We start from the raw sequence: 72,089 nt of genomic DNA on the forward strand, positions 1-72,089 counted from the left end.
CGGGAAATGTACCAGGACCTATGGGGATAGAAAGACCACAACCGGTATTGGGACAACAACCACCTTTACCAGGAGCAAGACCAGTGGGCATTAGATATGCACCAACCTTAGAGAATCAGGAAGAACAAGCCTTAGTGCATGTTCAAGCCTATTATGAAGAATCTGGTGCACACATGTCTCCAACTGTGTATTACCCACTAGAAGAACCCAAACAACCAGAACCATGGGGCATGATTGAGAATGTTGGAACACCAACAATTACAAGTGCTTCTGATGAAGAGAGATACAATTTGGACGCAAGAACATTGATGTTCATAGCTCATGGAGGGTTAACAGGACAAAGACCATCCTATCCACAAAGGACGAATCAAGTGGGACCAAAACCAGCACTAGGACCCTGTTACAAGTGTGGAGGTGACCATCTGTCCACATACGGAAATCATTAGAATTAATGCTTATTGCACTGAGTGCGGGGTTACTCACTTCATTGAGGATTGTTCAAAGAATCCAAACAAAGTGCAAAAGACGACATTGAATATGCTAGAAACTATTCCTACCAGCAGTGGGTTTGAAAATGAAACTCTGATACCAACGCAAGTTGTTACTAGAGATCAAGCTAAGAAAACCACTAGAGAACCTGAGAATGAAAAGTTAGCGACTGAAGTGGTTAGTCAAGGATCGCGGAGTCAGAGAAACACATGGAAAGCTAGAAAAGCACGCATGAAGTTGAGAAAAGAACGTGAAGACGCTATTCTAGCTGAGGAACTAAAGCGAACTAAAGATAGATTAGAAAAACTTGAGATTCAAAACGGGAAACGAGAGATGAGCCCGGAAAGAATGAAACAAAAGAGTATCAAAGAAACAACGAGCTTAAGCTCAGGGGGATCAGTGCTAGTCGACAAAGTACACGAACCATTGGACGCACTGATGAGAGCTTACGAAGCTAGGTTAAAGAACAACCAAACACAAGAACAAAGGTGGATGACATACCCAAACGCGGAATTGGAAAAGCAAAGACTTAAAATGTGCCAGAGAATGATCGAGACTGCACAAGCCTTATTAGAACCACCAAGAGAAACAATGAATTGTGGAACGAAAAACCCAATTCAGCAAGAGACTATCATTTCACGGGTAGCTGAAAAGACTCCCAGTGCACAAAAGCCTGAAAATACACACAAGGATGACCGCATAGTATTGAACACAACCGATCAGGAGATAGAGAGTTTTCATCCAGTCATACAGAGGATTTATGGAAGAGATGAGGATTACAATGAATTTTGGAAACAAGTGAGAGAGGCAAACTTTGCAAATGAGCTAAGTTGCCAAGCTAATCAGACAAATTGGGAAAAGGACATCACGAATCCTCCCATAGTGGAATTTGAGGCAGAATCTCAAGTGGACTTGGATCTGCAATCTTACTGGGGAGATGGGGGCTCTATTAGAACAATGGAGAGCAAACCTCATTCACTGAATACCTTACCTTCATACTTAGGAGAGTATGAAGAAAAATCCGAGATTAGAGCACTTCCCTCACGAAGAATCTCATCAGAAAAAGTCATGGACTCGCAAGGATTGATAGAGATCTTGTCAACACCAGTGACATGCACTATCACTCTAGCTGAGCTTTTGAGGCTAAGACCACATATGTGGACCACTGTAGGAAAATGCTTGGAGAAATTTGGGATAAAAGACCCAACATCGAGACTGCAAGAGGGTATACAAGAGCTGAGCAAACCACAAAAGAACGCTAAGCCTGTACCCTTAAACAAGGTTGGAGAGTATTGCAAAGGTGAAGAGGGGAATACAACCTTACCAGTTGAATTCCAAGGAGTGAACACGATGGCAATACTAGACAGCGGAGCTGGGGTAGCCATTGCTACAAAAGAAATCTGGAAAAAATGGCGGAAACCAGCAATAAGGAAGACTAGGTTGAAACTCCAATTAGTAGATGGACACATGGAGAAACCTATGGGGTTATTAGAGAAAGTCGTAGTAACTTCTTGCGGCATTGACTACGAACATACTTTTGCTGTTGTCGATTTTGGCAAGGAGAATAACTATGATATCATACTGGGAAGACCATTCATGAGACAATTGAAAATGGTCCAGGATTGGGGCTACGATCACATATACCTGAGAAATATGGAAACCACTACACGTGTGAACCTGAGAGACCATAGCTACAAAGATGTGAACCGAACACCGGTAGAGGAGTTTGATTCAGCTACTTTGGCGGGATCCGAATTTCCAGCTTGGTTAGGTAAGCCCAAGGAGTTATGGATGTGTGGAGCCTCGAAATGTGGAAGTCTGAGGCGAGAAGAATATGTTTTAGAAAGGGCTATCGAAGACGAAACTTATATAGGAGAACCCTTTCCAGAGGACACGCTTGAACCATTAGAATGGACACACATTCTAGCAACCCTAGATGTTTGTGCAATTCCGGATGGTCTCACAACGAAATTTTGCGACAAGGACGGGTATGACGTGGTTCCGTACTTCATGCTGAGAACTATACTCGAAAAAGAAATTGAAAAGAACGATACACTGGAAAAGGAAGATGAAGAAGAGGTGTTTCACGACATTCCCGATCATCCAAAGTGGGGAAATGAAGCAGACAACGAGTCAACGGACAATTCAAGCGAGAACGAAGAAACTATAACGGATGTCCGATTTTATGATTTTCCGAACCAAACTAAACAACGCCAGAAACTCTATAGAGCAAAGAGAAAAACAAAGGGGGTTAGAACCAATCCGATGCCTAGGATAAGAGGAAAAAATCAATTCCTAATGCTAGTAAAGGCGGAAGATTGTGTTAAGGACAAGATTTCTGGAAGAATGAGAGGCAATGAGCAAAAGAGCTTACGAAAAGACAAAAGAAGCTCAAGAAATCAAGTTCAAAGGAATGAAACGAAAACTGAAACAGAAAAATCAGAAAAGAACAAGCACAACAGAGAACACACGGAGTCCAAGTTAGAACGTAGAAACAAGTACAGAGAGCTCAAGAAAACTCTGAAAGAAGTTTGGACGACAGAGATTGAGAGTGGAGAGGACGAAAACGCCAAAATCAAGGAAAACATGGATGTTCCCTCTCACTACAGGAAATTCACAATAGAGGATAGGAAGGTGGCTAACCCAACCTATTCGAAAGAGAAGGGAGAACGAATCTTATGAAGGACCGGAGGATGCAAAAAAAGTTGATTTAGCAGCTCCAGGTGAGACACCTAGACCGGTGTACATAGCCACAGATTTGTCTCCAGGCGAGGAAGAGAGACTTTTGAGTCTTCTCAGAGAGTACAGGGATGTGTTTGCATGGTCTTATAAGGACTTAAAGGGAGTTGACCCATCAATATGCCAACACACAATCCCACTAAAACAAGACGCAAAGCCTAGCAGACAGAGACCATACACATATAATGATACGTTTGCTAAGCGAATCAAAGAAGAGATAGATAAGCTAATGGAAGCTGAATTCATATACGAGATTGAACACACCGATTGGGTATCTCCGATTGTGGTGGTACCCAAGAAGAACGGAAAACTCCGAGTGTGTGTCAACTTAAAGAAAGTGAATGCTGCAACAATCAGGGACAATTATCCCCTGCCGATAACTGATCATGTTCTAGAGCGTGTATCAGGGAAAACATCATACTCCTTTCTTGATGGTTTTTCAGGATATAACCAGCTAGCCATAGCACCGGAAGATCAACATAAAACAGCTTTTGCAACGGAGTGGGGAATTTATGCTTATCGGTTTATGCCTTTTGGTCTAACCAATGCTCCCGCAACCTTCCAGAGGCTGATGACGCATGCTTTCAAAGAATACTTAAGGTTGTTTCTAGAAATATACATGGATGACTTATGTGTACATTCTCTTCTGAGAGATGAGCATCTAGAACACCTAAGAAAAGTATTTGAGAAATGTAGGACATATCGCATTTGTCTCAATCCTGAGAAATGTGTGTTTATGGTCCGACAGGGCAGAATTCTGGGACATATTGTCTCACAAAACGGAATATCCACGGATTTAGAGAAGATAAAAGTTATAGTGGATATGCCTAGACCAACCAATGAGAAACAAGTACAGAGCTTTATGGGACATTGCGGATATTATAGACGATTCATTTACATGTATGCTATAATAGGCCAACCACTTTACATGCTAATAGTGAACTTTGAATGGACAGATGAGTGTGAGGAATCATTCAAGAAATTGAAAGAGGCACTCATTACTGCTCCAGTCTTGAAATCACTAGATTGGGAGAAGATATTCCATGTGCATATAGATGCTTCGGCATATGCAATAGGATGCATTCTCGCTCAGCCAGAAGAAGGAAACATGGGTTTTCCTATCTGTTACGCCAGTCGACAGCTCAACAATGCAGAGAAGAATTACACCACAACAGAGCGAGAGGGATTAGGAATGATATATGCCGTGAAGAAATTTTGGCATTATCTTCTAGCCAACAAGTTTGTGTTTTTTACGGATCACCAAGCCTTGTTCTACCTAGTGAATAAACCATGCAATACCGGGAGAATAGTGAGATGGTTCATTATCTTACTGGAATTTGACTTCACAGTAGTAGTAAAGAAAGGAAAAACACATCTTAGAGCTGATCATCTTTCGCGATTGACGAATGGAGAAGACCCTATAGGAGTGGATGACGACATGCCAGACGCGTACTTGTTCAACATAGAAATGATACCGAAGTGGTCTCAAAATGTCGTTAGCCTATTAACCTATGGAGGAGAGTTTGATAGAAGAGAATACAACCAGAAACATATTGCTATTCAGCAATCCAAGAATCTTCAATTGGTTGCAGGAAGGTTGTATCAATTGGGAAATGATCATGTTTTACGACTATGCATCAATCCTGAGGAATATAATATATATCTGCGCGAAGCACATGTTCAGGAATGTGCATTTCATTGTTCAAGAAGGAACACATATAGGAATTTGTTACAATTGGGAATCTATTGGCCAGGAATGAAAGAAAGCGTACATGAATATGTCATTGTATGTATTGCATGTTCATCAAAACTGCCAGCAGAGTATTCGACATTATATCAGATAATGATCGCTCCGGAATGGAGTCAGTATATTGTTGAATATCTCACAAATGGAACTTTCCCAGAAGGAACGTCAAAAGCTCGTCAGAAATCTGTAGAGACAGAAGCTAGAGATTACGCTTTAATAGAAGATCAACTCTATAAGAGAGGTAAAGACAACCAGCTTAGGATTTGCGCATCAGAGTCTGAGTATGTGATAATCCTGGAGCAAGCTCATGGAGGAGTAGGTGGAGGCCATTTCTCAGGTGATAAGACAACAAAACTTATCTTAGCCGCAGGAATATGGTGTCCAACATTACATATGGACGCTGAGGAATACGTTAAACGGTGTGATGACTGTCAGCGGACCAAAGTACCACTTAAAAGAGATGATATGCCGCTTAGACCAATGATGGGGGCAAGAGATTTTGCAAAATGGGGGATTGATTATGTCGGACCCATTTCACCTTTTGCATATAAGACTCATGCACAATACATCGTTGTGGCTACAGACTATCTAACAAAGTGGGTCGAAGCAAAGGCAACTCAAAAAGCAGATGCCAGGACCACGGCACAATTTCTATATGAATATGTCTTTGTACGATATGGATTGCCAATAGAAATTGTGAGTGATCGAGGCACTCATTTTATAAAGGAAGTGATAGAGATCCTTATAGATGAATTCATGGTAATCCATAGGAAATCAGCCCCGTATCATCCACAAGCAAACGGACAAGCTGAAGCAACAAACAAAACCATATGCACGGTCCTTACGAAGATTGTATCTGAGTCGAGAACTGACTGGGACCAGAAGTTGCATTCAAAATTATGGGCATATAGGGTAGCATATAAAACATCAATAGGAATGACCCCATATAACATGGTTTTTGGGCTAAATGCTATCTTACCAATAGAATTCTTGATTTCAACCTTAAGGGTGGCTAAGGATCTAGAGTGGACAGGGCACGAGCTTTCTGATAGAATAGATGACTTGGAAAAGCTAGACGAGCTTCGCCTAAAAGCAGTAGCTTCTATCTACGCTCAAAAAAGGCGACAAAAGGAATTTTTTGATAAGCATGTGCGGACTAAAGAGTTTAAGGTTGGGGACTATGTCCTAGTTTACACTTTGAAACAGCATGCTAAGAAGCTTAAAAAGCGAGGGATGGGACCTCTGGTGATTAAAGATCTATCACCAAGTGGAGCCGTCAAACTTGCTACATTAGACGTAGAAGAAATGCCCAATTGGATTAGTGGATGCAGAGTGAAAAAGTATCTTTTGCCGCTAACTCAATACATGCTTCTCAAAATACATGAAGAAAAGCTGCGTGTCCAAAAAAAGAAAAATATTGTGGAGGAAGCGCAAGCCGAGGCGAAGGAAAGAATGGAGAAAAGAAGACTACTGCGTCAGAAACAGCGCAATGAAGGAGCAATACAGCAGTCAGTATAACAGAAATGGATAATGACAAAGAAGAACCCATCATTGAATGCAAAGTAGGAACCAACCAAATCAAAGCCAGAGCACTATTGGATTCAGGAGCTCAAACTAACCTACTTTCACTCAGCTTGTATAGACAATTGACAAATGACACTAAATTACAAACTGCCAAGCAAGAGTTAAAGAGTTACTCTGAGAATTCAATCAAAACTGTCGGATGCACAGTTTTACATATACAGATTAACCAGTATGTGTATCCTCATATGTTTTACGTGGTTGAAGACTAAGCTACACAACATCCATTATTGCTAGGACAACCATGGCAGAAGCAATACAATGCAATGATTGACTGGAGTTCTAAATCAATGCTTATCAAATACGAAGGTGAAAGTCAATCAGTTAAGTTCACCAAAGGAGCAGAGCCAACTCCAAAGGAAGAATCCAAGAACAAAGGTAAACAACAACCAGAGAAAAAGAAGAAGCAATGGCAACCAAAAGTTTCTATACAACTGGATTGCTCTTCGACGAGGAATTCTCAACATTGGATATGGAAGACAAGCAATAATATAACAGCTCAACCTTGGGAAAAAACGGAGTCAAAGTTGGTATGGAGACCAAAAAAGGTTGTGCCAGAGAACACAAAGGTGGAAAACAGAGTCTTCAATACCAGACAACAGAGTGATTCCAGACAATCAAAGACAGTGAAACAGATCTGGATTCCAAAGAAGTTCATGACGGCACAAAGCTATAGCAAGCAAATTTGGATCCCAAGGATTTGTAAATAGGAACTCCCTTCAGTACAATCCACGGAAACTCCTAGGTATTTCAAGGCGAGGAAATCAACACAAAGAACAAAGCAGGTTTGGGTCGCAGAGAGTTTGTGGCAAGCACAAGCGAAGCGGAAGCAGATTTGGATTGTGAAAAAGAACAACAAGGTAAAGAAGAATCCATCTACTGATTCTACTACCGAAGTGCCAAAACCAACCCAAAACCCGACCACCAATCCTTCAATCAAACAAAGAGCAGCTTTATTGGAAAGACTGTTGTATCATCGCTCTACAATTGCATTGGGAACTTATGACCCAAACAACTACAATGCTTCGCCCACAGACACTTCATAGTCGTTCGGGAGGACTCAGAATAGGAGGGGGGGAGGTATACAGGTATACAGGAGCTACAAAGCAGCTACAAGCGGAAAAAAAACAAAGAAAAACAAAAATTATATTACAAGGGCAGTGTCTTACATGATTTTGAAATTTTTATGTTTGATTGCAGATATTGATAATATTTATGCCCTTATATACCTTGTTTTGCAACAAGAAGAGATCAAATGATGAATTTGGGTCTCTAGACGTGTAAATATCACTAAATAAGAGTGTTTTTGGAGCTAAAAAGTGGTAATCCAAGTCCAGAAATCACAAATAAGTGTATATTCATATACACAGGGTTACTAGCTATTTATTGTGTATGTTTGGAATTTTTTGGCTTCAATTTGCTATTTTCCTTTATTTTTTATGATTTTCTTAATAAAAGTAAAAGAAAAATAAAAAAAGCAGGTGAAATGAGATCGGAAAAAAGAAAAGAATAGACGGTGATGGTCCTAATGACAAGGGCAACCCATGGTAAAAATTGGGTACAATTCTGAAAAAGTTGCGGAAAGTCCGAAACGGCAGAATTTTGGCAAGTGGACGGAATTCTAAGAAAACAGGTCAAACGGAGTCCGATTTGGGAAATTTCAGATCCTAAAGCGCATCTCACAATGAGATAGGAGCACATGACAAATTTAGTGGCAAGTGAACCGGGAAGTCCGAAGTTAAGTATTTTTCACATCACTTTCAAGCTCATTCACACTATTACCTTCTTGGAGAAGAGCAGAGAGCCACAGGAGCACAAATCTTCTACGACCTTCTACGACTTCCACGAGAGCTCAGAGGACACCAAACATGAGAGGTAGACTCGTTGCCATAAGCTTTTGATGCTTATCATTAACTTTTGTCGCGAAAACTGACCAAAACCAAGAAACAAGAGCAGACGGGGAATGAGGTAGAATGCTAGGTAGTGGCACAACCGCCTAACCAAACCTTGCAAGAACTTATAGGTGGGTTACCCCAGTATAGAAGATGGGTTTCTAACACTCAAAGCTCGAGAAAGAACGACTGGAAAAACCCTAGTTCAACAGAGCCTGCAAGAGGCAAACAGGAAAAAGTTGTCGAAACAACACGAAACTTCACAGGAAGTTCAACCACATCAAGGACAATGCAACCATAGAATATCTCCAATTTTGAATCACAAAAAGTAGGTCGGAACAACCGATTTGGCTGCGGACACACAAAGCGTCATTTTGGCATAACGGTTGAAATTGACAACCGAATGAAATGAAACTTCACAAGCAGCTTCAAGTAACTATCGATGACTTATGTTTGCAAGCAAAACCCAAAAGAAAGCTGATTCACTTACCGATGGTGAAAAAGACGCTTTCGGGCAACCAAAGGGAGAAAGATGGAGAACGGGGAGCCAAAGTCAAGTTCAACCAAATAGATGGCTTCACAACATATCCAATGAGCTGGAAATGCAACTCTCGAGAAGAAAAGTTGAAGAAATTCAACTCCAAGGCAAAAAGACGACTTCGGAGACTGAAATGCCTGTAAGGGGGCTTTTTCGCTAAACTGATGACTTTTTAAGTTGAAAACTAGTTAGCAGGGCTTAGGGCACTAGCACAAAGCATTCTTTGCACAAAAAGACCAACATTTCAAGAAAAGACATCATACGCGTATGATGTCTCACAGCATGAATTTCACATCCATTTCAACATTTGAGTGCATAGCCTCATTCCACATGTTAATCACATCCTATGAACCAAGTATCATGAGAATTGGAGTTAGAAAACCCAAGGAAAACCAAAAAGACGCAAAGTAGGCCATAAAATTGATCTTTGGTCCTAATTTTGTGAAATTAACTCCAAACTCATTGAAACTTTGTAGGATTGTTGTTAAACACATCTACAAGCTATCTGGAACCAAAAAGCACCATTTTGACACAAAAAACATCATACGTGTATGATATCTATTTGCACTTACGGAGCCAAAACTGCTCATTTGTCATCATACATTCATTATATATATCTAATACATGCTACATATGAAATTTGGAACCATTTGGTCAAGAGGATCACCCCATTAGCCCAATTGAGGGAAAATCCTTCACCTAAAGCCTATTTTTGTCCCAAATCCAACATACTCAAGTCCAAACCAAGATTTGAGTAGGAACAGTCCTTCACTAGTACATGGGGAATCCACAGAACCAATCCCATGCAAAATTGATGAAAAAGACATCATACGCGTATGATGTCTCCAGAGCCATTTTGAGCCCAAAATCTATCCAAACTTCATAAATCCACTGAATAAGCCTATCTAAAGCCAAATCCAAGCTTATAGAGAAATTTGGTCAAAAAATACACTAAAAGACATCATACGCGTATGATGTCTCACTATGTGATTTTGGCACCTCAGGGCTTCAACCACCAAACAGAAGTGATCTACATGCCATTTGAAAGTGAACCACCAAGTTTTATCCAATTTGGATCATAAAATCCAATTCCCTTTCAAAATTTTGCCAAGAGCCGGAACTGGACTAAATTGGCCAAAACTTGACCAAATGGGATCCAAACTCAAATCCAAGCATATGATAATCATGTATACACTATCAGCTACAAGCACAACCAATATGAAGTCATTTTGACACAAAAGACATCATACGCGTATGATGTCTCCAGCATGATTTTGAGCCCATTTTGCATATTTTTTCACCTACCTTGCATCCTTAGGCCCTGAATAGCTCATGTTTCAATTTTCAAGTCATTTGGATAGTTAAAAGCTTCATTTCGGCTTTCAGTACTAAAAAGACGCTAACTTCTGAAATTGGAGTTACAGGATCCATGGATTCCACCAAGTCATCGGCAATGAAGAGAAAAAGACCGACAATCAAAGATGTCATTGCAGAAGCGGAACCATTTGACATTCCAGCAGAAACCCTCAAGCCAACCAAAACTTGGGTGGAGGAAGCAGTATTGGAGAAAGAGGGAATAAAGATCTACCAAGGGACTTTCAGAGATCCTCAAGGGCAAGCGGTGGATGTACCGATGATCCCACAGGAATTGGTAGATTATAGCAGGTTAGAAGACATCAGCAGGTACCTGGAAAGGGCAGACTTGCACAGTTTCTTCACCTCGAGACCATCAGGTGTGGATACAAGAAGAGTGTACGAGTTGGCAACATCCATTCAGAAGGATGGAAAAGCCACATTGACAGCCATGGATGGAGAGAAGGTGGAAGTACAGATCACTCCACAGCTAATTGCAGACGCATTGAAGCTGCACAACAAAGGGAGCTCGGTCAGGGAAAGAAGGGAGGCCATAGAGTTCTATGGGCCCAAGAAACAGAATGCGACCTATGGAGATATGAAGGACCCAAGAGCGGCAACCCTTTGCCGACTGTACAACCAATTTCTTCATGTTTGCAGTAAAAGACCGCAAAAGTATTCGACACCACCCCATGCCATTGCGACCACCATCACATGGGCATTAAAGAGAAATATGCCAAAAGAGGTGAATTACGCTCAACACATCCACGAGCAAGTAATTGCCATGCACAACGAGAAGCCAAAATACATAGGAGGAGCGGAAATTCTGACAAGAATAGCTTATGAAGCTATTGGAGCTAGAGATCAATGGCCAAAGACTCCCTCCCAGAATGAGTGGCTTAGAGAAGCCGACGAGGAGGAAGAACAGCCCGAAGTATCCAAGGGGGCATCCACAAGAGCACGCCGGAAACTAGAAGTAGTTTCAGAACCTGAAGAGGATGTGGACGAGCCACTTAAGAAGAAAGTAAAGAAGAAGGTTGCTCCCAAGCAAACCAAAAGTCAGAAAGCGGCAAGAATGGAAAGATTAGTGGAGCAGTTTAGAGCGGAAAGATCTCTAAAGGGTGACTTTGAAGAAAAGTGGATGCTAGACCCCACTAAAGTCGGAACTAGCTCGGCCAAGCCACATATTGATCAATACGATCAATATATTAAAGCTTATGAGGAGTCAGAGGCTATTTTGGAGCAGCAACCTGTCAAGCCATACACTGAAGAGGAGATACAGCAATTAAAAGCTGAGCTGAAAAAAGACGACAAGGGGAAAAGGAAAGTAGATGGGTCTACTAAGCCTCAAGAGAAAGATGGGCAAGCCGACAAAGGGAAAGCCAAGGAAGCTGAGGACAAACATCCCTCTATGACTGATGTACCAAGCCCGAAGAAGACGGAAAAAATTGTGGAAGAGACCACAGTAGAGGTGGACACAGATGTTTTGGAAAAGCCAGAAGCCGAGACCAAAGAAAAGAAGATAGATCCAGTTCAGCAAAAGAGAAATGATTATGAGGATCTGGTAGAGATAGGATACACCGAAGAAGAGGCCCTTGAGGTAGTTTATGGGATCACCCTACAAAAACAAGATGAACGGAGAGGGACGGAGAAAAAGACAAAGAGTAAAAAAGAAAGTGAAGATAAACTGGACGAACCGAAAATACTAGAAGAGCCAAAGCCAGTGGAGGTGGTGGCGGAAGGAGCTTTAGAGTTGACAGATGATGATGAAAAAGACATGCACATGGTGCGTGAACTGCTCAACAAGATAAAAGAAAGGTCCAAGGCAAAGGAAGTAGAGATTGAGACAGCCAAACAAAGGGAAGCGGAGTTGCAGAGAAATTTAGAGAATGCTATGACTGAATCTGAAAGTCATAAAGCATCACTCCATGACGCGGAAAACGAGAGAGATGGCTTGATACTCCAACTAGCCAAGGCTTCAAGAGAAGTAACAAGTGCACAGGAAGCAAGGGAGCAGATAGAGGATGAGTTGGAGGCGGCTAAGGATGAGCTCATTGAGCTAAGGGAAAGAGTCGAGCTCCAAGAAAGAAGAATCACTAGACTCAAGTCTACCCCTAGAGCTAGCAGAGTAGGAACCGAACAAGAGGGAGCTATCGTACCAGTTTTGGAAGACCAGGTCCGAAGCTTACAAAGAGAGCTAAGATTAGAGCAAGTGCAAAGGTTGCACATTGCGGAGGGATCATTGGCCGCAGAGGAGAGGCTCACATTAGAAAATCAAACACTACGGACAGAGAATGAGGCCCTCCGCAAATAGCTCCAAGATCTACAAGAGCAACAAAGAAGAGAGACAGAGACACCACACGAAGAATCAGGTGGAGCAGCCATAGAGCTACTAGAAACTGGAGAGGCAACCACAATTGAAGATCCAGCCCCAGCTCAAGAGGTGGCCTCGACTTCAAGAATCTCTGAGGAAGAAGAACAAAGGCTCCATGACCAAATAGAAAAGTCAGCAGAGGAGAGTGCCAAGGCGGAAATGGAATGGGAGAGGAGACTCCTAATCTCCATTAGACTTCAGGGACTAGACACAAAAGTGCTCCATGAACAGTGGATACAACCCAGCCTGCCTTTCCCTTTGATGAAATTTGAAGTGCTAAAGACGAAAAAGAGACTAGAAGGAGAGCAGTATGTCGCTCTTTACGAAGGCGACATCACAAAGGAGGAACAATCAAAGAAGATAGTAGATTCACAACCTAGATGGAGGAAAGGTTGGCTGAACAAATACCCAGCCTACCTCATCTACTTGGTGGAGGCACCAAAGGAGATCCGGGAGGATGCAACCTTCTGCCCGGTGCCAAGAGTCAGAAACTGGAAAGAGCATGGCAAGATTGCAGAAAAGAAGCCAAATTGTCTTAATTATCCCAGGATGCCAGGACCAAAGGCAGGAGAGAGAATAGGTAAAGCCTACATGGTGAAAACCCTAACGGGTACCATCAAGCTCTTTACTGGCTCTCCTGACCTTTCATGTCAGATGCTCAAGAAAATCTGCAGGACTCTCTTAGCTTGCATTGAAGTGTTCGCGCCAGATAAAGCCACGACCTCGAGTCTACTATCGACGACCGACACGGTGTTTGATATGATGTACGATCTTTTATTGCAGCCTTCTCCAAAAGTGTTACACCTCCTATACCAAAGGATTATGTTTTTGCCTTGCTTCCACATGCAAACATTCGAAGAAGCTTTCTAAACCGGCTTTTTCACCCACGAAAGCAAAATATTCGGCCCAACCTTGACCATCGGCAACCTACGATACGAATCACATTTGCAGATGCTCAAGAAGACAGGACTTTATTGACCAAGCATAAAAGTCATGTCAGGGACGACATGAACACGGAGGGGGGGAGTGTTGAGCCAGCAGAGGATCACACCCACATTTTTTCTCACACTCATCATTTTGTAACCATTGATTGTAATAAATGTCTTTCTGACATTAATTTTGATTTGAGCCATTCATTAAGTAACGGGACTCAATTGAGTTTCCAGCTTGTAATCCCGAAGTAATTTCACTTGCTGATGTAATTAGTTAGAGATGTTCTCACCTCCAAGGCTGAGGTATATAAGCCAAAGTTTTTGTAACCTAAGGGGCGGATTATTAATCAAAGTGAGTTTTTGGAGCGCCGTGACTGTGTTTGAGAGAGAGAGAGAGAGAGAGAGAGAGAGAGAGTCTTATCTATTTGCTACTCGAGCTACGGAGCCGCCATTGGAGAAGCGACACCGCCATTGTGTTAGCAACGGCGAGAGCTATGCACAGATACCAAGAGTGCGAGCTATCGGCTTCTATGTGTGGTAAGTTCCTACGAGCTTCGGTGTGAGTTTTCTTCCAACTCGTGTGTCGGAATTGAGCGTGCAACATATCTATAGAACCACAACGAGTAGAGCTACACATTAGTACCATCGGGGTCAAGTTTCGGTCACCTGTATATTTCGGCCTGTCTTCATACGCGTTTACCGCACGGAGTGGTTATAGGTTGATTTTGCAGTTCAAGTCTTTAGGGTGTTGTTCTTACCTAGTGTATAGACTTCCCCTTGAGTTTGAGATCGATTCAATGATTCTAGATCCTGTTTCGTATAGCATTCGTTCGTAGTACGGATTTCAGTCACTTGCGTATTTTAGAACTTAGATTTGATTTCCTTAGTAGTGATTGTCATTAGAAGGTCGAGTAAGTGATTTGACACCCACCTAGTTGTTTCCATGCGCCTGCAGGTCAAGCTCCGTCCTCGTCTGACAAATTCTGTATTTGGTTGAGTTCTCGCTATTTAGCTTCCGCTAGCGGCGTAACCGCCTTAACAATCTTTCTTTGTCAGGGACTTGCAAAAATTGAATAGTGACTTTGTTTTTAATCTCAATGGCAAAATAGAAAACAAACCTTGATGCTAGATTGATGATCAGTGGCCCAAAAATCTTTGTCCGCCATGTGAAAAATCCTGTATAAAAAGCCTCTTCGAATGCCAACATATTGCTTGATGGCAAGAACATACATCTGGCGTAGAAGCTGTAGAGGACTTCTTCAGAAGGCTGTCCGCTCAAATCATAGCACAAGCCTTAGTTACCTTCTGAGAAAGACATCCATGGGGCTCTTGCTTGCTCATGCTCATGAAAAGCTTGAATGCATGTAAGCAGCATTTTGCAGGTTTTATAGAGCATTGAACATGTGAGGTCAGGGAGGCTCTTGAAGAAGTTCATGGCATCCGTTAGGGTTTGCACCATGTATTCTTCAGTTGTTGTTGGTCCTTGCTCTGGAGCAAGCAGTCCAGTAGCTGGTTAGCTCTCTTTAATTCCACGATCTCCTTGAGCAATTGCTCTTCTCTTTGTACCCGCATTAAGGCAAGGTCTTGTCTTTGTGTTTGTTCTAGATTCCTCCAGTTCCAAGTCCTTGTTTCTCTTTTCCAAAGTCTTGTAGACTTCATCTGTTCCCTTGAGTGAAGCTACAACTGGGTTTTCCCTGATCTACTTTGGGATGCTGCTTAGTCATTGTTTCACTGCTCTGAGTATTGCAAAGAGGCATTTGCTACATTTACTTGTACTTGGAGCTTTTGGACTGGCTGAGTAGTGAGTAAAAGTTCGTTGGTCACTTCTGTCAATTGTTGGTCCTTGCTTTTGCATGCATTTGATAGCTTTGTGAGAAGCTCTCCTAAATCTTCCGTTTCTTTTTGTTGCTTCTCCTTGACACTTTGGTGTTGCTCTGCTTTGTTTTTGAGCTCAAGGTCCAGCTTCACCTTTGTTTGTTTCCTTGGGTTGTTCATAACTGGCCTCCTCCTCTTGTTTCTCTTTCCCTTTTGTCTCCTCGCCTTCATTGGATTTGGCACTGGGTGAAGGACTTGGACTCAGCATTGAATGGTCTTCTGGTTCCATAGTGGGTGAAGTGGGTCTTGGAGATATCTCTCCTTCTTCATGATGTGGTTCAGTTTTACTGTTCAAATTCTACTTGCCTTTGTTGTGGAGTCAATTCTTCTCTTGCTTTCCTTTGTGCTTCTAAAGCTTCTTGTATCTTCAAGGCTTCGGCTTTTGCATACATTCATTGAAGAAAATCCTTCTGATCTTTTGGGACCTTCTTTGTGGGGTTCTTGTTCCTTGGACCCTTGATCTCCCTCAAACTCCATGATTACGGGTTTTCTTCTATAGCTTGGCGCCTTCTTTCAAACGATTCTTTCTCTTTTTTGAACCTTGCTTTTTTCTGCTGCGGTTCTTCTTGATGTGCTGCCACCACTGCTTTCTTCTTCATTTCTACTCTCCTTGCCCTCTTTTCTTCATTGTCTTATTTTTCACTGTTGTGGGCTTCAGGTAAGTTTTCTGCTGATTCTTCATCTGATTTATATACCCTTTTCTTCTTTGATCTAGTGGTTTGTGGAGAGGGGTTGAGCTGACACTATCCATGTATTCTTTGGCAGCAAGTTGTTGACCATTCCAATAGCATGGTATGCGGTTCATATTAGAGCTTCTAGAGCACCTAGATATGTTATCTTTCCTTCCTTCTTTGTGCTCTTGAGTATTGTAAGCATGTATTGCGTGTGATCTATTGTTTGCCTTGTTGTTGACTTCAACACTTGCATGAAAGTAGTTGCAACCATTTGATTTGGAGTAGTGTACCTTGGCGGTCTCTTTGAGAGGAAATGAAAGTGTTGGTGATAAAGACGGGCAGGATCCTCCACTTTCTTCAGAATTAGGTCAAAGAAGGTGGCAGCAGCTGTATCCTTGGTGAATGTACCGGCCGTTTTCCTATCTCTAGCCCTCATTGGCATTCCTTTTGTTGGTAGTTTTAATGCCTCAGCCACTATGTCCTTGTTAATGACCACTTTGAATTTTTAGCCTTGCTGATCCGTGATCTGAGCTGATCCATCCTCTTTGATTATGGACAACAATTCATAAGCTTGTTGGAAATCTACTCCACATGGCTCTTGGTCATAGAATTCTTAAAGCCTTAACCTTCTGTTCGGTTCTTTTGTAACTGGCTTCATGGCTACATCATAAATTTGTTTTGGTAGCATCTACAACTCTACCTGATTTTCATCTTCACTCTTGAACCTGTCGGTGAAGACTGTCGTATTGTGTTCTTCAAGCTATTCCTTTAATAGGTAGGTTACCTTGGCTATTTTCATTGAACTCTGCTCCAACTGGTAGGGTGGCAATTCTTGCAACTTTTTTTTCTAAGTCATTCTCTTCTTTGCCTTCTCAGCCGCTTGCACTACACCTAATAGGAGAATACAGTGTCAAAAGTTAGAAAATTCCACAATTTTTGCTCTGAAACGTCATGTGTCTGAATTGCTGGAAAATGATGTCCATTTTGCTTCAAATCAATTTTGGAGCATGCATAGATGTATAAAAACATGTGGAGATCAAAACCATGCAATCTTGGCAAAATTTGCAACCAAAGTAAATAATCGCAATTATTTACAGCTGAGAAATTTTTCCAACTTTTTGCATTTTTGACATTATAGACTTGAAATATATGTGGTTTAGATGCTCTGAGTGAAGTGTGGGCTCAATTGAGTGCACTCGGTGGAAATAGTGTCAGATTTAGGCTTCAGAGTCTGAAACAATAGATATGAAGGGATTTTGGGTTTTTGTGATGCAAATGTGATCAAACTTGATTGGTTGTCTTGTCACATCATGTACTTTGTTCCCATAAGGTCAAAGTTGAAATCTAGACTCATTCTGACAAAAAAGTAAATAATCGTGATTATTAACTTTCTCATCAATTTGAACAATTTTTGTTGCAAGTTGGTTCTGTAAATGCTATAGAGCCTCTATGTGAGATATGGCATGATTTGGAACAAAACATGCAACAATTAACTCAAATTTTGGACATGTTACTTTGCATATGGCTTGCCCATTTGCTTGTTTTTGGTTTGGGCAAGCCATATACAAAATGGGAAGATAGAAAGATGTTCTTAAAGTCTATATGCATTTTTAAGGAAAAATGCAAATGGACTTTAGAAACATATTTCTCTCTTGTCGTTTGTGCTAACAAGAACGCATATGGCTTGTCCAAACCATCAATAGGAAAATGGGAAATCCATATGCAAAGTAGAAAGCAAACATGGCAAGCCATGTAAGAACAGGAAGCAAAAATTATAGGTGCACAAGTCGTTTCTGAAGTCCTTTTACGTTTCTATTGATTAAAATGCAAACGGACTTAAAAAATGGTTTTCTCATTTGTCATTTTTGCTAACAAGAACGCATATGGATTGCCCAAACCATAAATAGGCAAATGGGCAAGCCATAATCAAAGTAACAAGCAAATATGGCAAGCCGTGTGCAATCCATATACATTCTTAGGGTTAGGTGGCTCTTGAAACCCTCTACATGCATTGTCATGTAGACGCGTGTGTGTGTGTGTGTGTGTGTCGCATCCATGAATATAGAGACAAGATTATTACCCTGTGGTCCTAATCTCCGTGCACCTCTAGTCTGAGGTGTGCGGGGATCGAGCATGGCTAGAGAATGTGAGGTTGTTAGAGCTAGCTGAAAATAGTAGAAAAACGTGAACAGACTTCGAAAATGGTTTGTCTACTTCAAAAACGCAAACAGACTTTGATAGATGAAGTAAAATAACACAATCAAACTTAAATAGTGCACCCAGACTTCAAAAACCCTAATATATAGTCATTGACCAATAAAGACAAGATTATTACCCTGTGGTCCTAATCTCAGTGCACCTCTAGACTGAGGTGTGCGGGGATCGGGCATGGATAGAGAATGTGAGGTTGCCATGTATTTTCATGTAGTTAGTAGTGTGTACTTATAACAAGAGTGGTTTAATTATTTGTTGCATCACTAGTAGATAAAGTATGGATGATAGGATGGTGTGCCCTTGTGCGCATTACAAGCATCAGATCTTTTGAAAACAAAAAATTTGCAACCAGCACATTATCAATAATTGTCTCTTTCATATAGAGAAACTACAAGACCTACGTTATCAATCTCATGGTTTGGAGACAATAGATCAACCTCTACAAGTAGATATTGCTCCAACTTCATCCTAGAAAAGATGATTTTCAAACAAGCAGCCATCGATTGAGTCCACCTAGCCAATACCTGGTGTGGCATTTCAAGAAGTAGAAATGGAGTAGATGTTAGATGCATTCTTTGACATGGATCCCATCATTGAAAACATAGAAGAAAACAACATTCAAGGCAATACTGCGAATCAATCTCAATCATCCCATCAATACTGACGACATGATACCAATGATAAAGAGGGCGAGATGATGCAAACTCTTGCGCGTATGCCGTTTTACAATGGTGCAAAAATCTCAGTTCTCCGTACCGCTTTGGCAATGCTTAATTTGTAGTGTGTTATGGGTGGTCTGACACCTTTGTCATAGAGCTTTTCAAGTAAATACATTGTATCCAAACCATGTCAAAGTGAAAATTATAGTTCAATAATGTGATCAAGGGGTTGACTTGTTCATGTAACAACAAGTTTCTCAATGAGAAAATCTTACCAGAAGTAAATCACATGCTCTCTACCCATCCAACCGCTAAAAATATTCTTACTAATTTGGGCTTGGATTATCACAAAATACATGCATGTCCTAATGATTGTATACTTTTTGGAAATGAGTATGCAAATTTGGAACAATGTTCCAATTGTGGATCAAACAGGTATAGAGAAGACACACAAGGAAAATTTATCCCTACAAAGGTCCTTCGAGACTTTCCTATCATTCCAAGATTAAAGAGCATGCTCAGGTGCAAGTCTATAGCCGCTTTGATGACATGGCACTCAAATACTAGATCAGTAGATGATGTGATGCGGGTACCTGCTCACTCTCATGCATGGAAGCACATAGAGAAACGTTGGCCTACATTTAAGAATGAGCCTCAATGTATCCAATTTGGTTTGGCAATGGATGGAGTAAACCCATTTGGATTACGGAGGTCAATGTCAAGGTGATAGGGGACGAGCCGTAGGGACAAGGCATCATTAGAAAGATGGACATCGCAATGCGAGAAAAGGTTATGAGATTTTGACTTCTCAACTAAGACATCATGCAAAAGTGTCTAAAGAGGTACGAAGAGGAAAATCAACAATGCTTTGACAGATCGCTTGCAATTCAAGTGCAACTGTGCCACTAGAAACCTTCCTTTTCTAGATCATCTTTAGAAATTGCCTGACTTTCCAACTGGGTGGTGGTTAAATGCGACAATTTTAGAGGCAAAGGGGAATGGAATGTTGATTACTGAAGAGGAAGAGAAGATTTCAAGGGGTTGTGATTGGCATGTAAAGTTTCACAACTTCCTTTTCAAGCTCCACATGATCACATTACTTTAATAACTTTAAGTTTGTTTCGATTTTGTGGCTGCAGTATCACAAATATGGAGCTTTGTGGTTGCATGTGAAACACTTTAGAGTGCAATGGATAGACGAAGAAAGGGTCACCTTCGATAGTGATGTTAGGGTAAGCTTCATCCAAGAAAGTAGGAGTAGTGCTAAGGATGAGAACACCGAGACTAGCCAGCTTGAATACTTTGGCTACATCCAAGACATCTTGAAGATTAGCTTTAGAAAGTTTGTAATTTTATTTTTGATGTCAAATGGTTCAAAGTTATTACTAGCGGCCCTAATGAAACTGTGCACAAAGACAAGAGTGGATTGATTCAAGTGAACTCTAGGTGGGTGTGGACATATGCACGGGATACATTCGTACTTCCATAGCATTGTGAACAAGTTGTATTCACACTAGATCCACTATGGAGAGATAACAATGAAAAAGATCTATCTAAACCATGCTGGCTCTATGTTGTTCAAGTTGCTCCACGGAGCAAGCAAGTGTGTGAAGGATTGGAAGTTGAGATTGAAGAGCTTCATGAACAAAGTGCAAGGCCAATGGATGATATAAGTTTGGATTTTGAGCTGGAGGTCAATGGTGAGCATATGCATGAACCTAGACATGACCTTTCAAATACTAAAGTTGATGCGAAGAGCGACTAAGAAGTGGAGTTTGATGACAAAGATGCAAAAGTACAGATTGAGATAGACATCTTTGGTGCATCAGATCTCATAGAAGATGAGAGATTAACTACTAGGAACTCTGTTGTAAAACTATTTTTATTAGTCTACAATATTGGATAGATTCATTGAGTTGTGTTACAGCTTTGTTTTTTGTTATTTATATTGTTTAAGTGTTCCTTTTGTAAACTAACATATATTATCTGTGATATTTGTGTATCAATAGCCATGGCCGATGACAATGATACATACCCTTATAGTTTTAGTTTTTATGTCACTCCGGTCGACATGTCACCCAAGCAGATGGGCTCCTTTTTGACACAGTTCACACCAAAGCAGGTTAGTTACACATAGTACCTTTGGGCAACTAGTTCCTTTTGACCTACTACGACAGCCCCTAAGCCTAGGAATAGTCTGCCCCCTACACCGACCGGCCCCACACCTAAGTCGAGTGTGCCCCCTACATCAACTGGTGGTTCATCTTTGAGACAAGGTAGGCGTTGTTCTGGAGGCTGTGGTAGCGGTTCTACTAATGCGTCCACACCATCGGGAGAGTGTCCACCACTCTCTTTAGTAGATAGTTCATCGATTGGCACACCACGTACACCTTGGGGATCAAACAAGCATGATCCTAGCAAGGTGTATAAGAGCAGGGATGGGGCTGTTGTGGCGGATAGGGTCGGAAAGGCCATGTGACAAAGGATTCGATAGCTCTGTACAGTTCAGTTTGGCCACTCTCTGATGGAGATTTGGGATAATCAAGATGATGAAAGAAAGAGTTACATCGTCGTCGATGCCATTCACAGAGAGTACATGTCGGCAAAGGGGTAGAATCCAGTCTCGAATGATTGGATTTTGGGCGTGGCGTATGTCACAATGTCACACCGTCGGTCAGAGGCAAGAAGCGGGTACAAGGACGGCAGTCCAAAGTTGGCATGGTTGGATGTAGAGGAGTGGGCGGGGATTGCATGAGAGACACAAGACAATCCTGATAGATTTTAGCAGCAGAGAGATGTAGCCAAAAGCATGTTTGGAGTCTGCTTGAGCATCACATATTGGAAGTGGAGGATATGACACACTTTGACATGAGTCTATAATTATTATACGTATGCTTTAGATTGTTAAAAATGTATATGTTATTTGAAGATTTATCTCATGATTAAACCATAATTCTGCAGGAAGCACCCTCCGACACGCCGAGAGGAGAAGTATGGGTACAAGCATGGACTTGTGGCCCTTTTGACCCAACTACAGGAGGAGGGAGAGGCCATTGACTTGGAGGCATTACCATGAGGGTGAAATCCTCCATATATGTTTTTTTTTGTAGTTGTGGTCTTCTTGATACAGTCTTACTCATTCATCGTATACATGTAGAGTTTCAGCTTATGTTTATGCTTTTGCATTTTGTTTGCAATTATGGTATGACAGAGAGGTTATGGTTATAGTTTTGCAATTATGGTATGGCACAAGGGTATTGTTATGGTATGGCACATAGGTTATGGTAATGGTTTGCAATCAAGTTATGGTTATGGTTTTGTATTGATGGTATGGAAATCATGGTATGGTTAGGGTTTGGCAATCAAGTTATGGTTATGGTTTTGCAATGATGGTATGGAAATCATGTTATGGTTATGGTTTGGAAATCAGATTATGGTTATGGTTATGGTTATGGTTTTGTAGTGATGGTATGGTCGTTATGGTTACGGTATGACAAGCAAGTTATGGTTATGTTTGTGGTATGGCAAGTGGGTTATATTTATGGTTTTGCAGTTTTTGAATGATGTTTTAATTATGGCTATAGAATCTTCATGCCGTTGTGCCTATGGTTTGGGAGGAGTCAACGTTATGGTTATGCTTTTGGGAAATTGTCATGATTAAGCTTTTGATTTTTTGGTTTTGTTCTTCTTACAATTTTGCTAATCTATATACACTTTCTCTTTAACGTGAAGCTGTAGGTGGAGTGCGGTTGCTTGTGTACTCTTCTTTTGGGCCAAGGGGGTTGTTTTCAATTGCTGCAATACATGCAACATCACTTCCCAGCCCTCTCTACCCAAACTTTTTTTGGCAGGTTTTGCCCCATTGGTACAGAGTCTGGTACAGACACTGGGATACGCCTCGGAATAAACATCAATATAATAAAATATTAAATCGGTGCATATACAGGCGGTCTTTCCGGTGTTCTTTTCATTGCTTATTCCGACGTGGACAATATACAGGTGCATATACCGAGATGACACGATGTCGATGCTTATTCTGATTCTTATCTCAGTGCATTTTATTTTTAAAACTAGCTTTGAGTCGTTGGTATCCGCATCGATTTTTGCATGGCATGTTGTAGTGCACATTCAATCCTTGCATTTCCAAATGTTCAGTGTATCCAAGTAGCCCATCCTTGCCATCGCCTATGAAATGTAAAATGTTAGTGATATTAGCAAAGGGAGGTGGCACATTTTTTGTAGGATCCTTTGAGTAAATAGACCCATCGATCCACAAATCCAAATGATGTCCCTTGTTTGTCCTTCTAAGTTCTTTCTCCCATTAGAGTAAGAAAGACTCCTTCCTATGTTTCTACAATGGTGCGTACGCTTGCAATACATCAACGTGAAGATGATGTGTGTTCTTTCTTTGAGTAAGTGCTGAAGATGAAGGGACTGGGGATTGCAAGTTCAAACTGATGTTTTCATCAAGAAAAGAAGTTTTTCCATTCCAATGATTAACAAAATATCAAGTTTTGGTAGCGAAGGCATGGAAGCTTGCGTTTGAAATCACTGTAGTCGCATGTTTAGAGTTGATAGACTTCCTATAGCTTATGTTTTTGGAGGGAACGCTTGTAAATTGGTGTTTCATATCATTAGACATATTGTTAGATTCCTGACAAGAGAAAGAAGGACAAGAAAAGAAGATGGCAGCTACATAATAATGAATGTCATTTTGGTTGTTTGTTGGTGCAACAAAGAGTCACCTAAAATATACTATTTAACATTTTCATTTTCTCTCTCTAAGATGACGTGGAACTTCTTACAGGGCCCAAAAGTGACTCCAAAGTTCTTCTAATGATACTACTATGTCCAGTATGCTAGCTGGCATACCTAATATACCTGCAAGCAGCCTTAGTTAGCACAACAAATATGTTGCTAACTAGCATACTCAATATCCTATGTAACATACTAATGCTATGCTCATTATCCTAGGTAGCATACCTTATATTCCTGCAAGCATTCTTAGTTAACTCACCAAACATGCTAGTTAGTATGTGCAATATGCTATCTAGCATACCTAGTATGCTATGTAGCTGCTAACTACTATACTCAATGCTAATTAGCATACCTAATATGCTAGGTAGCATACCCAATATACCAGCAAGCATGCTTAATTAGCACTCCAAACATGCTAGTTAGTATGTGCAATATGTTGACTACCATATCCAACATGCTATGTAGGATACTACTACTATGCTCAGTATGCTAGTTAGCATACCATATGTGTTAGTTAACCTTATGATTTATGCTTATCTTACCAAAGCTTGGTGTGATTGAATGCCCTTGCACTACAATCTTTCACAATCGTTCTGTTGGTATTCTTTGCTGGTAGGTGGAAGCCCTACATTTAGCCCAAAGGTAGCATGCAGATGCAAAGCAGAGAAGGTGGTAGCTATGTTCATAGGGCAGCTTGACCATTGCAAGGATTTTTGTACCTTGAGTGGCATACCACAGTCAGTACATTGGTCCTTCCTAGCATTTTCACATACCCCTCTATCCTTCGTGAATCTGGCAATAGCCATATTACATAGGGCAATGGACTCTTTCTCTCTATTCTCTCTCTCTCTCTCTCTCTCTCTCTATATATATATATATATATATATATATATATATTCTCTCCCTCTTTCTCTCTATCTCTCCCTCTCTCCTTCTATCTCTCTCTATCTCTATCTCTTCCTCTCTCTATCTAGATCTCTTCCTCTCTCTCCTTCTATCTCTCTCTAATCTCTTTCTATTTTTCTTTCTTTCTCTCTTTGTCTATTCTCTTCCTCTATTTCTATCTCTCTCTAATTTTTCTCTCTACCCTCTCTCTCTCTCTCTCTCTCTCTCTCTCTCTCTCTCTATTCCCGTCCCTCTCTCTAGCAAGAATTACAGATCTAAAGGCTTATGTACAAGAAATCATCGAGGAGAACCGGAAGCTAAAGGAGTGCTTGCGTAAACTGGAGGATGTGAAAGAAGTAGAGAGTCAAGCTTTGCTCGCAAAAGCAAAGGAAGTCAAATCCTCCTTCGCCGAGAGTGTCATGGAGGTACACAATAAAGCTCATGAGGTAGCATGGAAGAAGATCGATACCAAGATACAAGGGGCCCTACAAGAGTGCGAACTACAAGAATCTCTTGGTCTGAAGGTTAGGATTGGGGAGCTCCGTCTAACATGGTGCTCTAACGAAGATACCCTCGAAGAACCAATCACCAAATTTTATGACATTCTTCAACTAGTTCATATCGAGCCTGAAATTGTTTCTTGGATCACGACACACATAGGCATGTGCCACCCAAGCAATGTGTCCTCACTTTCAAGGACAAAGAGGAGCGAATTGATTTGCTACACGAGTCCTGACTCTTGAAGGAAACAAAGCTATGGACGCTAAAGAATTATCCATGATACAACTCAAGATGAAAAAAAATGAACTCAAGAGGGTGCATGAAGCCCTCAAGCAAGGTAAATGGGCATTCTATCGAGGCAGTAAAGCCATTATTCAAGAATTTCAAACTCCCAAACCGTCTATCTCCTCACCTAAGCCCCCATAGGTTTTTGTTCTTTTCTTCTATCCTTTTGATGGACCCTTAGTCCTTAATTGATATGTATCAAACATCCACACATATTTGGGGCGATTGCTATGTTCTGTTTTTGGTCCCATGGGTCATATTTGACCTCTGTGGACGATAATTCAATCAATCAATCTATCTATCTATCTCTCTCTAATCTCTCTCTCTCTCTCTCTCTCTCTCTCTCTCTCTCTCTCTCTCTCTCTCTATCTATCTATCTATCTATCTATCTACCTATCTTTCTTTCTTTCTATTTTTATCTATCTCCTTCTTTTATACTTCTTTTTTTTTAGGTCTTTCGTTTAATGTTTAACTTTTTGGTCATTCTTTCATTTTTTTAATAAAAAAATTACACATCTTTTAAATAGGAATTTTTTACTTTAATATAACACTAACTTAACATCTTCAACTCTAACTTAGCACTAAGCATTAAATCTACACTAATCTCTCTTTCTCCCTCTCTTTTCCTCTCTCTCTTGTTGCTCTTTTCTTAATCACACACCAAACAAGAGAACACCTACTACAAGCTAATCACACGCTCTCTACAAGAAATCAAGCATTGCAAGTGACGGCAACCAGGAACTCAAGCAAACAAGCAAAGTGAGGGCAAGGAAGCAAACACTGCCTACAAATATGCAATAGGTATGAGATTCCACTTATATGCAATCGATTGTGTGAAGATTCCACGCCTTCTTCTCACGGTCCACCCTTTACTCTCCAACGACAATGATGTAGCGCCCCACCAAAGTGTGTGTGTGTGTGTGTGTGTGTGTGTGTGTGTGTGTTTGCTTGTATATGTCTATGTGTGTGTGTGTGTGTGTGAAAGAGAAAGAAAGAGAGAGAGAGAGAGAGGGGGGGCGGAGGCAGAACCTTGGGGAGGTCACCTAAGAAAAATGTAACCTATCACGTGAGTTCAACAGAAGGATTAAAGTTCTCAAAACTTATAAAATATATAGATATAAGGATACTATTTTTTAAAAATTGAAAGAATTTACAAGTTTTAAAAGAAAAGGATACATCATATTCCTAAAAAAATCACAAATATGGGGTTTACAAACATGTCTTGAATGCACATGATATGGTAATTTTACACATAGTGAGCCCCCTGAGGGTAGAACTTGAGAGGGAGAGGAGGAGGCAGCAAGTGCAATGGCGGTAATGCTTCAAGAGAAAGGTATACCCAAAAAATGCGGCATATCTTGCTCTATTTCTTCTTTAAGACGGTCAAAAATTACCGCGTAAATTACTGTGTACATTACCGCACCCAAGAAAATCCAATGTTCAAAAAGTATCCAATGTTGCAATCTTTTTACAATCCCCAATCTAATTTTCCACCCCCTTTAGTACCTTTCTTTATTTTATTTTGCCTCTATTTCTTTTCTTACTCATTTCTTTTCTTTCTTTATTTGTTATTTTGCCTCTATTTCTTTTCTTACTCATTTATTTCTTTTATTTGTTTTAAGGTTTGATCTTTTTTTACTCATTGTACTTTATTTAAGAAATTTTTGGTCATTTCTTTGTATTTTTCTATAGAAAGTCTAGCTGACACCTAATCTACTAATTATGATTTTTTTAGAGCACATGTGATTTTTAATTAATTGTGATACTCATAGTAATTTATTTAATATATATTTTTAGTCATTTCTCTCAATTTTTCTTATTGAAAATTTAGCTAACACCTAATCTATTATTTGCTTGCTTATTTTTTAGAGCACATGTGATTTTTAATAAATTTCCCGAATTAACATGTCTCTCTTTCACGCGTGTACAGGGCGATTGGGATGATTGTGGCCCTCCAAACGGCCAAGGATGTGATTGGTGGCTCAAGGAAAAACTCCCTTGTCCTTGCGCAAATTGCAAATGGGCAATCCTTTGCTTGAGGCGCATTGCTTTGGAGAATGTGGAGAATGAAAGGCTTTGGCCACCTCGAAAAGACGCTCGACGAGTAGATGAGAGCACAGTCCCCCCTCACTTGAGGATGCGCCCAAGTGGTCTGTGTTTGGTGGTGGTGCTTTGGCATGCAAGGCCGAAAGACAAAGACAAGAGAGATTGGGCGGAGGTATGGCCTGTTGTGAACCTCCCACCAGCTCTACTTGGAGAGCTCCCCCACAAACATCTCAAGGACACTTTGAGCTTGAAGATGAGCACATGTTTGACATGGTTGATGAGTTATTGGATCATGAAGGCAACATGTGCAAGGAAGATTGTAGACCATGCACTCAACGGGTAGCAGCAACGGAGGACGGTTGTTGTTGAGTGCTCGAACACCTCTTTACAAGGGTGCACAGTACTTGGTGCTCCGAGCATTGTTGGAAGTCTTCAACTTGCAAGCAAAATATGTTTGGAGCAATGCAAGTGTAGATACAATCCTTGGGTAAGTTCTATCCATGCCTTTTTATACATAGCACTCCCTTCATGGTGTGGGCTTGCATTTGTACTAATAATCTTTTTTTGTTGTAGTTTGATGGGAAAAATGCTTCCTAAAGATCACCATATGTCTCCGAATCACCGATCAGCTAGATCGTACGTCACTACACTTGGCATGGAGTATGAGCGCATCCAAGCGTGCTAGCATCAATGATTGCATACCATACCGCAATGAGCATGCCACACTTGAGGCTTGGGTTGGCAAGCGATGGTGCCAATTCCTTTGGTACCAAGTCCACTTCATGGAGCACTTGGCCGGTGGTGATCGTCAACTACAATATTCCACCATGGGGAGACAACGAAGAAAGGCAATAGAATTCTTTCCTTGCTTGTGCCAGGGAAGTACAATGTGGAGAATATTGATTGCTACCTTGATCCCCTAATCGAGGAGTTGGAGGAGTTATGGAGAGGCATCCCCGTTGTAGATGTCTCACTTCCAAAGGAAAGGAGAAGAAGCCATTGTGAAGGGAATCCTTATGTGGCCTATGCACGACTATCATTGGGCTTAGAAAGAATTTTGACATGTTATTTTCATTCTTCTTCCTTGTTACCATTTGGAGTTTGAAGCTTCTCTCTAACAATGTGATGTGTGCAGGGTTGTCCACTTTGGGTCACAATGCCTACCCTACTTAAGAGCCATCATTGGTGACGAAGAGGCCAGATTCCTTGCGCAAGGTAATCTATCCAAACAACCATTGTTTCTCATAGAAAATACAAGGCTCCAAAAAATGGGAAGACACCACTAAATCTCATGATGGCACATCGGGCAACTATTTGGGAAGAGCACTACAACAATGATCCACTCTCGACTACTCCACCAAAAGGTATGTCAAGGTATTCCATATATTTGAGGCTTTCATACTGAAAGGACCTTAAAATACAACACCTCTTGGATCCCATGCACATATTCAAGAATGGATTTCACACCCTGTGGGACCACATTATTGGTAAAAAAGACTCATTGCGGGCGAGGGAGGATTTAAGGGCCTTGAAACGTCTCCCCACCTCTGCCACTCCACGTCAAGCCTCCAATGGAAAAATTGTGCTTCCTAAAGTGCAGCAAAGAAGAGCTACATCAAGTGAAGGGTTCCATAGCATCTATTCACACAGAGATACATGAGGTCACTAAAGGGAGCTTTCACAAAAGCGAAGAAAGGTGGAAGCTTTCAATTGTATGGGTTTAAGTCCCATGATTAGCACAAGATGCTATAGGTCATTCTCTATCTCTATCTCTCCCTCTCTCTCACTTTTTTCTAGATATTGATTTGTGTGTATGAATTTCTCTCACTTTCTCATTTACTATTTTGCCATTGTAGTTTATTTTTTCGGTGAGTACGTGCATTTTCCGGGACAAGAAAGTGAGGAAAGCTATTTTCAAACTCAGGGACTTAGTAAGGTACACCATAGCTCCACTCAACTAAACTTTTCTATGTACACAATACCCTCAACAAGCACTTAGTATACTCTTGTGTGTTCTCCTGTATATTTGTAAGCTCCAAAGAAATTGAAATAGATGTCATTCCTACTGCTCAAACACTTGTCGTGGAGACCGTGTATGCCATTGAGGATGCATTTTCTTGATCCATTCTTCTTAGCCAAATCCACCTCTTGGTTCACATGGTCGAGGAGATTGCTATATGTGAAGTAGTGCATAGATGATGGATATTCTTTTAGAGAGGTTTTTAAAGGCTGTCAAAGATTTTGTGCGCCGGCTACGGTCCCAACCAAATGCATATATGGCCGATGGGTGGATCATGAAAAAAGCATTTGTTTACATTTTAGAGTATTTAGCTCTAGTTGATCCCTCAATGCCTCGCATGTGTTCAAATGAGGAGGATGCAATGATGACTTCACACTTTCCAAGTGGAAAGAGAAAATTATTTAACATGGATATGGATCTATCCCGAGTGGTCAATAACATTTGTATCCTCAATGAAAAGGTTATGACCAAGTGGGTAAGATGGGCAATGGCAAAGGCAAGGTGTTTGTAGGAGAGGGAAGCATGGAAGCAAGCGCATGGAGGCAGAAGGGCACCCCTAGTGCTTAGACACCTTGCATGTTTCCAAGATCTCATTAGTGTTGAGTGGATTCGTGAGAGAATGACCGAAGAAAAAGTACACAAAGAAGACATCATTGATAAAGAGCAGGAGTATGCACAAGGTTGTGTACAAAAGGTAGATACTCATATACTGAAGCCATATTGTATAGTTTTTTCTTGATTTTATCTTTGTAAATGATAACATATATTTTCTTATTTTGTAGTGTCTTTCCTTTAACTCTATGTGGTCAAAGGGTCGAGACTTTTGTACATGCCACATTGATGAGCGTCGAACCACCATGGACAGTTGCATCATGGGTAACTTTGACACAGATGGTGATGAAGCCACATATTGTGGGACTATTGAAAGGATACTAAAGGTCAATTTTAGAACCTTTCATACTTTCATCTTCAAGTGTTGGTTTTCAAATGTGTATAGACGGCCTGACAATGGCCTCAACATGGTGGACTCTAGTGTGCATCATACGGGGAGGTATGACAATTTTGTTTTACCATGCAATTGTGAGCAGGTGAGTGATTACCTTCTTTACCCTTATTTGCTTGTAGCATTAATTATACCAATGTTGCTCACGTTGAGCTTCTCTTGTATGGGCCAAAGCATGTATTGGTGGTACCAAAAAGGGGTGTCTTGGACACTCCTTTGGTAGCACTTTACAAGCTCCATCTTCATGTGTTATATGTAAAGTAAACTAGCATGTTATATATCAATGGATATATTTTTTCATGTAGAATCTAAAAGTATAAAGTCTGTCAAGTTTTGAGTTTTTTTGCAAAAAAATTACCGGTCCCCATTTTTTTAAAGGTACCACCAAAAGCTGCAAAAAGTGGTACCACCAATACATGCTTTTATCCCTATAGGTCATCTATATCCCAACAATCCACCAACATAAACTTTGGTTTGTAGTTCTTGTAAAATGTCATAAAAACTAATATCTAATACTCCCAAATGATTTTCTCATGCTAAACTGATCATTTAATATGGGAAAGTAGTAGGGGATTAAAAGCTAGAATATTGGTAAGGCTACCAGATCGGTCTCTGTCAAGGATCCAAAGGAGGGAAAATAGGGATCCAAATGGGGACAGTTCGCAAAAGAGAAATGTGCTTCAATGGGGCTTAAAAGACCTAAGGTTCAGCTCCATTAAGACTTCCATAGAATTAGGTTCCAGAAACTTACTCATTTATCCAATGGCCAAAGCAAAGGGAAAATTGGATGCTCATGGGAAGACTAAAAAGTATTCCACATCCCTAGGAAGGAGGGGGAGAACACTTTTAGTAAGTAATGAGAGAGAGAGAGAGAGACACACACACACACACACACACACACACTCCAAAGCTCCCCCTTTACACAAAGGGAATACTGGACACATGTCAGGCTCCTAGCCCAGTTGCTCCCAATCTGGTCATAGAGGTGGACCAATGAGAATTAGGCTAGAGTAAAGTTAGTCTAATCAATTTTAAAATTTGGTTGTAAAATAACCAATAGAAATTAAGCTCCCTAGAAGACTATTGGACAGTCTACCAAGGGGTCCAACGAGCATCCAACACCCCAATGGCTTGCCTGATTCCTATTGGCCAGAAGACTAAGAGGTCCAATGAGAGTTTAATTGAATTATTGAATTACTTAAAGCTCTCACAAAAGGGGAAAGGGGGACACTTGTCAAAAGGCTATCAATTATGCTTCTAGTTTGTAATTGGATAAGCTTTACAGGAGACAATGGGAGGCCATCATGAGCAAATAGCAAGAGGGGTCAACCAAGATGAGGGTGAGGGTTGCGTTTTACTCTAACAACACAATGCTACACACACACACACACACACACACAACTCATGTGTGCAAGAAGAAATACATCTCCTTCTTCAAGCATTGAGAAGTAGAGGCCTACACCACCAACTCTTGGCTTTGGAATGCAAATACAACCAAGAGCCAAGCTTCAATGGTATTCTCATCTCCTCTACTATGCTAATTACTAAGCTAAGCTATGCTATTAGAGTGATTATGTGAGGAGAATACTTCTTTCTTCTAAGATACACCTTCTTCCCCTTAATCTTTCCTCATTCCCTTCTAGCTCTCACCATTTTTTAAGGTGTGTGAGGTCTTGGGACTGAGGCTAGGGACACTAGGTGTGTTTTTCAAGAATAATTTGGTGCATGAAGCTTCCATCTTCATTGTACCAATGAGTTTTATCAAGGAACACAAGGATTGTATCGTACAAAATTCTCCTTTGATGGGAGAAGCTATAATACAAAGCCTTTATGGAGGGGGAACATGCTCCATGTAAATCTGGCCCTCAACTATTGTCAATTGTTCTATTTCTCTCTCTTTTCAAGTATTTTCAATGCCAAATTAGCTAGGTGTAAATTTCTAGGTTGCTTTCTCAAATTAAGTACTCTCTCTATGCTCATTCAGAACTTGTTCTTAATGTTATCAATTTCCGCTACACACAAGTTACTAGTGCATTAAATGTTACATTGGATGAGAGCTATTTATTTATCTTTTCTTGTTCAAGAAGAGAGGTCCTCAAACTTTCTACAAATGGTTGGTGTTATTAATTGCAAAAGAGTCAGTAGAATATGGATTTTTTATCCTAGTAGTAGGCCTGCTTTATGTAGTTAACGGGGACACCTTCGAGAGCTATGGTCCTAGAGATGGAGTCCTACGGCGCTTGCCTATGGCTAACCATTATTGAGCCATTAGAAGCTTGACAAGAACCGGTGCTGACTTGGATCTGTTGAACCCTCTCTTCTGTTCCTTGCAATTAATAACATTCGAGCCACATGTATAGATGCTTGAGTGCCTATCTTTGAAGGTAAAGAGGAGTAGAAACTAGGGCTTGATGTGCCAAAGTACAAGTAAAAATTTACACCTAAAATCTGCTAGTATGGATGAAAAGGGAAAAGAGATTGAAATGAATGTTGATAGCTTTGATTTTGCTAATGAAAGAGAAACTAATGATGCCCCTATGCTTGTAAATTATCTTATTTCTAGGCTTCAACAAGCCCTGGGCAATCTATCCCTCCAAGGTGAAGTGCTATAGCAATTGCGCACCCACGGCATTCTCCAAACTCCCTACCAAGAAGACAGAGTACCTAGGAAGCCTCCTTGTGAGACTTCCAAAAGAGGACTCTCTCCGATAAGGGAAGAAGAGGAGGATCCGTACAAAGGGCTCAAAAATCTACTACTTGATGATGCATCTCTCTCTCAAAGGAGAATCCAAGTTTCAACAGTAGAGCCCCCACCAAAAGAATGAGAAAGAAGTGAGTCTCCTTCCACCTCGACAAAGATGGCTCCACAAAGATGGTTGGCAAAATGCTCTCCAACACCCCCTAAATGGAGAAGGCCATCACATACTTCTCTACACCATATTCAAAGAGGGAAGAAATAAAACAAGAGAAGAAAAAGGCGAGAAAGAGGCCACCCTGTTTTCCATCTTCTTCATCCTCTTCCTCTTCTGAAGAAAGTGATGGTGCAAACAAGGAGGAACAAAGGAAGAAAAAGGTGAGAAAGAGGTCACCCTCCTCTCCATCTTCCTCATATTCTTCCTCTTCTGAAGAAAGTGATGGTGCAGCTCTCAAACCATCTAAAAGAAGAGGCCATAGGAAATCCTATGCCACCTAGAAGAGGTCGTCCAAGCTAAAAAATTTCAAAGAGGGAGGAAAGAACATCTCTTTTCTTACCTACGGTGGCACCTTCGGTGCTACGGACAAAGTCTTGGCCCTTATCCAACAATTCGATGCGGCATTTGGAGATGAGGGCTTCACAGAGTCCTCTAAGCTACTTCATGTAGCTATACATTTTCAAAAGTCCTCCAGGCAATGCTGGTCTAGCCTATGAGCAAACGGTGAAGCTCCACAAACATGGGAAGCTTTAACAGCTTCCATCATGAAGCAGTTTTTGTCTGCCAATGCCAAAGACAAAGTACTCACCGAATGGCAAAGCTTAAAGCTCTCTCCCTACAAATCTATTCACAAATATGTAGACAAGCTTGGATTTAAATCTCAGAGCCACTGTCTTCAAAAATATGGATTTTGGAGAGCAAAAAAAATAATTTTGTGTGGGTTTAACTGAGGGTATGGCGGAGTATGTTAACTCCCAAAGGCCACACACCATATCTGCGATCATACACCATACCATGGTGGCTTCAAGAATCAATTTCTAAAAAGGGGCTAAGAGAAATCTTAAGCCCACGAAAAACAAGGACCCCAACGAGCCTAAGGGGAAGGACAACATCCAAAAGTCTCCCAAAGGCAACGCCAAAAACAACAAAGCTAAGGAGAAGAGAGTTTATAAAGCCAAAAATAAACTCTCTCTTGAAGAGCTAGAGCGTTATTGAAAAGATAACCGTTGTTTCAAGTGCAAGGACTAGGGGCATGCCTATCATGCGTGTCCCCACAAGAATACATGTAATGAGCCTCCTAGAGCTACCTTGGTTGAAATTCAAGAAGATGATGCTCATCACAAAGGATCTCCTCTATGCCATGCTTGGGGAAAGGTAAGAGAACATGATGCTTTGATTCTCTTTGACCCTGGTTCTACTCACATTTCATACCCATAGAGTTGGCCACCGAGCTAGGAATCGAAGTCTATGAGATGGAAGATGTCCTACTTGCCGATGGTGCTTTCAAGGGGCAAGAAGCCTCAGTCACTCCCTTAATTGGGAAAGTGAGGCTCCATGTCCAAAGCTATGTTGACAAGGAGGATTTCTTCATCTCTCCTCTCAAGCATGAGGATCTAATCCTAGGGGCACCATGGTTTGATTGCATGGCTGCCAATGTTAAATTCCTTGAAAGGCAAATCTACTTTAGGTTCAGGAAAAAAGATATGTACATAGATGCTCATCTTCCATTTTGTTCACCAATGTTATTAGTGCAAAAGAAAGATGACACATATCGTATGTGTGTCAACTATAGAGCACTAAATAGGATCACTATCAAGAATAGGTTTCCTTATTCCACGGATAGAAGACCTATTTGATAAGCTACAAGGGTCGACCTACTTCAGTACACTACAAGAGGTTATGTGCACTTGTGACACTTTTAGTGGACGAAAATACATTGGGTTTTTATACTCTCTGGTGTTGCTAAGACTGTCACTAATAGCGTCTCTTGCAGGCTTCCTATAGTGATGTTCATAGTGACGTTGCAGAGCCTTATATAGCGACGATTATAGCGACGCCTGAGAGTAAAATACTTTGGGTGACAGGGCATTGAACTCCCTGCCACCCATCAACCATACTGAATGTTTCAATAATAGAGTAAACCTAACTGAATCCAAGATAAGCCTAGATTCACCTTTGAAAGAAAGTGCAAGGTATAGACCCAAAGTAGTCACCCACAAGACAATATAACCATTAACTCCATCATGCATTGTATTGTTTGCAAAATAAAGATACAAAAATGACAAAAGTAATTGGACGAAAGTAAACTGATGAAAGTAAATCAATGACAATTATACACATCATAGGCAAAATCACTTGATTGTTAAGCTTTGCAAATGTAATAGTTACAACACAATTGTCATTCTTAAGAAAATACATGGTTTTCCAATAGTTACAAAAGACGTATACACGTCATCTCAATATAAAATCTATGACAAAAGGAAACTAATGCTATCTGGCTACGGCTATGGCTAGACTAATGTCGTCTAATCAGATGTCTCATTGCGTCCAAGTAGCGTATCTGTCAAATTCTGTAGAAAAAAACAATGACATACTTTCTATAAGTATAAACATATAATTACAAAACAATTTATTTTCTTAGCTTATCATTAAAATACAACAAATGTAAAAGAGTAAAGTGAAATACTAACCATGCCGCCGTGAGAACTCAGAATGTCTATCAGGGTGTTTAAGCCCTTTCTGCCTGCATACTCGCGCTCATACGATGTGGGGTCATGTCCTGTATTGACCATTGTTCAAAACATACAAAGAATCCATTATGTTAGAATTTAAAAGTACAAATAGACATAACTATCAAACCTAAAGAGCAATGCAAAAACACTTACAAAATCAGCCTCAAATGATGCCCACCCGCCGCTCCCCAAGTGGTGCGAGCTCCCTACCTCTACTCGCGCTTTGGTTGCCTCCTTTTGTTGCTTCCACTTGTCAGGATTCTCGCGTGCTGCTCGCTTTGCATTCTTCCAATCTTCTTTGTCCAGCCAATCTGTTCTATTCCAAACATGATTTATTGCTTTTTGTACTTCATAACACTTGTGCTTGCAGCCTTCGCGCATTCGAACCTTCATCAAGTCTTCATTGAAGCGCTCATCCCAACTTGACACGGGAAACTCATCATGCAGCATGCTGATGACTCTGTCTTTTAATTCACTTGGCACTTCACTCCAGGTGTTTATGTAGTGTCTAAACACCTGAGAGAAAAAATTGTGCATGTGCGAGATCACCTTCTTGCCTTCATCATCCAAGATGATGCCGCTGCTGATGTCGATCGAGTACAGCAAGCCCTCTTGCCTGTGACGCGTGAACCTGGATGTCTTGGTAGGGGTCTCTAGCGGCGTCTCAATGGGGGTACGGACGTCAAGTGTCTCCACTGGAGTCTGGGCCCCGAAGCAAGGAGTGTCGACTGGGGTGACTCCCGGAGGAGTACCAGGAACGGTTGATAGCCACGCAAAACCTGGCGTAGATGGCGATGCCGTGGCTGGTGTGGGAGCGGGCAAAGAAGTGGAAGGTAAGGAGCCTTGTCGAACACTAGGTGGTGTCGAGGCTTCGATGGAGGCATCCCCATAGCAATCGCTGCCGCCACCACTAGAGTGTCGGTGCCTAGACAAGTGTGAAGATCGTCTTGTCGACACCGAAGCTTTGGAGCACTAAATGCTTCGAAACAGCGGGAGCCGCTGAAGGAGTGGAATGACATGATGATGCTTCAGAGCGATGATGGTCATCGTACCACCTCCTCTGATGGGATGACAAAGAAGAAAGAAACTCATCATCATACCTGCATTAAACACACAAACATTTAATCTTAATATTGAATGGAGAAGAAAACATGGACAAATTATAATCTATACTTTAGATAATAGGGAGAGGAATTCCTGTGTAGATAGATAGAGAGAGAGAGAGAGGGATTCCTGTGTAGGGAGATTCCTATGAAGTTCTTGTGAATTTGTTCTTCGTGTTCATTCTATGTATCTTATAAAAGGATGAAACTTGTACTACGATGGAGACTGAGGCTGCAATCACAAAGGAGGTGATCCGTCTCTGCTCATAAATGTTGCTCGTCCCTCCACCACCTCCTTCACGATTGTAGCCTCAGTCTCCATCGCACTCAGAGCGCGGTGCTGCATCGATGTATCAGACTTTCATGACACACCAAGGAGTGTCCCTGCTTGTGAGAACATACCTGGAGTGGTAGCAATGATGATTAAACACAATTTGAATTTCTCAAGTATAGCATATAGATAAGAATGGACAAAAAGCCACGTGAATACAATATATATTATAAAACAGAGCAAAATTGTTAAAATACAATGTTTATGGCTTTGAGAGGTCTCTCTCTCATCCTCGCATAGCTCAGCATAGCTCCCTATGTCTATATAGAGGTCTCCATTTAGGCAAATGTCCGTCGTTTCATTTTGTAGATCCTCTACATGCACCCCATAGAGAGTAGCAGCTTGATGCTTGTCTGGCACCACCTCAGCGGCTTCTGACTGAGCATCTTGTTTGATCTCCTCCATTGATGCTACTAAGATTGGCACATGGTAAACCTCATACGTCTGTGCACTATGAGGGGCTACCTCTATGACGTACCACCAATTTGACGCAGACTTTGTAGGATGAAATATCACCTACCAGAGCCACATAACTTACATGAGAGCTTCCAAGCATATAACTTATAAAATTGGATGTTAACTATTTACAGACTTACTTGTTCACAATGCTCGGGTAGTACAAAAGTGTCTCTTAGACGGTCCATTTTTGAGTTGACACTATGAAAATCTCCAAGTGTTTACCGCACTGTTTTACCGTGTTTTGTAGAGAGAAGGTGTAAATTCAATGAGAGAAACAAGAGAGAGGAGGGCGGGGGGGTTTTTTTTTGTGTTTAAAGTATTACCACGACTGTATTCGCTATTATTATCGGTATTATTACCGCGATTATTACCGCGTCCATTGCCGGCGTTATATCCGCTGCCCAAATTTAGCGCCTAAACTTTCAAATTTTGGATTAACTCCCCCCTTCCCCCTCCCCCCCCCCCCCCCCCCCTCAAATTTTGATGTTTCCCTCCTCTCAATAAAAATTAAAGAGTATTTTATATAATTTCCAATTATAAAAATGAAGAGAAAGAAAGAGAGAGAGAGAAAGAGAAAGAGGGTGGAGAAGGAGGCGGGGGATATAAGGCCCGGTCCAGACGCTACGGCGGAAATGCTTTCCACAAGGTCGTTTAAGTTGCGTGGCAAAAGCCTATTTGCTGCAGTAGATATTACCTTCCTCTGGGCATGCCATTTTTCTCCCCCCCCCCCCCCCCCCCCCCCCCCCCCCTTGGAAGAGCTGCTAGCCTCTCTCCACCTCTCTCTATTTTTCGCTCTTCTTCCTCCAACATCATTTAGACGAGGAGACAATAGACCTGCAGAAAGTCTATCTTCCTCCAGCCTCATCTGAACCCAGCCTAAGATTACCCTTGTTTACAACTAAAATATCATTTTCAATTGATTAACATAATTGAGCATATTCTCAAATCTAAAGAGAGAAAGAGGAGAGAGAGAGGTGAATGGATTACACGATCAAAAGATTTCATAACTACAAAATGTTTATGAATCATCTTCCAAAATATCTCTACATGAAGCATCATCCAATTCTAAGCCCATGGCTCCTAAATCAATAAAGAGAGAAACAAAATTGTCTTTTGTGGATGCATCGCGATTCGCCAGCTTCATCATCTTCGAGTTCGTCATTCTCCATCTCATCATCTTCATCATCATGACAATCATCCTCACTAAGACTTGTTGCTGCCGGACTTCGACCTCCCTCTCCTCTGTTTCCACCTCATCCAAAGTCGGAGGTGGAAGAGGGTCGAAGATAGTCTCCACTTCATTAGTGGAAAAAATGGTTCTCCCCCAAGGTGTTACTTGAATTACGAACCAAAGTTTTGATTGGTGTATTGCTGGGATATAGATGACCTATAAAATAGAAGCTCAAAGTGAGTAACATTGGTATAACTAATGATACAACAAGTAAATAAGAATAAAAAAGGTACATGTCACTCACCTGCTCACAATTGCACGGTAAATCTAAATTGTCATACCTCCCTTTGTGATGCACACTAGAATCCACCATGTAGAGGCCATTCTCATGTCGTCTAGACACATTTGCAAACCACTTGCACTCGAAGATGAAGCTATGAAAGGTTCTAAAATTAACCTTTAGTATCCTTTCAGTAGTTCCACAGTACCTAGCTTCATCACCGTTTGTGTCAAAGTTGCCCATGATGGCACAATCCATGGTGGTTCTACGCTCGTCAATGTGGCGCGTATGAAAGTGACGACCCTTTTGACCACATAGAGTTAAAGGAAAGGCACTACAAAATAGAAAAATATATTAATTTATCAAAATACATATTAAAGATAATTTCAACAAATAGCGAGACAATATGGTTTACGTATATGAGTACTCTACCTTTGGTACGCAGCCTCGTGCATACTCCCATTCTTTGTTGGTGATGTCTTCTCCGCGTGCTTTTGCCTCGGTCATTCTCTCATGAATCCACTCTGCACTAATGAGATCTAGGAAACATGCAAGGTGTCTAGGCACTGGGGGTGCCCTCCTTCCTCCATGTGCTTGTTTCCATGCTTCCCTCTCTTGCAAACGCCTGGACTTTGCCACTATCCACAAGTCCACCCACTTGGTCATAATCTTTGCATTGAGAATGCAAAAGTTATCGACCACTCGGGATAGATTCATATCCATGTTAAGTAGTTTCCCCTTTCCACTTATCAAGTGTAAAGTCATCCTTGAATCTTCCTTGTCAGACCACATGCGAGGTATTGAAGGATCAACTTGTGCCAAATACTGATATGTAAACAAATGCCTCTTGAACAATCCACCCTTCGGCCATACATGCCTCTGGTTGAGACCATAGCTGCACAAAATCTTTGAGAGTCTTTAAAAACCTCTCTAAGAAGAACATCCATTGTGCGTGTACTACTCCACATATAGCTATCTCCTCCACCATGTGAACCAATAGGTGAATTTGACTAAGAAGGACAATCGAGGAAATGCATCCTCAATGGCACACACAGTTTTTGTTGCAAGTGTTTGAGCAGCAGGGATAGCATCTATTTCGATTTCCTTGGAGCTCACAAATCTACAAGAAAACACACAAGGATACACTAAGTGCTAGTTGAAAAAAGGTGTAGTCGAGTGGAGTCTTATGGTGTACCTTACTAGCTCTCCTAATTTGAAAATAGCGTCCTTGACGTTCTTGTCCTGACATATACACATACTCACCGACAGAATGAACTACAATGTAAATCAGGAAAAGGAAAAGTGAGTGATATTCATACACAAACTATAGATAGAATAGGGAGTATGAAGAATACCTGAAGCATCTTGTGTAAATTGTGGGACTTCAACCCATACAATTGAACGCTTCCACCCTTCTTTGCTTTTGTGAAAGCTCCCTTTAGCAACCTCATGTATCCTGTTGGTGTGCAAATAGAGGCAATGGTACCCTTCACCTTGTCTAATTCTTCTTTTGCTAACATCCATGGTGCTTTAGGAAGCACAATCTTTCCATTTGGGGCACGCCGTGGAGTGGCAGAGGCGGGGAGATGTTTTAAAAGCCTTAAATCCTCCCTCACAGCCAAAGAGTCCTTCTTGCCAATAATGTGGTCCCATAGTGTTTGGGCTACATTCTTGAATATATGCATGGGATCCAAGAGGTGTTGTATTTTTAAGTCCTTCCAATATAGAAGCCTTAAAAATATGGAAAACCTCGAGATACCTTTTGGTGGAGAACACGGAGCCGGATTGTTGTTGTGATGTTCCTCCCAAATGGTTGCCCAATCTACCATTGTGAGCTTTAGAGGAGCCTTCCCATTTGTTGGAGCCTTGTGTTTGCTATGACCTTGGGGTAAGAAATGATGGTTGTTTGGATAGATTACCTTGCGCAAAGAATCTGGCCTCTCCGTCACCAACGATGGCCCGCAAGTAGGACATGCATTGTGGCTTAATGTGGACAACCCTGCATACATATCATATGGTTAGAGAGATGAGTGAACTAAAGTGAGCTAAAGGGAGCTAAAGGAAGAGAGAGAAAGAGAGATAGAGGACAAGGGGTTACCAAAAATCTCTCCAAGCCCAAGATAGTAGTCGTGCATAGTCTACATAAGGATTCCCCTCACTTGAGCCTCTCTCCCCCCCTTTGCAAGTGAGTCATTGACAATAGGAATGCATCTTCATAACTCCTCCAACTCCTTGATGAGGGGCTTGAGGTAAATATCAATATTTGACACTTTGTACTTCCCTGGAACAAGCAAGGAAAGAAGTATATTGCCCTTCTTGGTTGTCTCCCATGGTGGAATATTGTAGTTGACGATCACCACAGGCCAAGTGATCCATGAAGTAGACTTAGTGCCGAAGGGGTTGACACCATCACTTTCTAACCCAAGCCTCAAGTGTCAAGGATCCAACCCAAACTCTAGCCATTGAGTTTCGATGTGCCTCCGTGCAGGTGAATCAGCAGGGACACGCATCATTCCATCATTTGAGCGATGGTTTGTGTGCCAGGCGAGAAGCTCCACGATAGACCTGCTTTTAAACATGTGTTGGATGCGAGGAATTAATGGAAAATGTCTTAATACCTTGCGAGGTAGGTGTGTCCCGCTCACACCTGTTTTGTATCGTGCCTCTCCGCACACGTGACATGAGGTAGCATGTGCATGCTCATTGCGGTATAGCATGCAATCGTTGACGCGTGCATGGATGCGCTCATACTCCGTTCCAAGTGCAATTACATACAATCTAGCTCGTCGATGATCTGGAGGCATGTGGTAATTCCTAGAAGACAATACCATAAAGAGAGAGGGAGAGAGTATATAAAAACCACATTCTATACTTACTGAAGAAGTGCATCGACACTTGCATTACCCCAACCGAATTTTGCTTGCAAGTTGAGTACTTCCAACGATGCTCGGAGCACCGAGTACTGTGCACCGTCGTAAAGAGGTATTCGGGCACTCGTCATCAATCTATCCTCCGTTTTGGCAGTCCGTTTAGTGCAGGGCTGACAATCTTCTTCGCACACGTCACGCTCATGAGCTAGTAACTCATCACACATGTCAAACATGTACTCATCCTCTACCTCAAAGTGTGAAGAAGATGCCATAGGAACTGCCGACGTAGAGCCAATGGCAGGATCACCATGCGCTGCATCCAAATCCCCCAGTCGCTCTTGCCTCTGCCGTTTGGCCTTGCGCGCCGGTGCACCGCCACTGAGCACAGACCAATGGGACACCTCCTCAAGCGATGGGTGAGTCGTGCTATCATCTCTCCGAGCGCTTTTGCGAGGATGCCAAAGCCCTTTGTTCTCCACGTGCTCCAAAGCAATGCGCCTCAATCGAGGAATTGCCCTTTTGCACTTGGCGCAAGGACAAGGTAGTTTTTCCCTGAGCCAACGATCTCATTCTAGGCCTCTAGGAGGACCCCGATCATCCCAGTCGATGTCCTGCACACGCGAAAGGTTGTTTATTTAGTCACTAGAAAAATTACACTTAGTTCCATTAGAAAAATCACATATAGTTAAAGTCAAAGGGAATAAATGACAATGAGTGCCAACATTATTTTTTAGCTAAAAAATATTTTAAAAATTCAAATATTAAACATTTAAAAGTACTATAAAATAAAGTATCCATAAAAAATTAAAAATCTTCATCAAAAAACTCAAAAGGCTAAAAAATGAAATAATGTATACAAACCACCCCCCCCCCCCCCCTCTGCAACCTCGGATTCGCATATATCCGTTTGAAATGGCTGGCTGCGGTAATATGAGCGGTAATAGTCACCGTAATAACTGGCGCCTAAAAAAAGGAAAGAAGGCAGAGTATGCCACATTTTTGCAGCATACTGCCTTCCCTGCGTTTCTTGCTCTCCGCCATCACTCACAAGCTTCCCCCTCCTCCTCTCCCCCACTTCCCATCTCTCTCTCCTTCAACAAGCGTCCCCTCCCCATCCCCCCCACCTCTCCCTTCCCCTCCTCTCTCCTTCTCCAAGCTTCTTAAGTTTCGTCGAAGAGGATTTCGTGCAAGTTTCGTCAAGGGGGTATTCCACTATCTTCTTTGGACGCTCAACCTATTCGAAGCTCATCCGCGCTACAAAGACGAGGTAAACACAAAATCACATCCTCCCTCTTCCCCTTTTGTTTTCTACTACTACTACTACTACACACACACACACACACACACACACACACACACAACACATACACACACACACACACACACATAAATTAAAAAAATAGAAAAAATAGAGAATCCATTATAACATACCTCATTCATTAGAAAACGGTTGTTTTGCACGGCTTGTTTGAAATGGTTGTTTTCCTAGCACGTTTGCAAATGGTTGCTTTGCTACGCATATTCGAAAATGATTGATTTATCACACACGTTTTGGAAATGATTGTTTGGATAGTGTTAGATGAAATAGACACACACACACACACACACACACACACACACACACACACACACACACAGAAAGAGATAAATGAATAAAGAGATAGATTTAAAGAGAGGGAGAGAAATAGATAAAGAGAGAGAGAGGTAGAGAAATGTTAGATAAAGAGAGGTAAATGTTAAATAGAGAGAGAGAAATAGATAAAGAAGGAGAGAAAATGTTAGATAGAGAGAGAATTAAAGAGAGGGAGGGAAACAGATAAAGAGAGTGAGAGAGAAAGAGGGATAGAGGGAGATAAATAAAGAGAGAGAATTAATGAGAGAGAGAGAGGGGGGGAAATAGGAAGATTTAAAGGTAGAGGTAGAGGTAGAGGTAGAGAGAGAGAGAGAGGGAGAGATAGAGAGAAATAGGGATAGGGAAAGAGAGAGAGTAGAGGTAGAGATAGAGAGAGATAGAGGGAAAGAGGGAGAAAGAGAGGTAGCGGTGGAGATAGAGAGAGATAGAGGGAGAGAGGGAGAGAGGGAAAGAGGGAAAGAGGGAGAGATAGAGTGAGAGAGGGAAAGAGGGAGAGAAAGAAAGAGATAGAGGGAAATAGGGATAGGGAAAGAGAGAGAGAGAGAGAGAGAGAGAGAGAGAGAAAGAGAGAGAGAGAGAGGGAGAGAGAAAGAGAGAGATAGAGGGAAAGAGGTAGGGAAAGAGAGAGAGGGGGAGAAATAAAGAGAGAGATGAAGGGAGAGTAGATAGAGAGGCAGAGAAAGAAAGAGAGATAGATAAAGAGAGGGAGAGATAGAGTGAGAGAGGGAAAGAGGGAGATAGAGGGAAATAGGGATAGGGAAAGAGGGAGAGAAAGAAAGAGAGAGATAGAAAAAGAGAGTGAAAGAGGGAGAGAAGAGAGAGATGGAAAGAGGTAGGGAAAGAGAGAGAGAGAGGGAGAGAAAGAAAGAGAGAGATGGAGGGAGAGTAGATAGAGAGGGAGAGAAAGAAAGAGAGATAGATAAAGAGAGGGAGAGATAGAGTGAGAGAGGGAAAGAGGGAGAGAATGTAAGAACTAGGGAAAGCTAGACTTGAGATCCTCCTCCCAACCCCCCATTATATAGGCGGGCTCCTAGCCCCTTGCCCTACACGGATCCCTTGTCCACACTGTCTAGCCCGGCCCCTAGCCGAAGTCCATGACCATCCTAGTCCTTAGGTTTGGGCCTTGCCCCTACAGAACCCTTGTCCTGACATTACTCCCCCCTTAAGAAGAGTTTTCATCCTCGAAAACAAAAGTGGGTAACTTCTTCTTAAGAACACTAATGTTTTCCCAAGTGGCACCTTCTTCAGGTCGGTCTTTCCACTTGATTAAGGCTTGTTGTCATACGTGATGACGTGTACGCAACTCATGATAATCCGAAACACGTTCAGGTTCATGCGGTAATGTAGGAGGTTCAATGTAATCAACCAAAACTTGTTGGTCAATGACATTGTCGTCCCCATGTAACCGCTTTCGTAGACGGCTTACATGAAACACCGGATGAATGCGAGAACGTGAAGGTAGTAATAGTTTGTAGGCACGATCACCAACTTGCTTGAGTATTTGAAAGGCCCACAATATCGGAGAGATAATTTAGGTGTCTCTCCAGTTTTCTGACTTTTTGAATGTTCTGGCACACGTAAAAATACTTCCTCCCCTTCTTTGAAGGTAACTTGCCGACGTTTCTCATCAGCATATTTCTTATACCGATCCTGTGCTTTTTGCCGGACATTCTGACGAGCAAGTTTTAGCATATCCATGTGGTCTTGGAGAAAATCCTTAACCTGTTGGAGTTTTTCGGTTGCCAACCCCACCGTAACTGGTGACCTAGGTTGAAACCCGTACATGAGCATGAAAGGACTAAAACCTATTGTGACATGCTTAGCATTGTTGTAGGCAAACTCAAGAATAGGTTAGTATTCTTCCTAATCTGACTATTTTTTTGCTGACGTATGCTCTTAGCATATCCTCTAGCACCTGTTTAACCCGTTCCATTTGACCATCCGTTTCTGGATGATCAGCTGTACTGAGGTTTAGTTGTGTGCCCAATCATTTAAATACAGCTCTCCAAAAGTGGCTGTTAAACTTGGGATCACGGTCACTAACAATGATGCTTGGCAAACCATACAATTTGTATAGATTGTCCACAATCTATACAATTTGTATAGATTGTCCACAAATAACTTGGCTAGTTCCGGTGTCTTAACCGTTGATTTGGTCAAAATAAACTTACATAGTTTACCTATCTACGACCACCCATACTGAGTCATGACCTCGTATAGTGGTTGGTAAACCTTCAATAAAATCCATAGAGATACTTTCCCATTTTCCATTGGGAATCTCCAAAGGATGTAAGAATCCTCCTGCTTTCAGATGCTCTGCCTTATTAACTTGACATTTTTGGCAATGCAAGACATAAGCTTGAACAAAGCAATGTAGATTTGGCTAGTAAAATTGTCGCCGTACAAGAGAATAAGTTTTTCTAATCCCCGGGTGCCTTGCACTTGGACTATCATGAAATTCATAAAGAATTTGGCACCGAATGTCTGTGTCCGTCGGTACACAAACTCTCCCCTTGTGGAGTAGGTACCCATTATCGATGGTAAAATGCTTCCATCGCTGTAGTTCATCACTTGATAAAGGAGAACTAGGTGTGGAGGTTAACTGTATACTACCTTGATTGGAGTGATAAGGATCCCTCTTTTGAACATGGCTCCACACTTTGGAATATGCTTCATCTTACTCATATTTGCCCTTGAGAGAATCTAAAAATTCACTACGAAGTTCCGTGAACAAGAGCGAATTGATCTCTGGCATTCGACTTAGAGCGTCTGCCACTACATTGTATCGGCCTTTGCGATACCTTAATTTGGCGTCATATTCGTGAAGGATCTCGCCCACCTGGCTTTTTGACCCTTTAAATCTATTTGTTGTGTAAACCATTTGATGCTTTCATGGTCACACACAATCTCGAACTGAGCACCATACAGATAATGCCGCCATGTCTTTAAGGCGGACACTATTGCATAGAGTTTGCGTTCGTAAGCAGAATAGTTCTGTTGAGCTGCATCAAGATTCTTACTTTCAAATGCAATCGGCCATCCGTCTTGTAATTCGACTGCTCCAATAGCACGATCACTGGCATCCGTTTCCAAAATGAATGGTTTCAAAGGATCTACAATAGCCAATATAGGAGCTGTAGCTAATGCATCCTTGAGCGTATCGTAACTGTGCTGTTGAGCGGATCCCCACTCAAAAGCTTTACCTTTGCCTTTTAGTTGATCCGTCATAGGAACAACAATTTGAGCATAGTTTTTAATGCACCTTCGGTAAAAACCTGCAAATCATAAAAATATCTATAATTCTTTCAGATTTTTAGGAGGTGGCCATTTCCTAATGGTATCCACTTTGGATTGATCCATGTATAGGCCGTTAGCAGAAATAATATGCCCTAAATAATGAATTTCATCTTTGAGAAAATCACATTTAGATTCCTTGTCATATAACTTGTTTGTGTGTAACAACTCAAATACCTGCCTGAGATATTGTAAGTGTTCTTCTTCAGAAGCACTATAAACTAGAAAGCCATCGAGGAAAACAATGACAAATTTGCCCAAATATGGCTTCAAGACACTATCCATAAGTGTCATTAATGTTGCGGGCGCATTGGTTAACCCAAAGGGCATCACCAAAAACTCGTAGTGTCCAAACCGTGTTCAGAATGCAGTCTTAGGTATATCAGCAAGCCGAATACGACTTGGTGATATGCTGACCGCAAGTCGATTTTTGTAAAAATTCAAGCATGAGTTAGCTTATCAAATAACTCATCTACTCTTGGCAATGGGTATTTGTTCTTAACTGTAACCGCATTTAAGACCCGATACTCTACGCACATGTGCATAATTTCGTCCTTTTTCTTCACTAAAAGGATAGGCGAAGCCCATGGTGAAGAATTGGGTTGTATAAACCCTCTGGTAAGGTAGCCAGCAAGCTGATGTTCCACCTCAGCAACCTTTGAGTAACTCATACGGTAAGGTGATTTACTAACAAGTTTACAGCGTGCAGCCACGTCAATGCTATGTTGTATTGAGCGTGTCGGCGGTAATACTCATTAGGTGAAATTTGGACTCACAAAGGGTCCCTTTAAGGAGTTTGACTTTACCTCTCTCTACCAAAACGAGTGCATGGATAAATGTTTGCAAACAAACTCCAAAGTTGGCGGAGGTTCGACAGTTAGAATGTCCTCTTCAAGCTCTATCTATACTGATATATAGCACGCCATGAGATTCTTCATATTTTAGAAGATTCTTTTTTTGATTCACCTATGATGTGACAACTCTATCGGAATCTAAGTGAATCAAAAAAAGAATCTTCTAAAATATAAAGAATCTCATGGCGTGCTATATATCAGTAGATAGAGCTTGAAGAGGACATTCTAACTATCAAACCTCCGCCAACTTTGGAGTTTGTTTGAAAAACTTTATCCATGCGCCCGTTTTGGTAGAGAGAGATAAAGTCAAACTCCTTAAAGGGCCCCTTTGTGAGTCCAAATTTCACCTAATGGATGGAAAATCATTAGGAAATACATCTTGAAATTCCTTTAATAATTTTTGTAATTGACTAGCACGTTTTCTTGTGTAGAATTAGCAATTGGTGGAATAGAGGAGAGAGAAGCATGCGGCGTTGAGGAATGTTTAACAGACTCAATGTTAGAAATAAAATGAGACAGTGAGTAACAAAAGAAAACCTGTTCTATTTCATTATCAGAAACGAGCTGCATAAGCTCAGTAGTACAAATCAGTGGTGATAAAGGTATATCCTTTTCTCCTAGCAACAACACATGTGCGCCATGGGATTCAAACATCAAGCTGTTGTGCTCATAGCTACGCTTCAGTGATGGTCCTAGGCTATGCAACCACTCCCTACCAAGAACCACATCAACCCTTTCCATGTTCATAACCTGAAAATCCAAACAAGTAGAGTACCCTTGTACTTCCAATGGAACAGCTCGGAATTGAGTATCCCATATTTCAGTATCATGTCCATTCATCATTGCTACCTTGTAGCGGTGGGTACTCGCAATTTGAGGTAATTTGAGCTTTTTCATCAATCCATAATTGATGTGAGTAGCACCGTCATCTACCAAGATGCGCACCTTGTGCCCTTGCAGATATCCATGCATACGTACTAACTCATGTGGTCCAAAGGTTTGTTGCCACATGGAAGCTGTGAGACAACATTCATGCACCACCTCAGTGTGTGTTACTTTCACTGTGGAGAATTTTGAGGAAGACTCAAGAGGTAGTAGTTGCACCGTGTGCACTGCTTTCTCCTTCCCTTGAGTAGCAGATTTCCCCTTGGGACAAACCTTTTTGACATGACCTCTTCCCAAACATTGAAAACATAACTTCTCTTTCTTGGCTTTATCAAAATCCTTAGGAGAGAGAGGACCCCTGGACCCCTTTGGTTTTTAAGATGCATCTGAATTAGCAACTAGAAATTTTCTTTTATTCTGCCCGTACTGAGTGCGTGTATTACCATGTATACTAGCATGCACGTTACTATTATGTGTTTTCTTCTCATCAGGCTCATCATGAATATGTGCTTTCACTATGGCTTCCTCAAGTGTTTTAGGGTCTTGGGTCTTGACATACTTCTTAAGCTCCGGTGTCAGATCTCGTATCTAAATTAGCAACTAGAAATTTTCTTTCATTGTGCCCGTACGGAGTGCATGTATTACCATGTATTTTAGCAGGCACGTTACTATTATGTGTTTTCTTCTCATCAGGGTCATCATGAATATGTGCTTTCACTATGGCTTCCTTAAGTGTTTTAGGGTCTTGGGCCTTGAAATACTTCTTAAGCTCCAGTGTAAGACCTTGTATGAACCCTCATACTTGTTGAAAGGTATTCAAGCCTTCCAACTTGAGGATAACGTCCCGATAGTGAGAGATATATTCAAGGAGTGATGGGTATTGGCGCATGGAAAATGTGTCCCAAGCCGTCCAATTCCGATCGGCCTCGTTTGTAGGCAAAATTCCTTGCTAAACATTGCTTCAAAGGCTTCCCAACTCTGTGGTATGATGTTCTTCTCCTTGAGAGACATTTACCATTTGTAGGCCTTGCCTTCCATAGTTAAGCTCGTTTGTAGAGCTCTCACTGCATCCGGAGTACACCATAAGGCGTGAATTCTATCCCATTTGCTGAGAAAGATGTTCACTGCATCCTTATTGCGGTCTTGGTATTCGCCCTTAAAGGCTGGTGGTTTAAAGTTCTTTAACAAGTCATCCACCTCTTTGGCAGTGAGAGTATGCAACGTATCATTAATTGGGCCTTTCCCTTGTGTTCCAACGTGCTCATGCATGTGGGTGTCAGCAGGACTCTTAAGACTGTTAATGCATTAATTGAATTACTAATGTGGAAAGTTTGGTAACATATTCATTTAAGGATTTAAAATTTTCATCCATGACTGTCATGCATGTCTGAAGTGCACGAAATTATTGAATATCGAGCAATTCGTAAGTATCTTCTCCTGTCATAGCATTGCGGGTACTCTTCTTGAGAGGATCCGTGGCCAGGATCAGGAGTACTTTGCTCAAAATCAAATGTCATATTTATTAAGTATGGAGCTTGATTTACCCTTGTAATTTTCTGTGGTAAAAGAGCACATTTGTAAGGCCCCCATTATGAGGAGAAGCCATCGTGCGTGAACGTAAATCACTCATCGGAAACCAAAATTTTCACAGTTAAAAACCAGGGGCAACTTTAGGGGCCTCGGGGGCGGAAGCCACCGATACTTTTTTTTTTCCCTCACCAGAATATTCCTTTTCGCCGGAATATTATGGCCGGACGGCGGTCGGAAAGTGGTCGGAAAACAACCGCCGGTGGCCGGTGGTCGGAAGTCAATGGCCGATGGCCGAATTCAAAAGCGGACTTGTCTTCTCAAGGGCGGCCACACATGGGCGGATTAGAGGATCCGATTTGGACTTATCTACACAAGGGCGGCTACACATGGCTGCCTCTCATGAGAGAGGGCAGCCCTTTTGGCCTATAAAAGGAGGCCATTTCTACACACATTTGATAGTGTAAAGTTGATGCAACAAGGTGAGTGTGAGGTGGTGAGATTGAACCAGGGCGGGAGCTCCATTAAGGGTATAATCCCTTTGTAAACTACTTCTTGTTTTGAAGTACTAAAGCCATTGGGTGGCTGCTTTTCCGTGGACGTAGCCCACATTGGGTGAACCACGTATATCGTGTGTACTCTCTCTCTCTCTCTCTCTACTCTATAATCTCGTGTATGTAAATTTGTCTCTCTCCATTAAGTAATCTACTCAATTATCTATTTAGCAGCGTCTTATTTCCTAACAACTGGTATCAGAGCAAGGTTTGCTCGTAGCTAAATTATCTCAAGGAAAGGATTCCTTGAATTGAGTGGGAGTTATGGCGGAGGAAGGGAAGCTCAAGATTGAAAAGTTCAACGGTAAAAACTACCAACATTGGAAGATGCAGATTGAAGACTATCTCTACTAGAAGGACCTCTATTTGCCACTAGGCGGTCTTGCGAAGAAGCCCACAACAATGGCAGATGAAGCATGGATTGTCCTTGATCGAAAGGCACTGGGAAAAATCCGGTTAAGCTTGGCGTCAACGATGGCCTTCAATGTTTCGGAGATGAAGACCACGGAGGACTTGATGAAGTCACTTGACGACTTCTACGAGAAACCATCGGCATCCAATAAGGTAGTTCTTATGAAGCGCTTGTTCAATTTAAAGATGGCAGAGAATGGTTCAGTTGCAGAACACCTAAATGACTTTAACACAAACATAAGTCAACTTCGATCGGTGAAAATCAATTTCGATGACGAAGTGCGAGCTCTCCTTATACTATCTTCTCTACCGGATAGTTGGGACAGCCTTGTGATGGCTGTAAGTAATTCTATTTTTGGCACAAATACTCTTAAGTTTGATGATGTTGTGGGTGTTCTCCTAAGCGAGGAAATACGAAGGAGAAGCACAGGAGAATCATCAAGTGTTGCATTGTCACTGGAAACAAGAGGAAGGTCTAAGGAGAGGTTCAAAAACCAAAAGGGTCGTGATCGCTCAAGACGGAGCAAGTCATGCACAAAGCCAGTTCTTGAATGTTGGAACTGCAGCAAGAAGGCCCACGTCAAGAAGGATTGTTGGTCCAAGAAGAAGAAGGAGACAGAGTCTCAAGACAACAAGCCAACATCAGAGGCCAATGTGGTAGGTAAAGTAGAGCAAGATGCTCTAATTCTCTCATTAGAGAATGTGTCTAATTCCTGGATAGTAGATTTCGGGGCTTCATTCCATGCGACACCACACAAGCAACATTTCCAAGACTACACCAAAGGTAATTTTGGGTATGTATACTTGGGAGATGATGAAGCTTGTGAGATTGTCGGCAAAGGTATAGTTTCTATCAAAACTGCTAACGGAAATGAATGGAAGCTTAAAGATGTTAGGCATGTTCCTTCTCTTCGCAAAAATTTAATCTCTACAGGACAATTGGACGATGAAGGTCACAACATTGCATTCGGAAACAAACGGTGGAAGATCTCAAAGGGATCTTTGGTGGTTGCCAAGGGAGAAAAGGTTGGTACACTTTACTTGTGTACTGTTAGCACGCAACCTTCAGCTTGTGCAGCAACTACAGAAGTTGACAGTCCAGTGTGGCACTACCGGCTTGGGCATATGAGTGCCAAAGGAATGCAAATCCTTCAAAAAAAGAAGCTTCTACCAGGTTTGAAAGAAGTGGACTTAGAGTTCTGTGAAGATTGTGTTTATGGTAAACAAAAGAGGCTAAATTTTCAAAAATCAGGAAATGAAAGAAAAAATAAAAAACTTGAGTTGGTTCATTCTGATGTTTGGGGTCCTGCAAGTACACCATCACTTGGTGGCTCATTGTACTATGTAACATTCATAGACGATGCAACTAGAAAAAAATGGGTGTATGTCATGAAGAATAAATCCGATGTATTTTCCATATTTCAAAGGTGGAAATCCTTTGTGGAGAATGAAACAAGTATCAAGGTTAAATGCCTCAGATCCGACAATGGAGGTGAATATTGTAGCCAAGCTTTTGTGCTAGCAATGGCATTCGGAGGCAAAGGACAACCCCAAGGACACCTCAGCAAAATGGTATTTCAGAAAGGATGAAAAGGACAAACATGGAGCGAGCACGAAGCATGCGGCTACATGCAGGCCTACCGCTTGAGCTTTGGGCGGAAGCTGTAAGTACGTCCGTGTAGTTAATCAATCGGTCACCCTCAACGGCATTGGATGGGAGAGTTCCAGAAGAGGCATGGACAGGTAAACTGGTGAATTATGCATTTTCAAAGTGTTTGGGTGTGAGGCTTTCATGCACATAGATAGAAGCCTAAGATCAAAGCTAGATGCAAAGTCTAAAAAGTGTTTCTTCATTGGCTATGGAGAAGGTGACTTTGGGTATCGCCTATGGAATCCTGGAGATGGTAAAATCTTAAGGAGTAGGGATGTAATTTTTAACGAACAAAATATGTACAAAGATTACTTGGAAAGAAAACAAACAAAAGAAACAGGTGATGAGTACATGGAGCTTGAGGACGGTGAAGACTCAAGGACTGCAAACGGTGACAATGTGCAACAACATCAACCAAATGAGGATCCTTAACCTATTCCCCAAAGATCTACAAGAGCAAGTAGACCTCCAGAAAGGTTTGTTCCGTCCTTCAACCATCTCTTGATCTCAGATTCTGGAGAGCCGGAATCATACGAAGAAGCTATGCAACATGAATCCAAAGAAGAATGGACGAAGAGCATGCAAGTGGATATGGACTCACTACATCGCAACCAAACATGGGAGTTGGTTGAGTTGCCTAAAGGTAAACGGGCACTTCAAAACAAATGGGTGTACAGGGTGAAGGAAGAAAAGGTACAAGTCTAGGCTTGTGGTAAAAGTTTTTTCTCAAAAGAAAGGTATTGACTTCAATGAAATATTTTCGCCTGTTGTAAAAATGAACTCAATTAGGCTTGTCTTAAGCCTTGTGGCTGCTCATGATCTAAATCTCTAGCAAATGGATGTAAATATGGCATTCCCTCATGGTGACTTAGAGGAGGAAATCTACATGCTTCAACCAAAGGGGTATGATGTAAAAGGTAAGGAGAAAATGGTTTGCAGATTAAAGAAGAGCTTGTATGGTTTAAAGCAAGCATCAAGACAATGGTACTTGAAGTTTGATCGATGGATGTTGGATCATGGATTCACAAGATGCAACTCGGATCACTGCGTCTACACAAAGAATTTGGGAGATGGGAAATTTATCATCCTAATGTTGTATGTTGATGACATGTTGATTGCAAGTGCTAACATACAGGACATCAAAGACCTAAAAGAGGAATTGTCTAAATCTTTTTCAATGAAAGATTTAGGTGCTGCAAAGAGGATACTTGGTATAAAAATATCAAGGGACGGGACGAAGAAGACAATAAAGCTATCTCAAGAAGATTACATCAAGAAGGTACTAGAAAGGTTTGCAATGCAAAATGCAAAACCAGTTTCTACACCTTTGGCTGGTCACTTTAAACTAACAAGGATATGTGTCCAAAGACACAAGAGGAGATAGCCTATATGTCTAAAGCTCCATATGCTGCAGCGATAGGTTCTCTAATGTATGCTATGGTCTGGACAAGGCCAGACATTGCACATGCAGTGGGAGTTGTGAGTAGGTTCATGGACAACCAAGGTAAAGAGCATTGGCAAGCTGTGAAGTGGATACTTAGGTATCTAAAAGGGACAACAACAAATGCTTTGTATTTTGGAGGAATTGATATTTTTCTAGAAGGGTATGCTAATGCAGATATGGCAGGTAACAAAGATACTCGAAGGAGCACTACTGGCTATGTGTTCACCGTTGGAGGCACAGCAGTAAGCTGGGCTTCAAAGCTGCAGAAAGTGGTCTCAGTTTCTACCACGGAAGCAGAGTATGTAGCAATGACGGAGGCAAGCAAAGAAATTCTGTGGCTTCATAGATTCTTAGAAGAGCTTGGATTCAAACAAGACAATTGTGTCTTGTACAGTGATAGCCAAAGCGCTATCCATCTTACGAAGAACTCAGCCTTTCATTCAAGGACAAAGCACATTGAGGTGAGATATCACTTCATACGCACTCTTTTGGACGAGGGACAGCTAAAGCTAGGAAAGGTGCATACAAGTAAAAATCCTGCAAACATGTTTACAAAGGTGGTCAACAAGGAGAAGTTGAGCTTTTTCTCATCTTCAATCGGCATTCAAGGATAAGAAGCCAGAATGGAAAGCAATCACAGGTTTGGTTTGGAGATCAGTCTCCAAGTGGGAGATTGTTAAGTATGGAGCCTGATTTACCCTTGTAATTTTCTGTGGTAAAAGCGCGCATTTGTAAGGCCCCCATTATGAGGAGAAGCCATCGTGCGTGAAGGTAAATCACTCACTGAAAACCAAAATTTTCACAGTCAAAAACCAGGGGAAACTTTAGGGGCCTCGGGAGTGGAAGCCTCCGAGACTTTTTTTTCCCTCGTCGGAATATTCCTTTTCGCCGGAATATTATGGCCGGACGTCGACCGAAAAGTGGTCGGAAAACAACCACCGGTGGCCTGTGGCCAGTAGTCAATGGCCGGTGGCCGGTGGCCGAATTCAAAAGCGAACTTGTCTTCTCAAGGGAGGCCACACATGGGCGGATTGGAGGGTCCGATTTGGACTTATCTACACAAGGGCGGCTACACATGGCTGCCTCTCATGAGAGAGCGCAGCCCTTTTGGCCTATAAAAGGAGGCCATTTCTACACACATTTGATAGTGTAAAGTTGATGCAACAAGGTGAGTGTGAGGTGGTGAGAGTGAACCAAGACGGGAGCTCCATTAAGGGTATAATCCCTTTGTAAACTACTTCTTGTTTTGAAGTACTAAAGCCATTGAGTGGCTGCTTTCCCGTGGACGTAGCCCACATTGGGTGAACCATGTATATTGTGTGTACTCTCTCTCTCTCTCTCTATCTCTCTCTCTCTATCTCTCTCTCTCTCTCTACTCTCTACTCTATAGTCTCGTGTATGTAAATTTGTCTCTCTCCATTAAGTAATTTACTCAATTATCTATTTAGCTGCGTCTTATTTCCTAACAATATTGATATCCGAATCCATGGCTACACAGTGCAGTGAAAGAAGTACTAAAAAAAATACATAATATTGAGAGCACTCGCCAAGTATAGGAGCCTTGCTAACTCCACTTGTGCGTTGTAGCACCTGACCGTCGAAGAAGAAACATCTTGCACAATCGGCGTAGAAAGAGAACTCCAAAAAATCGCCGTTGGCTCACAAGAGGATTGAAATCTTGTAGTGGAGATGGTTGAATTGTCACCACTTGGAAGAAGCTTGATAGTTGAAAGCTTCCGTAATCGGCGAAGAATTATGTTGCATAAACACCAATCGAAACCGTCACAAGTGTAAAAATGCAAAAATTTGGAAATTCTGCAAGGACTGAGCGGAATCGTGAGCCGTCAAGCTCAAGGGAAAGCCGACATGGCTTGATGCTTGCATCGATCAAAGGAGGTTCTTGCTTGTGACTTGCCGTTCTTGTGGGAAAGACCACCAAGAAGGGCAAAGGCTCAAAAAATCAAAATCTTTGGCCATGCCATGTGAAAAAGAAACCAAATTCTGACGATTTTTTGTGCAGGTAGCGTGAGTAGAAAATGTGGAAGGATGGGGAGGTGTGTGCGCCTTGCACAGTAGCAATTAGACCAAGCTTTCTTGGAATCCAAGCATTGAAGCCATGCCATTCCTCCCAAGCCCAAGCTTGCGCAGTTTCGTGCACCACACAGCGACATCCCAAACGGGAAACGATACCCAAAGTAGGAAAAAAGACTCCTATTTTGGGAAAAGCTCTAAAAAGAGCACGGTTCACATCTTAAAGCCCTCCTTTTAGGAGCCAAAAGTGAGAACGCCTAGAGAGAGAGTGGAAGGGAAACCTCCTAGGCCACCTAAGCTCTGATACCAGTGTAAGAACTACAGAAGCTAAACTTGAGATCCTCCTCCCAACCCCCCATTATATAGGTGGGCTCCTAGCCCCTTGCCCTAGACGGATCCCCTGTCCACACTGTCTAGCCCGGCCCTTGGCCGAAGTCCATGACCATCCTAGTCCTTAGGTTTGGGCCTTGCCCCTACAGAACCCTTGTCCTGACAGAGAAAGAAAGAGATAGAGGGAAATAGGGATAGGGAAAGAGAGAGAGTAGATAGAGAGGGTGAGAAAGAAAGAGAGAGATAGAGAGGGAGAGAGGGAGAGAAAGAAAGAGAGAGATAGAGAGGGAGAGAGGGAGAGAAAGAAAGAGAGAGATAGAGGGAGAGTAGATAGAGAGGGAAAGAGGGAGAGAAAGAGAGAGATAGAAAAAGAGAGGGAGAGAAAGAAAGAGAGGGAAAGAGGGAGAGAAAGAGAGAGAGAGAGAGAGAGAGAGAGAGAGAGAGAGAGAGAGATAGAGTGAAAGATGGAGAAAGAGAGGTAGAGGTAGAGAGAGGGAGAGAAAGAAAGAGAGAGATAGAGGGAGAGTAGATAGAGAGGGAAAGAGGGAGAGAGGGAGAGAAAGAAAGAGAGAGATAGAGAGGGAGAGAGAGAGAGAGAGAGAGAGAGAGAAAGAAAGAGAGGGAAAGAGGGAGAGAAAGAAAGAGAGAGATAGAGGGAAAGAGGGAGAAAGAGAGGTAGAGGTAGAGAGAGGGAAAGAGGGAGAGAGGGAGAGAGGGAGAGAAAGAAAGAGAAAGTGAAGGGCAGCCCATCCCCAAGCTTGTGGAGGGTGTAGGTAGAAGACAATGGGTTCCACTTGTAAAACATGATGATGTATGTTTTGCAATAACGGGATAAAGCTATTCGTGGTCCTTGGGGTCGCTTTTGTGGACGTACGCGAAGCCCAAAAAAGTGGTGCCCAAGTCCAAAGCCACCATGACCTTAGCCGAGGCCTCCATGCCTCGGCAGAAGATATCGTCCATGTTTGGCTTTTCATCTCTGAGAGTGCTTGCTTTACATGGAGGCGTAGACATGACTCTTGGATGGAGAGAGAGACAGAGTGAAAGAAATAGAATTACTTATTGCATTACATTAGAATTTTAATGTTACAATCAATTGTTCACTTAGGCTACATTTACAACCTTAACATATATATGTGTATAGATCTGTTTATGCATGTATGTAGGCACTAAGTACGAGAGCATAGCATCCAAAGGTTAGACGCTTCCTCTTGGGTATAGTCCATTTTTAATCATCGCGTTGTGGTTATTGATCCACTCACGCATGGATTACCGCAAGGTACCTTTGGTTTTACCACGGTTGAGACTGCGATGATATCTAAAGAGGTGTAGTTGACCTTTGGCACTACTAGCCTCTACTTAGGTCTACTAGTATGTGTATGTATCTACGTGTTTGTATGCTAATATATATATATCCTCAGGGAGAGAATTGTAATGTTACAATCAATTGATCACTTAGACGTTGAATTTAGGTGCAGCCAACACAAAACGATGGCTACATTTACAACCTTAACATATATATGCATGAACATTCTATTTATGCATGTATGTACGGGAAGCCCGAAAAAGTGGTGCCCAAGTCCAAAGCCACCATGACCTTAGCCAAGACCTCCATGCCTCGGCAGAAGATGTCGTCCATGTTTGGCTTCTCATCTCTGAGAGTGCTTGCTTTACATGGAGGCGCAGACATGACTCTGGGATGGAGAGAGAGAGATAGAGAGAGAGAAATAGAATTACTTATTGCATTACATTAGAATTGTAATGTTACGATCAATTGATCACTTAGATGAATTTAGGTGCAGCCAACACAAAATGATGGCTACATTTACAACCTTAACATATATATGTGTGTACATATATATCTGTTTATGCATGTATGTAGGCACTAAGTATGGGAGCATAGCATCCGAAGGTTAGACGCCTCCTCTTGGGTATAGTCCTTTTTAATCGTGGCGTTGCAGTCATTGATCCACTCATGCATGGATTACTAAAACGTACCTTTGGTTTTACCACGGTTGAGACTGCGATGATATCTAAAGAGGTGCATTTGACCTTTGGTACTACTAGCCTCAACTTAGGTCTACTAGTATGTATATGTATCTATGTGTTTGTGTGGTAATATACTTGTGTACGTATATTTAGATTAGTGAGTAGGGTGGAAAGCTTAATCTTATATTGCTCTTTGTAATGTAGATGTCTGACGACAGATCAACTGGTGAGGAGCAGCTAGCTAGCTCTTCTTTTGGTTGGTTCACATCTTAGGTGGGCTCCCACCCAGGGTGGACATCGCCTCCAATGGACCCGAGTCTTGAGTCCGTGAGAACAAGCAAAGAAATGAATAATATTTCTACGTAGTTAACCATAAACCATGAGTGTCATAGGTTTTTTTTTTGGTTATTTGCAGGCATGTCCATCCTACACTTACCCTTCTCATATTCTTGCACCGGCCGTAGATCCTGACTTACAGCGGGCTATCTCTTTACGAGAGCAGTACCTTCGTTCGACGGAGGATTTGTTTGGCCACTACAGTCCACAACAGCTTGCGACCTACGGCATTTCTCCGTAGACTACACCATGGGGGAGTCAGGGAGGGACTCCTTACCTACAGAGCCTCGCACCGACGGCATCTCCCTCTACTCTCTCTTTCATTCGCCCTACTCCTATTCCAGCGTAGGGTCCTACTCCCTTTTGCATTGCAGGGTCCTAATCCCATGGCATCACAGGGTCCTACGCCACTCCATTCCACTCCGGCTTTGCCAGAACATCGTCGACAGACTTCCTCTGGCAGCGCACATCGACGCTCGTCTCAGGGCAGCAAGCGCTCACAGTGAGGCCCGTCTCTCGCAGCACCGGTGCGCCTCGCATCAGTGTGTGCTCCTTGAGAGAGAGAGAGAGAGAGAGAGAGAGAGAGAGAGAGAGAGAGAGAGAGAGAGAGAGAGAGAGAGAGAGAGAGAGAGAGAGAGAGAGAGAGAGAGAGAGAGAGAGAGAGAGAGAGAGAGAGAACTCTCAAGGCCTTTGCATCCAGTTTCTCTATGACTACCCTTTCCTTTCTTCCTTCGAATCTTCTTCTGATAGAATTCTCTTTCAAGAATGTAACCATCGGCTCACCCACATTGGCCAAGACTAGATGATATGCAAGCCAGAAAGGGTCTGCTTGCAATTTGATCCCCCATATAAGTATCCACTTTGCAATCCTCATTACGAGCAGATATCTTCCGCTGGACATGTTTGCTTTGCTTCTTCTCCCCTTCACCTACGGTAGCATCCGTATCCTCAGCTTCCTTCTTGCATCTCTGTTCTTCTTTCCCAAGTCCACACCATATAAGTGTTGGGTACACCACTGGTGGAAAGGTGCAACATCAAGCTAAACAATGGCAGACTTCACAAGCGTCTGCGCAGTCCTAACTAGCCCATTAATGGATGCAAAAATCTAAGATACGGGTCTTCCTAGTCGTTTCTTCTAATCCCCATTTCTTGTTACTGGATAGCTTTGTCATGCCTAGTTGCCGACCCAACTCGTATTTCCTTTTCTTGTGCCATTTCTTCTTCTTGCCTCCATTTTCCCGCCTCTTGTGCATGGAGTTGAGTGAGATACTCATCCTGTGGTTGAGCTTGGACATAACTCTTCTGTGCTCTCTCTCTCTCTCTCTCTCTCTCTCTCTCTCTCTCTCTCTCTCTCTCTCTCTCTCTCTCTCTCCCCTTTGCTTTAAGTTTCTCTCTCACGTTGTGCTTGCCATGGTGTGCCTATGACTCTCTTCTTTGCCTGCATTGCAAAGAGTTTTTGCATTCAAAACGCCACCCTATGTTCATTTCTGGTGCTCTCGGCCTTACACTTTGAACTTCTCCTTCGAAGACACTCATATCACTTTCACTCATTCCCTTCATAATGGGCCTCTCTCTTTACGAAATGCCCCCTACACTATCGATCGTTCATGCCTCCATTCCTCCAAAACCCACCAGCATGAAAGCTGATGAACCCGAAGATGCTCCTCCTTGTAGCATATTGGTGATCCTTCTGGCAAGAGAATGGGGGTGCCTATTTTTACATGTCAAGGGTTTGTCTCCTCCATATGCTTGGGTACTGGAACAAGTGTAACATAGCTTGTCGATGCAAAAAATATGCCTCGGAAGGAGTATGTATATAAAAATTAAATTGTTATGGGCATGGCAAGTTGGTTTGTCCTATTTGTCTTGGCACTGGGTTAGCAAACAACAAGGGTCCTCTGCAAAGGCCAAAGTAGAGACCCCTCTTGGACAAGATGTACAATGGGAGATTGTTACCTAACATGTGATGGGTTGTTTCCTGTAGAGCATGATTAATGTGTATATTATTTTTGGGCATCTCACCATGCCCTACATTTTTGGAAGTTGTAACGGCTACTCAAAAGTTAAGAGTTGAGAGAGAGAGAGAGAGAGAGAGAGAGAGAGAGAGAGAGAGAGAGAGAGAAAGGGATTCCAGTAGTAGATGATGAGATCGCCATCAAGTAGTCCTATTGTACAATGTTGGTTTTATGGATCCCTATCACGAGGTTGCAAGTTGAAATGTCCTTTTTCTGAAATTATTCTCTCTCTCTCTCTCTCTCTCTCTCTCTCTCTCTCTCTCTCTCTCTCTCTCTCTCTCTCTCTCTATGAGAGAGACAATGTTTTTGGCATAGAGAGTCTCTCTCTATGAGAGAGACAGAGTTTTTGGCATAGAGAGAAAAATTGGAAAAGAAAGTGTGTGAGCATCGTCTTCTCAACAAGAGGTCAACAAAGGATTTGGTGTTTGTCTTGTAATAATGGCAATGACCATGAATCCCATGAAGACTATGGGTATTAAGTCAAAAGTCCAGTTTGCTGCCAGATATACCCTTGAGACTACCGGTGAGTTTTTGTCCACAATTCATGCACAAGTATCCACAAGTCTTCATCACTGCTTCCCAAGCACTTTTAACAATTTTCCATGCAAAAAAATATGCACAAAATCACAAGTTTCCTATTTTTTTCCATTTTCACACACGACTTGTGTCTTTTGGGGACCAAATGTTGGTCAAAGCTTTAGTCTCAAGGTGTACTCAAGGTAGAATACCCCTTTAGAACACTCTGGTGTAGTCTTTTTTGGCAAATTTGGTCTCCTACTAGGCCCTAAGACGTCATACATGTATGATGTCTACATATGAAAATTTGCAGTTTTCTCATCCAAATCTCTTGCATATTTATTCTTTTATGCCCAACATCACTCATCCATGCTCAATAGCCTAATGACTCTTGTTTACTGCATGGTGTCCCTAAAAATCAACTTCTCATCTTGTGGTTTCGCATGTTTTGGCAGTGGCGGGGGAACGGAGTCCCCACTTTCAGAGCGTGCCGCCCTTGACGCAGTGGACGAGGATACTGACACACCCGTGCCAGACACGCATGGGTGCTACTATAGGGTTAAATATAGCGGGGAGGTTGATTTCGGCACAACATGGGGCAGAGCATTTTGACGCAATCAAACACATGTTTAAAAGCAGCTCTATCGTGGAGATTCTCACGTGGCACACAAACCATCACTCAAATGATGGAATGATGCGTGTCCCTGCCGATTCACCTGCATGGAGGCACATCGAAACTCAATGGCCAGAGTTTGGGTTGGAGCCTTGACACTTGAGGCTTGGGTTAGCAAGTGATGGTGTCAACCCCTTCGGCACTAAGTCTACTTCATGGAGCACTTGGCCTATGGTGATCGTCAACTACAATATTCCACCATGGGAGACAACCAAGAAGGGCAATATACTTCTTTCCTTGCTTGTGCCGGGGAAGTACAAAGTGTCAAATATTGACATTTACCTTGAGCCCCTCATCGAGGAGTTGGAGGAGTTATGGAGAGGCATTCCTATTGTCAATGTCTCACTTGCAAAGGGGGGGAGAGACGCTCAAGTGATGGGAATCCTTATGTAGACTATGCACGACTATCCTGAGCTTGGAGAGATTTATGGTAACCCCCTTTCCTCTATCTCTCTTTCCCTCTTTCCCTCTCTCCCTTTAGTTCACTTTATTTCACTCATCTCTCTAACCATATGATATGTATGTAGGGTTTTCCACATCGGGGCACAATGCATGTCCTACTTGCGGGCCATCGTTGGTGACGGAAAGGCCCAATTCCTTGCGCAAGGTAATCTATCCAAACAACCATCGTTTCTTACCCCAAGGGCATAACAAGCACAAGGATCCAACAAATGGGAAGACTCCTCTAAAGCTCATGATATCGGATTGGGCAACCATTTGGGAAGAGCACCACAACAACAATGCATCTCCGTGTCCTCCACCAAAAGGTATGTCAAGGTATTCCATATTTTTAAGGCTTCCATATTGGAAGGACTTAAAAATACAACACCTCTTGGATCCCATGCACACATTCAATAATGTAGCCCAAATACTATGGGACCACATTATTGGCAAGAAGGACTCTTTGGGTGCGAGGAAGGATTTGAGGCTTTTAAAACGTCTCCCCACCTCTGCTACTCCACGGCGTGCCCCAAATGGAAAGATTGTGCTTCCTAAATCACCATGGATGCTAGCCAAAGAAGAATTAGACAAGGTGAAGGGTACCATTGCCTCTATTCGCACACCAACATGATACATGAGGTAGCTAAAGGGAGCTTTCACAAAAGCGAAGAAGGGTGAAAGCGTTCAATTGTATGGGTTGAAGTCCCATGATTGGCACAAGATGCTTCAGGTAATCTTCATACTCCCTATTCCATCTATAGTTTGTGTATATGACTATCACTCACATTTCCTTTCCCTGATTTACATTGTAGTTCATTCTGCTGGTGAGTATGTGTATATGTCGGGACAAGAAAGTCAGGGATGCTATTTTCAAGCTAGGAGAGCTAGTAAGGTACACCACAAGACTCCACTCAACTACACCTTTTTGATGTACAGAGTTATTTCAACTAGCACTTAGTGTATCCTTGTGTGTTTTCTTGCAGATTTGTGAGCTCCAAGGAAATAAAAATAGATGCTATCCCTGCTGCTCAAACACTTGCAACAAAAACTGTGTGTGCCATTGAAGATGCATTTCCTCGATCGGTCCTTCTTAGTCAAATTCACCTCTTGGTTCACGTGGTGGAGGAGATAGCTATATGTGGAGTAGTGCATGCACGATGGATGTTCTTCTTAGAGAGGTTTTTAACGGCTGTCAAAGATTTTGCACGGCTACGGTCTCAACGAGAGGCATGTATGGACGAAGGGTGGATCATTCAAGAGGCATTTGATTACATATCAGAGTATTTGGCACAAGTTGATCCTTCAATGCCTCGCATGTGGTCAGATGAGGAAGATGCAAGGATGACTTCACACTTGCCAAGTTGTAAGGTCCTCCTCTTAGCCCTTACTCTTGCTGAAATATCTAAGCCGTCGACTTTCCGAATACGATCAAGTAAAGCACCCTAGCTACCCACGAGACGCTTTTGGTTTTGACCATGGAAACATGGATATAATCAATGCAAAGCTATCCATGATACACTTTCGGTTTTCACCATGGGAATGTGGATATAACCAATGCATGGGATATTAGTTTTATCTCAAGAAAAGAAAAGAAAAAAAAATTTGCATAAGAAAACAAAGAAAGAATAGGGTAAGGTGAAAAAGTAACTTGTTGAAAAAAATCCACTTGTTGAAAGTAGCTTGTTGAAGAAGCCACTTGTTGAAAATAGCTTGTTAAATTGAAAAATTAGCCACTTGTTGAATTGAAAAGTAGCCACTTGTTGGAAAGTAGCTTCATGCATAAGCCACTTGTAGAAAATTAGCTTCATGCATACGCCACTTGTAGGAAAAGAAGCTTCTTGCATAAGTAGATTGTTGGAGAAGCTTTGAAAAGGAAGGAAGCATATCAAGATATGAAAAGTAAATTATCACGATAAGTTAAGAGCCTTATCAAAATAAGTTTAAAAGGAGGCCTTCCCTACTCATTAAACGCTTCGCTCCGTTTCACTTCACTTCGCTTCAATTCACTTCCCTTCACTTCTCTTCACATTTTGATAGTGCAGGCTTGATAGTGAGCCATGAAAAGCCAATGCTAATCCTCTCTCACACACACACACACCTACACATCCCTGTCTCATCAAGAGAATCCATAACCATAATCCAAATTACCATTACTCTCTTCACCTTCTCTCTCTTAACCTACAAGATTTGCATAGCTTGAATTTTCTTAATCTCTTTCTATTCCCATAGGCAAATTGGTGGTTTTCAAGCAAAAAGAAGCGGAAAAGATTCGGCCACGTCAATACACTTGCTGTTACTCTTTCAAAGCAAGGAGAAGACCCTACTATCTACACATTAAGGTTCCGAAACCCTAAGCCTCTTTAAGCCACTTGATTAATCCTTTCCACGGTAGTAAAGGTACACCTAAATCCCTTCCTAAAGAAGAATTTGTTAATCATTCATACACTATTACATGCATATGTTACAATACACTAGCAAGTCCACTCTTAGGAACTTTGCCATTTTACACTACCATGCATAGAATGGTTTTACTCTTGGATAAGCAATCAAAGGAAGTTTTGATAAGTTGCCCAAGATTGCAAGTTGGTGCATTTCGAATTTTTATGTGTTCCACACATAGACACAGCAAGAAAAACTCATTATAGAAAGCATATACATTGTTCACTTCAAGTTTGTCTGCTTTCAAGTTTGTTTTTCAAATTCGAAGGGGGGAGTAAAGGGATAGATTTACGGATGTCGTGACCATGTTGCTTGAACATAAAACTCCCAACACTTCCATGGAGATGCCCCATGGATGGCAAATGATGAAAAGGGACCAAAATGGGATTCATCGAAGTCGGGGATAACTTGAAACTTACGTAGAGACAAAACCTTAAACTTCCATGAGATTCATTGTTTTCTTAAGGTCTTGTTTAAATAGAAAATTAAAAGGAATTAGGAATTAAGGGTTTATAACTCAAGGAGCTTAATCTAAAATTTAAACTAGGATTAAAAACTTTACCGAGAAGATTGACGTCGATAGCCCTAGCATAACATCGCAATTTAAGTGTGAATTTGTCTTCATGTTTTGAAAAAGGCCGACGCAGGTGTTTACCCGTGGGATACAACGGGGGATGGTCCTTTTCGGCTAGGATTGATAACCGTTGGTCTATCTTTGAGCTTAGGGTTCATTCATTGCCCTAGAAATGGGATTGAATGGGAGTGTGTCCCGGCCGGGTGGATGTGACCCGCAGATGCGTCTGGAAATCGGCCTAGTCCGGGTAGGGCTGATGCCAACGAGAAAAGGAGGAAGGAAAAAGGATCCATGGAGGGATCATGATAAGGGAGGAGGATGTGATTTAGTTAAGGAACTCTTCAAATTTTTTGGGAAAAAGGAACCTTGGAAAGGATGGGAACCTAAATGGGCTAGGGCCGCAATTGTCCTCATCAGCCGGACCTTTGCTCTTCTACTTGGGATTATTGATTTAAAAGAAACCTAAAATAGATTATTTTTGAAGACTTTTCCACACAAGATAAAGAAAAATAAGAATTGGAATATGTGTAAAGGTGTCGTCTTCTCACGTGGCAGAGGAGACAGGATACCCTAGTCCTGGGACAAGGATAGGGATATGCCAGGAGAAGTATATGTGACTGCTTGAAAGATAACTAGATAATCTTACTAATATTAAAGGAAAAATGAAGTAAAAATATTCTATAAAGGAAAAGGTGGGAACGACCTGATAAATGCTGATTTGCAAGTGTATGCAACAATTTGTATGCTGCTTTCAAATGCTTGAAATGTATTCTTTGTTCGCCATGATTGGAATACTGTTTTCTAGTATCATAGTACTACCTTGTGAAGTTTCATTTATCAAACGGTTCGGTGGGTGGGAAGATTCCGGAGGGTTAACTATGGCCGGAAAGTTGTCTTATGTTGTCTTAGCAATTAAGTTCAGAGCGGGGAAAAAGGGATTCTGATCTACGGAGCGAGGAACAACTTGGGATCAAGGGATTCCTGTAGATTATAATACACTCACCTTAGGGGAACGCATTGACGGTTGTGGTCAGCCCTAACCGGGGAAAAAGCGTCAATGACATTGAACCAAGGGTGAAATAGAGAACTCCCACCAGTTGACCCCTTGAAGTTTGAGTTCCAAGTTAGTCTGATGACTTCGATTGGTAAGCTTGATCGATAAAAAAAGGTTCTTCGGGGCTAAGGGATCCATATGAGAGAAATTAAATGTTATCACCCCCTTGAGTTGGAATCAAAGAGCAGGAGGAGTCCTGTCTTGGTGTCCGTCTCAATCGGGAGGGATGTCGGAGATCACAGTGTTTCCATGTCGAGATGTACAGCCGGTGGTCCTTGGGCATGGCCCTCACAAGTGGTATAAGTGCGCGGTTTTTGTCCTTGGATAGATAAAGGTCTTAATTGACTCTTGTAAAAAAGAGTGAGGTAATGGAAAATAACTTCTCAAATTGCAAATGATGTGGACCTCTCAAGAAGAGGAAGTACTCGAAATTGTCCAAAAGAAAATGGAAGAACTTGATGTCTAGAAAGTACTAAAGAAGAGCTAGCCTATATCAATAACTATTTCCCCGAACTGTATAAAGTTTTTGGCATAATAGAAAGAGAAAAAAAGAAAAGGTTTCAACGAGAGAAAATAACAAAGAGTTTACCTTTTTGAAAGGTCTATCTCTAAAAAGAATTTAACTAGTCTTGTATGCCTAAAAGGTTTTTCAACTTGATTGCTAAGAGAAAGGATATTTTTTTTGTCACAGCAAAATGCCACGTAGACTCACAAGGAGTCACGCTGCTCAGGATCTACCATCAGTTAGTGCTTCAGATCATGCACCCCTTGATTCACAAGTGCCACCAACACCCCAAGCTACACCTGTGCCACGTTCCAACCAAATGTCGCTTGCTGCAGCCCTTGTAGAGGATTTTGGGTGTGACAAAGATTTCAAGGCCCTTCTCAAATCTATGCAACCGCATCCATTTTTAGGAACAACTAATGATGTGCCTACCAAACTAGAAGAGTGGATAATTCAGATGGATGACTACTTTTCTCTTGCTGGTTACAATTCAGTAGCTCAAGGAATAATGGGAAGAGCCAAGCTAGAAGGACCTGCAAAATCATGGAGGAAGCTCAACTGTCAAACTCGCCAAGTAGCAAAAGTGACTCAAAGTTGGGATGAGTTAAAGCATCATCTCAAGGAACGCTATCTTCCCCTAGACTACTCCACCACTAAGATGAATGAGTTTCTTTCATGCAAGTTGGGGAATAGGTCTGTTGAAGTTTACTATGAGGAATTTTTCCGGCTTTCACGATATGCTCCTCTCATGATAGGGGAACAGAATCTAAGTCGCTTCATCCTTGGACTTGGAGAAGATTTGGCTTCCGAAGTAGAGTCCCTCCGCCCTGTTTCACTCTCGCAGACGCTTTAATTTGGGCCAAGTCAAAACATAAGAGCCTTTTTAAGGGAAGCACCACAACTAATAGGAAGCGAGAATTTCCTTCTTACCATAGTCAGCCCTATCAAGCGAATAAAGTACCATTTATCCCAAAGCCAACTGCCCAACCCCAACCTCCACCCCACCTTGTTCGTGTGAATGCCCTTCCTGTCACTCAAAATGGAAGACAAATTCAATGCTACATTTGCCTAGAGTTTGATCATAATAAGGCTAAATGCCCTAAAGGAAATGACTCCAATTATTTGGTGCCTCCTGCTAACCGTCTGAATCCACCCAATCAAGGGGGACAATTTAGAAACCTTCAAACCAGAGGGAGAAATCGAGCACAGGCAAGACCTAATCCTATGCCTCATCTTCATGGACAAAATCCAACCAACAACCCACCTAGATCATCAACTGTGAACTTCATTTCACTAAAGGATGAGATGGAGGAGCAAGCCCACATCTATGCTGCCTTAGACCCCAGTGGGGCTGAAATCGACAATTCTCCATTCTTGAGACTAAGGGAGAATATGAGGGTAAACCTCTTTCCTTTATTATTGATTTTGGTAGCTCACATTCATTTTTGTCACCTAACACTGTAAAAAGATTGCAATTCACGGGTTTCTCTAGCAACGGGATCCACCATTCTGATAGATGAACAGATGGTAGATCTATCCTTTCAACTAGAAGGTCACTCAACCCAACAAAGATTTAGAATCCTAAAGATGGGCCGATTTGAAGGAATATTAGGGATGGATTGGTTGAGCAAAAATAAATCCAACATCCATTACAATGAAGGAAGCATCTCTTTTTCAAACTCAAAGGGTGAACAAGTCTTGGTGCAAGGCAGAATAGGGAAAGCTCCCCTGAAGGTGGTCAAAGCCAGTCGTTTGGTTAAGGGGTTAAAGAAAGGACTGTCAATTTATGTTATAAGGCTCAATAAACCAGAGACCAAATTAGAAGAATCAGAGCCTGGATGGCTAAATGAATATCAAGATATTTTTCCAGAGGAATTGACAACTCTTCCACCACCTAGGGAATTAGTGCACGAGATCGAGCTCATTCCTGGTGCCCAACCAATAGCAAGGACTCCCTACAAGATGTCACCTTCCGAATCCATAGAGCTAAAGAATCAGTTGACTCAGCTTTTGGAACAAGGTTTCATCAATCCGAGTGTCTCTCCCTGGGGTGCTCCTGTACTCTTCCAAAAGAAGAAATATGGAACGTTCAGACTTTGCATAGATTTTCGAGGCCTAAATCAGTGCACTGTCGAGAACAAATATCCCTTGCCTCGCATAGATGAGCTTCTTGATCGACTCGGTGGTTCCAAATTTTTCACCAAGATTGATCTCAGGTGAGGCTATTACCAAGTTGGTATAAAAAGGGAGGATACTCCGAAAATAGCTTTTAACACAAGGTTTGGGCATTATGAGTTCACTGTCATGCCTTTTGACCTAACTAATGCCCCTGCCACATTTAACCGTCTCATGATTGACCTCTTCAGGACAGAGTTAGATGATTTTTTTCTAGTCTTCTTTGATGACATCCTTATATACTCAAAGACTAGAGATCATGAACGGCATGTACGCCATGTCTTGGAGATTCTTAGAAAAGCCCAACTCTATGCCAAGCGTAGCAAATTCTCTTTGTAGAGAAGGTTGCCTATTTGGGATACATAGTTTCAAAGGATGGTCTTTCTCCCGACCCAGCTAAGGTGGAAGTTGTAGTTCAGTGGCCCATTCCCAAGACTGTTTCAAAAGTACGAGGATTTCTTTGCCTCATAGGATGGTGTAGAGTATTTATCAAAAACTATGCACTCATCGCAGGCCCTCTCACTGAACTCACTAAGAAGGAGGAACGCTTTATCTGGTCAGACAAGAGGGATAAAGCCTTCAACAAATTAAAGGAGATTTTGGCCAGCGAACCTGCTCTCAAACTTCCAGATTTTCAAAAAACCTTTCAAGTGATAGTGATGCTTGCATACAAGGTATAGGTGGAATCCTACATCAAGAAGGCCATCCCATAGCTTATGAATCACGACAGCTCAGGGTTCATGAGAAGAATTATCCCACCCATGACCTTGAACTACTGGCTATGGTTCATGCCCTCAAAAAGTGGAGACTCTATCTTCTAGGTCAGATGTTTGAGCTTGTTACTGACCACAAAAGTCTCAAGTGGATTTTCACCCAGCCAAATCTCAATATGTGACAAAGGCGATGGGTTGAGTTCCTACAAGAGTTCACTTTTGAGATCAAATTTAGACCAGGCAAGGAAAATCAAGCTACCGATGCTCTAAGCCGACGAGTAGTGGACCTTGCCATTACACTAGTCCATTCAACTCTACCCGAAGAAGTTCAAAATGCCCTCCCAACTGATGAGCAATTTGCTGCGTTGATCCAAGAAATCCAAGCTCAAGTTTAGAAAAGATATATGGAAGGCTACTCTATTCAAGATGGACTCTTATTTTTCAGGAATCGATTGTGCATACCTACATGCTTAAGGATGAAAATTCTAAAGGAAGCTCATGAAACTCCCCTTGCAGCTCACCTAGGTTATCACAAATTGTTTGCTTCTCTTAAACATAATTTCTACTGGCCTAAGATGAAAAAGGATACCTTAGAGTGTGTTAAGAAGTGTTTGGTATGCCAAAAGGTGAAGGCTGAAAGAGTTAAGATTCCTGGGAAGCTACAACCATTGGATATACCTACAATGAAGTGGGAGTGCATTAGTATGGATTTTGTAACAGGGTTACCCAAGACTACTGGAAATTTTGATTCAATTTTTGTGTTGGTGGATAAACTCACCAAGTAGCTCACGGTAACAAACTTGGACACTCCAAGTCAAGAATCAACCGCGACAGCACCAAATAACCACTTCAAAACAAGTCACAGATCACAATAGATTTACAATGGCCCGACGGAGTTCCGTGCCTAGAGATATTGGCCCCAAAGGCTGGCGCCCCTTTCGGTATTTCTTTTTATATTAATCAGATCAAACTACGAGAGAGTGGCTCGGGGTTCACTCTCAAACTCTGCGTCCAGATGCTCTGAGAAGTGAGGCCCTCACCACTAATTTAAAGGTTACAAGGGATGCCCAAAAGAAGAGCCCCAAAAGCTTCAAATCAAAAGCAATTGCTCTCTCTCGCTCTCACAGAGTCAAAACTTGAAAGCAAAAGCATTCTCTCTCTCTCTCTCTCTCTCTCTCTCTCTCTCTCTCTCTCTCTCTCTCTCTCTCTCTTTCTCATTAGGTAGAGAAAAAGCAAAATTTGCGTCGTTCATCCTTTTTCTTTTTAAATTTCTTTTTTTTTTAATTCTCCGCAATTTTAAAAAATTAGGGTTTGCAAGAATTTTAGGGTTTTTGACAAAAATTAGGGTTTTTGCTATCCGCCACGTCATCACTTTGTGACATACCCCCCTCTTGAAAGCATTATAATCGATCGCGATTACACCTGCAAAACCGACAAAAGCCATAAACCGTCTAAGCAGACACTGACTGTTAGTACCTACGTACTAGGAACACACATCTAGCACATGTACAAAATCGACAGTCACATCACACGACATCACAGGACATCACATGACATTCAACATTCATTCGGATCTTAGACCACGATTTATAGGCAATGTAGCTAGCAATCACATCTAGGTCCAATCGGGACCTCATCGATGTCTGATTGACAAGATAAATGATGTCTCCTTCCGATTGAAACTGTCGGATACTTGGAGGATTCACAATGCATTGCATGTGAGTCTCTTGAAACCTATTAAGGGTGATGTGCTTGATGATGGGGAGCCTGATGAACAACCCAAAGTGGAAGAAAACGAGGAGATCCTTGTTCATGAACAGATTTTGGCACATAATGATACGAAG

The 72,089-nt window shown here is 41.8% G+C and overlaps 1 pseudogene; it reads right to left on the reverse strand.

The window, feature by feature from the left end:
* Window positions 1-21,650: 21,650 nt before the first annotated feature.
* LOC147438373 (small ribosomal subunit protein eS8 pseudogene) lies at window positions 21,651-60,414 on the reverse strand (annotated as a pseudogene).
* Between the last annotated feature and the right edge of the window lie 11,675 nt (window positions 60,415-72,089).

The sequence above is a fragment of the Adiantum capillus-veneris genome, chromosome 17, assembly GCF_014529385.1.
Source record: "Adiantum capillus-veneris isolate H3 chromosome 17, ASM1452938v2, whole genome shotgun sequence".
In the NCBI taxonomy this organism is placed as follows: domain Eukaryota; kingdom Viridiplantae; phylum Streptophyta; class Polypodiopsida; order Polypodiales; family Pteridaceae; genus Adiantum; species Adiantum capillus-veneris.